The sequence below is a fragment of the Microchirus variegatus genome (genome assembly GCF_963457635.1).
Source record: "Microchirus variegatus genome assembly, chromosome: 11".
NCBI classification, from domain to species: Eukaryota; Metazoa; Chordata; class Actinopteri; order Pleuronectiformes; family Soleidae; genus Microchirus; species Microchirus variegatus.
Genome location: NC_139812.1, coordinates 13,035,412 through 13,107,500, shown reverse-complemented (window position 1 = coordinate 13,107,500; position 72,089 = coordinate 13,035,412). Strand labels below are relative to the sequence as shown.

The window sequence follows — 72,089 nt, the reverse complement described above, 5'->3', positions numbered from 1 at the left end:
ACCTCAAAACACCGGACTTACAAATCTGGTATGGACTTACAAATCTGGTATTTATTGCGCTGCTTAATTTAATCCTGGGTTTAAATGTTTTTTTTGCTTTTCTCTCTAGTGCAAATGTGTTTAATCATCATTCACTCCTGGGTTAAATTGCTCTGCAACGCACACAGGTTTTTATTAGCTTCAGATCAGGACCTGGGAGAGCTCGTTCGTTTCTTATTTTCTGCTCCATTTTTGGCGGAGATAGGTCATTTCTGGCCCAACACAACAATGTGCATTCACCCTCTGGCCATTAGCCATTAGTGTTTCTAGGAAACAAGAAAGATTGTTTGAAAAAGTGAACATTGTGACATGAACTCCACGGTGTTGTTGTTTTTGTTTTTTTCCCTCTTCCAGCCCCGTCAAATTGTGTTCTCTGTGACATGTCACATTTTTTGTGAAAGAACAAAAAAACAACACAGGGCAGACAATCACTGGCAAGGTGAATGGTGTTTCTGCTGCTTCAAGCCTCGTTTACGCTTGCTCGTGACACTGTGGCGCGGGGCACCGCAGACGGTGCGCCACCTACAAGCATGCACAGAGGCGTTTATGCTCAACGTGCAGTATTCGCCTCAACGGCAGGGGGCGTACAACCAAAATATTCAGTGTATGAGCAGGAAGTCAAGGTGTGCTAACGTCATTATCCAACATGGCTTTGGTTGCTACAAAGTTTATTTTACTATTTTGTTGTGTGGTGCAGTAGAGATGGCGTAAGTAAAGTATGTTGCCTAGCAACAGTAGTAAACAACAACATTCACAAAGCTGTTTTTCCACGTCCTCTGGCAAAAGTAATCGTCTTTTTGTAACGTGGTAGCAATCTCCTTCCATGAAGTTAAGGCCATTTGACTGTCTTGGTGCTCTCGGACAGAAGAGTCATAGAAATGCCAAGCGGTCTGCACGACCGGAGTTGGTGTGCACCGCAGCCGACAAAGTTCCTAAAAATTCTCGAGCCATGACACCTTTTGGAGCTGCCACGCCCGGTCCGACACAGGATATGATGTCATATTTGTTGCCTGGCGCACTACGGCAACCGTGAACCAAGCTTTAAACCTCGTTTATACTCGCACGCACGCGCCCTACGCGCATGCACACTCAGCACATTGTTCGTTACAGCAGCGGGCGTACAACCAAAATATTCAACTTGTGCTGCCGGGTAAACACTGTCTAGCAACATTAGTAAACAACAACTTTCCGCATATCGCTTACAGTCGTCTGACGTACATTCGTACATTCCTTCGACTGTCCGTGTTTCACGTATTGGGACAGACATCCCGGCTCCACCAGAATCACCGGGAGGGCTTTTCCCCCTGGGTCACCACTTAATCCATGGGCTCGTCTTTTGCCCTTCACAAAGCGATCCCTCTTTCTTTTTTTTTTTCACGTCCTACGGCAAAAACCATCGTCTTTTTGTAACTCACTAGCTATGCCATTATTAACGGCACAAACACTAGGTTTTCTTTTTTTTAACCAAACTCTTTTTAGAATAGAAAGTCTGTGATTTTACACTGAAGCACAAAGTAGTTGTTAATCCACTGCTGACTTCAGCAGTAAGTTTACATATGCTAGATAATTTCTCTTAGATTTAGCTCAGTGGCACACACTGAGAACTGAGAATGACCGGTTTACAAACCTCAGTTGAAAAGGGCAGTCTAATGGTGACAAAAAGCCGCAACCATGCTCTTAAGATATTGCAGACCTATGCACATGGAGATGCTGATATTTATTAGGTGAACCTTTTGTTGACTGGCTAAAATCTGTTGTGTCCTCAGTCCTTGACGGCAGTCATGGTAACAGTGAGAGTGAGGCACCCAGATGGGTCCATGGACAAGGCAGTGCACTTAGAAAACTCAGTTTTGCTGCACTTTATCTGTTAAATACGGCGATTATTTAACATAAACGTATAAAACCACTTGTCATAGCAGACCAAGAAACTGTGAGTGAAAATTTGGACTAATGTTCACAATCTCTTTTCATTTGTATATTAATCAACATGCTTTCTATCTAGTTACACTCCTAACCAGGAGGCATAGGTCACATGCATGCAGATATAACACGCTGTTAGTCTGAGTCAGTGCACTGATGCTTCTAATGTCAGTGTTCAGTGTCACTGGTGGGTTGACAGACTGAAAAGAACAAGCAACGGCAGGATTTAAGGGCTGCCATATTCCATAAATCACCTGCGTTCAGATTGACAGGTGCAGTTTCAAATAGATTGGGATCTTTGGAGCAGCACAAAAGGAATATGACTTTGAATTGTTTGTTTGGTCGTTAAACTGTGTTTTTCCACTTTGAACGGCGTCCTTGGCGTTCATAGTTATAGTCGTGTACCACAGAAGAGTGCAACCTCAATAACACAGGTTTGGATTCTTCGTCTCCGGGGTGGGTGGTTACTGTCTGTCGGTGGTTTTGTTTTATCGTGTGAAAGCTCTTTGATTTGCATTGCTTTGTTTGGCTAAGTGCTATATAAATGGACATTGGCATCAACACAGGACAACATGGAAACAGTGTGTACAGTCTATCTAAAGAGTTTTCCTGTTTTTTTTTTTTTTTCTCTCACGTACCACCCACAGGACCAAATTGCTACGCGGACACGACAGTCATACCAGCCGGCCGTGAGGTGAAGATTGATGAGTGTACAATCTGCTACTGCACATACGAGGAGGGCACATGGCAGATTGAGCGTCAGGCCACCTGCAGTAAGAACGAGTGCCAGCGGAGCTAAAGACTGGCCCAATGAGAGGGGACATTGGCACACAACACCAGCGCCGGTCCGCATGTAAACTCAGCCTTTCACCCAGTCTACCGGACATCAGGGTCGGACAGCAGCCCTCAAGCAATTCAACATTTATACCCTGGTCACTCCTGCATTACAGAAAAAAAAAAAAAAAGCTTTTCTGAAAGTTTATAATCCACACACAGAATATCTATTTATCTATGTATGAAATTATTTATGAATATTTACAAATATAGGGGTCATAAATGCTTAACTAGTGAAGAAAAAAAATATTTTTTATAGCCTCTGTATTTTAATAAGCAATGTATCGGACCAGAGGTCAACAAAATAATAGAATGTACAGAACACACACACACACACACACACACACACACACACACACAGCTGTTTTTGAAGGTGAAAACCTCAATGTCTCAACATGTGGTGTCATGAGAGAAATCCTGACACCTGCTCCTCTACCACCAAAGTGCAGACTAGACGCGTGTGATCCGCTTCAGAGTGCTGAGGAAAGACTGCCTGTGCTGGATGATCGAGTACAGATATAAAAATAAAAAAAACAAAATGAGGAAAAAGGAGCATTCAAGCACTTGACTGTTTCTTGTTTTCTTATCTTCTTTTCTGGATGTTCAAGTGTGATTTGATTTGGAAGTGCTTTTTTGTATTTCTCTTAGTACCGTGTTCATGTTTCAAATAAATGCCAATCTGTGCTTGGTAAAATTTTCAATTTGTACTTTTGAATTTGTCAACTTTAAAAAAATAAATAAATGTTTGTACGGGGATTATCAGCACCAATTCATCCCTTACCAAAACACCTTGCGTGAGCAGTTGTTCCACTTTAGCTCTTTTTTAACAGCAGCCCAAATGGACAAACCAGCCACAGCGTGAGAAAGAGAAACAAAGAAAAACTTTATCCTTTCTTGTATACAAAAGCCGCAATAGTTTCCAATTCATGAAGATACAGTAAAACATCACAATTGACCCGGTGTTGGCTGGGATTAGCTCCACAAAGTTAGACGATGAACAGATAAAAAATATCTCCACTATCTCTGTGTCTGGGGGGGGTGACAAACTTTAACAAATCCATGTTTTAGATGTTAGCATTTTTTTCGTTTTGATGTTCTGGTGGTGGAATGTGTTTCAGGAAGGCTACAGGTAAATATTTGAAGAGCTGTTGGTTATTAGTCATACTTTGATGTCATTTCCAAGAGCTATTAGCATCACATTTTAAACACGAGAGGCTGGAAAGTGTTTTAGCTTCATTTAATAAAGGCCAAACTGGACTCTTCAGTGTCACTGATCCCAATTTGTTTCCAAAATCTAAAAACTGAAAGGTCATTTGGCTTGGAGCATATTTCTTCTTCTTTTTTTTTCTTCTTTTTTTAAATATATCAAATCATTGTTTCCAATTTGAGGATGAAATATAATTAATGCATGTATCTGGCAGAGCTATGGGGCTCACAGACCAGCAGATCAAAAATGATGATTAATAATTCAACTCTAGGTAATAAACACTGAAGGGCAGGGTATGATAATTGCAGGCAGATGCTGTGTGTCTCTGTCTTTCCCTGTTATCGTTTTGCATTTGTGCTGTGCTGATCTCTGCGTCACCCTTTGCAATGTGCTGGCCACGCCTCGAAACACTTTGATCAAGGGGTTGCCAGACAACGCTGTTGCACCTCCAGCAGGGAAACGTGCCTGCAAGCCAGCCACCAGGATTGAGGTAAATAAGCCTTAATGCATGTACATGCTACATAGCAGGCATCGCTGAGAGCAGTAGGGGAGCAGTGGCACACATCTATTAGGGTTTCTTGACAGCTTGAACTCCCCTGTTTCTGTGACTCGCAGACCAGACCCATTCATTCGAGGAAAACCAAGACCTGTGGCCGTGCATGCAAGAGGCAAATGATTGTGGGAATTTTCTCTCTTCACTTATATTATAAAGAGCTCATTTTAATGTGCTCAGTTCTTTCTCCCCAGGTTTCTACTATTTTAAGATATCACCACTGTGCTGTCTCTCTCAGTTAGTATATAAGGTATAGTCTCCTCGTGGAAATTCATTTTGAGGTCAGTCGCGATGCATACATCACAATAAATGAATAAATGCATAGTGTGTTCTCCATTTTGCACCATAATACTCCATTATTGTCTACTTTCAGGAGAGCCACACCTGCTGTCCCCCGGCTTATAAAGCAACGACTCTTACCAGAGATTTTCTCCGTCACACCTATCTGCTTCGTCCAGGCCATTAACATTTACAAATGTCGTTAGATCATATTCCAGCACTCGCTCAACAACAGTTGTGTGTTTGATTGAAGAGAAGGCGGCGGCGATTAAACCTGGCGATAAAGTCTACTCATCAGAAACATCGCTGCTGTGTCTTTTACTTCGACATAAAACTCCCAGCAGTGATAACTGGCTACACTCCTTCAAACACACGCCATTAATTGGACACATCTCTTGGAGAAACCCACAAGCCTTGCACTTGGGCTTGCCAATGCTATAATTAGGCTTCTGTACTCTTCTGGACAAAGTGCATTGGCGCACACACTGAGATGAGATGTGTTCATATTACAATAGGTGATGAAATTCATGATTACTTTATAGCAACGGGCCAGCTCTGTCATTTCAGATGAAAACATCATATACCCTCTGGTCAACAATGGGACAGTGAAAGCTTCAAGCACATGCGGTATTACAGTGAGACTCACAAATACAAAAGGAGTGAAACCAAGCAATAATGGTCCTTCATGAAGATTAGTGAAGACCGTGCTCTAACCAAAACGACTCTGAATCTAAAATACAGTTTAGTATTCATGTCGCGTTCATGCACGTCATCGATGACTCATCGGATACATTTTCAAGCTTTTTAAGCATAAGCACTGTGTTATTTCTGCCTGCGAGCATGGAAACACCGTGACATCAGCGCAACCTCAGAGAAAAGGTTGTAAAGTAATTACATATGATTTCATATTTGTGTTCAGTGATCAGAGGCGCTTCCGCTCATCAGTGCACAGTTGGGGCCTGGCTCCTTGTGCGGCTTGCGAGTGCGTTGCAGAGGACTTAACCTCAGACGACATTTATCATGGACTGTCACAGTTATCGGGCACCGAATGGGATGCATGGCCTGACAGTTATGGACAACGACACAGTGGCTGTGGGAGGTTTGCCCGGTTGAACCCCGCGAGATTTCTGAACATCGTACCCAAATGAAAGAAGAAGACGTTTTCTGATTTGATCGTAGAAATGGAGCGTAAGTTTAGGAACATGACCTTGACAGCTCTGGTTGCTCAACAATATTTATAATTCATGTATTTTTAACTCTTATTTGATAATATTTTCCTGATATGTCTTTCTCAGCCAATAGGTCACGGGGGTCACTGGTGCCAATCTCAGCTGACATAGGGCAAAAGGCGGGTCACAACCTGGACAGGTCGCCAGTCAAGGAACATTTCGCCAGTGTGCGAAAAATACCCATTATTAATCGCGGGGGGATCCCCATCTCCCATTTGTTGCGCAATACTGTTTCACCATCCCAGGTGCCACCCTGCAGTATTGGCCATCTTTCCTGTCAGATGTGGGCTTGTGTGGGCCTTTTTCCACATTTGGAAAGCAATTCATTAAAGCATTAAAATACAAAATTAAAAATAAAATAATTTACATTTTGTCTGGTTATAAATGATAAGAAAGCATGCAAAGTGTATTATGTATGTAGATCATATACAGTATGTAAAACTGAAATTACAAAAATCTTTAGGAAAAAAACATGTTTTCCAATTACACTTTTAGACCTTTTAGACACCCCTCTTTCAGGGGGTCTCGAATGTTAATCGGGGGGTTTAAGACCCCCTCCCTGTATTTCGCACAGTGTCGCCAGACCATCACAAGACCACATACATAGACAAACAACAATCCATTCTCACACCTACATTCAATTTAGAGTGTCCGATTCACCAAATCCCCAAATGTGCATTTTTTTGGACTGTGAGTGGGAAACCAGAGAACCCGGAGAATACCCACGCACACACGGGGAGAACATGCAAAGTCCACGCAAAATGGTCCTTGTCCACGACCAGGAGATGCTGATTACTTGTTTTTATTTTTACCATGCAAAATGAATACTGTTTTACTAAGTAAGGATTATGTCACGTCGCATGACAAAATACGGCAACACCAGCACAACCACATACTTGACTGGATATATGAACATTTTTGCAGCTCAAATTATGTTCAACATCAAATAAAAAGCCACAACTCTTCAATTAATATGGGTCGGCCGGGCTTTATTTATTTCTTCAGAAACACTCCTCAGTCCACACACAAGCGGCTCAAGTAACTTAAGTGCAGAATAAAAAAGCCATTTGTTTGAAGCTTTAGAAGAAATCGTGTCAGCGTCAACTTCAATATCAAGCCTTCAAAGCACAGGTTTATGATTTTGCTCACACAGTTGTGAGCTGGAGTCAATGGTCCTGTGTGTCTGCTGCACTCTTATGAAGAGCATGAAAAGCTTCATGAGACAAAGATGTGGCATGATGCCCCATGAGCTCACAAATACAGAAAGTCAAAGTGCAGTTTAAAAGTCTGTCCAAGACGGCGAGCACAAGATTACTGACACATAATGCTGTGATGATTACCTTTTAATTCATTATTATTTAGTATTTCTTTTCAAACAGGAAATGAACAGCTAAAGGATATGAATGCTCTATGCCACATTTTCAGCATTATGTCAATTTTCTGAGGGAGCCCTAAGCTTTTAAACTGAATTAGTTGAAATAAAAGGCCAGTTATCTGTAAGTGTGTGTAGAGTTTCTGCTTAATGTGAGACTTTTTTTTTTTAATCAACAGCCAAGTTCATTAGTAGATTTCTGATCATTTTTCAAGCCCTTTGAATGTCTGCTGTGAGGATAAAGAATAAATTACAGCCCTCTGTTTCTCTTTTAGCGACTTCATTCGTCTAAATTCCACTGTTCTGAACATTAATATCACCGGACAGCTGCTAAACGCTGGTAAAAATGCTTTGAGGATTCCATTTGCACCTTCTGAGACGATTTCCAGACGCATCACCTCAAAATCCATTAAATCCAGCTTTGAATCTCCTCACAGCTCTGTGACTCATCCACATGTAACATTCCCATGTGATTACGACGCTCCTTGATCAATCTGAGTGAATTACTTCATGATTGAGCGCCCGAGTCTCCAGAGTGTGTGGGGCCTGAAATTGTCCTTTATAGATTTGGTATTATATCTGCAGCACTCTTCCTCCTCAGCTCTTTGCCAGATATTCGCATTTTCAATTTCACCTTCTCTGCCTTGTCTTGTCTCCCGATGAGAACGACACTGTTGCACAGTTGAATTGTGTGGCCGTACATAGAGTATATCTGTGGGGGCGAAATCCAGCCCTTTGGCAGATATGGCTCACTTAACGACGGCCGGGTATTAGAGGAAGCTTATATACATGACTGTTAAAAAAGTAATCTCAGCCTGGGAGAAAGCAAATCCCCAATTTTCTCCAGACAACATGGGTTAGATCAGCGACCGCAGGTTCAGTCTGGCCCCATTCATCACACGCCGTGATAGGGCAGGTAAGTGAGTGATAAGGCTTGAAGAATCTTAAAGGACAATGTTGCAGCATGCAGCCGATGCCAATGTGACCTGCGTGTTGAGCAGTTTTTTAAGGGGCGTTCAATTCAGTGGAGCACTGCTGAGCCTCGCACATCTGCATAAGTTGCTGTCAGATGGGAGATAGCATTGTGAATTGTTAGGTTATCATAGAAGAAGCGGCTTTTGTTTTCAGCTCTGCGGAATACTAAGTTTTTTTGGATTTACAAACACAGCAAACATTTATCCTGGGGTTAGCTGTTTTTCCTTGTTGTTGCTGTTGTTGTATATTCTTGTATGGTGATTCATCATCCAGGTCTTGATCCATACACACACACACACTCACTGTAAGAAGTACAAGTGCCTCGCATGCTGCTGCACTTTCCCTTAAGATGTTTTGTGGATGAAAACAACAGAGATCTCAATGCAAACAACTCTTTTGTGTTGTTTTATTGTTGTTGCGAACACAAAGAGCCTAACCTGTCAGAGAGGAAACGGAGGCTGTGACCAAATTTGAGCTCCTTATATGTTTAAGATTTAAAAGCCTTTTGGGTAGACGTAGTGGAAATAACCCAGGTATAGGCAATGTGGTAGAGGTTTAATAATGGAAACTAAGGTCTCGAAGGACAATTCTAGCTTTCCGAGCAACAGAGAAAATCCATTACCCCAGTGTTTCTTTGCCTAATGCAACATCTTATTGGTAATTGAAAATCGGAGGTGTGCTGCTGCACACAGATCAAAAGCTGAAGCGTGGAGCGGTAGTCCCGTGTGCCATCGTCAGACGACTGGAAACAGAGCCAGAAATATCTTTAAAAGTAATAATGATATAAAACAGTCCACACATACAGCACTTTCATCAACATCATCCTTCGGGATTTTAAAGTGGACGTTAGGTGAAACTAGATGTTTTTCTATTTTAAGCTACTTAAGTGAATTTTGCTCTCACAACTACTACCTGTGGGTTGGCAGAACAACTGACCCTGCTCTTAACTGTCCTTCCAAATATTTGTAGATTCATTTTAACTTATCTGTGTATCCATGACTTTGAGAAATATTAACTTTGTGTCTGTTCATCTATTCATTTGACAGTACATAAATACTTAGTTTATCAATAATTTTAATGTTTTTGTTGACGTCATTGTTTATACTTTACTTTCACCTGTAGGTTTTTACTTTTCTGCTTATCTCGCAATTCATGCTGTGTGTTAAAGAAAAACATGGCCTTTGGGTTTTTGCTGACTCAGGCTGATATCAGCTGTGCTGCTAATGCGATTATAGTGAATACACATTTACAGATAACCAGCATGTAATTGATTGAGTGTTAGTTTCCTCCCAAATACGCAAAGAAATCACATCACAGTTTCTATTTGAGATACAGGGTCTGTGATGTTGTTATCCTCTGTAATCACGTTTAGAAATCAATTATAGTGTCACCAGAGAGTGCTTTTAATGTGCTCATGCTTAATATTATCTAAGAACTTTATTTAAAATATGACTTGCTTGTTGATTATTTCTGAATGGCACTTTTTCTGATTAACACTCGTCTTTGGATTATTATTATATTCCACAGGCTCCTGGGCGCGCTTCCACGTTAACTAATTACTGTAATGCTGTGAGACCTGAGGAGGTGACTCATTGTACACTGAGAGTATTTTTTTTTTTACTGCCATCTTTCCAAAAGCAGACAGACACTGTTATCTGTCTCACTCACGATAACAACAGCAGCATTGTATATCTGCTCCAGTCAATGTATTCATCTCTGAAAGTGACATTGCGTTGTGCTGACTCTCTCCTGGGGAATGCTAAGATTAAACATCATGCTCATGCATGGGCAGAGTGTGTGTGTGTGTGAGTGAGTATGTCTGTGGGTGTGTGTGTGAAAACTTCCATATGAAAAGCATCATAAAGAGCAGATTTCTCACTGCCACCTCACTCATGAAAAATGCACAGCGGCATATTCATTACTTCATTGACCTAACTGAGTGTGACAAGCGGAGAGCAGCGGCAATAGAGGGTAGGAAAGCAGTGCTACAATAAAGCCTTTGGCCACTCTCGGAGGACATGGGAGATTTGCTTCTTGTCTCCCGTTTTAGGATTTTTCCAAGTAGGTGAGAATGCTGCACACCACATGAAGCCCGCCCATTTGCCCTCCAGTCTACAGCACGCACAGTCATCTGCAGTGATCAATTCACTGCATTTACAGTGTGATGAATATGAGCTATGACTCAGGCCACTTAAGCTATAAATATGGTCACGCATTTGTGTCAGTTCACAAGACATATTGACATAATCTTAGAAATGGATGCATTACAAATTGGACGTGAGTGAGTCTGTTTGTATGACTTGTGTTGAATATCATCCGTACAAAGCTAATAACTTACATCACATACTATAAATACACCAGCCAACTACTTTATAAGGTGCATTTGTTCAACTGCTTATTAATGCAAATTAGAGCTGAAACGATTATTAATCGATTACTAAATTAACCGTCAACTATTTTGATAATCTATAATCAGTTTTAAGCTTTTTTCATGATTAAAACAAGATTTCTGATTGTTATAGCTTCTTAAATGTGAATATTTTCTTTAGTGTTTTGCTCCACATAACAAAGAAATCATTAAAACTGAAGGATTTTGGTTTGTGGACAAAACAAGACGTTCGAGAACATGATAATTTCCAGGTTTGACAAATGAACGTTTTTTAACTTTGAACTAAACGATTCATCGATCAATCGAGAATATAATCGACAGATTAATCGATTACCAAAATAATCGTTAGTTGCAGCTCTAATGCAAATGTGTCATCATCAGTAACTCAAGGCATGTGTACATGGTAACTATATACCTGTTAAAGCTCAAACCGAGCGAGTAGTTTGTTTTTTTTGTATTTCAGAATATCTAGAATAATCGGTGAGCAGCAGTTCTTCACACAAAAGTGCCGTGTTGATGGCAGAGGTCAGAGGAGAATGACTAGACGGGTTCAAGCAGAGCATGCAGAACATCGAGCAGATGGCCTACAGCAGCAGGAAACCCCACAGGACACTTTAATACACATAATGCATAAAGAAGTGGCCGGTGATTGTATTCCTAGAAGTGAATTAATTAAGCATCAGACATGAATTGGGCCATTTTTGTTAACTGCATGGTATATATAATGCAAAGAAAGAGACAGGCCGTTTATAACCCTCGTAAAGATCTACATGCATCTGCAGGTGTCTAATGCATTCATGCTTTACTGCATGTCAACTACATGAACAACCGCAGTCTATATCATTGTCAGTCTCCCCTTCTCTCCCCGGCAGTGCAGGAGAACACTTTAACACAGCTGTAACGTCTCTGCTCTCGAGTTGATCCATTACCGATGCCATGCAGCAGAATCTCCTCTAGGTGCTGCCTGTCTGATCCTGGGGTGTCATCTTGGGTCACCCTCACCACTGTTTTCTGATTTACAGAAATAATACTCTGCCCAGAGCGGCATCAGGCCATAGCGTCTCCAGCCAGCAGCAACAACAACAACACCATAGTGACTTTGCTTTGCTTCAACCTCGTGCAGCAACAGTCGCAGCATCGACGGCAGCAGCTGCAGCAACAATGCCTCTTACTCCAGAGAGAGCAACAGTTTCTCTCTGATGTATGTGACATGCCAATTTAATGAATGCTGCCCTGTACAATTTAGCCTGGTACCATGGGTAGGATGTGAGATTTAAATAATTCCTGAGACTGTGGAGAAGTCCAGAGAATGACAGACAAGTGGACTAATGACACAGGACTCAGTAACAAGGGCAGTTTTAGTGGTAATGACTTCTCAGCCAGAAATATCTAATGCTGTGGTTGGTATTTAAATTCTTGCAACAATAGTGAAATCCAATGGAACACTAAGTCCAAACCTTAAGGGGGAGGTTTTTATTTTGGATTACAGAGATATATATGGAATGGGAATAATTAACGGATTCTGAATGCAATAAATCACATGGACTTCTGGACCTGTATTACCTCATTTATTACAAGTATGACAATACAATCAGGATAACTTTCATGAGATCAAAGATTTATGCATCAAATTCGTCTTCTTTTTTTTTTTTTAATCTGGAGAGTAATGTTCAAAAGAGAGGCCAACAGTCGGCTCACAAGTGTCATATGTGTTCTTTTATGGAGGAACATTGTGTGGGAGCCGTGCATATTCACCACTCAGGCATTAGAATAACTCTAATTAGGCTATTTTTAACGCGACCGCTCTCGGCTGTTTACATTTGCTAATGACGGCCCGGGTAAAAAATCATCTATCAGCTAGCATCACTGTCATCATCAGCAACACATTAATGTGAAGGAAAAGTACCACCTTACCAGGCGGCCTTCATGGACAGTGGCTGCAGTTTGCATATACAGGATACTCTGTGTCTGTGTGTGTAAAGTCATTAATAGGCAATTATGCACATAGGTTCTGATAACACTGTTTTTGTGTGTGCTGTGGTCACTACAGGGCAGCTCTTTCAAATCAACGTGTGCAACAAAATACACCGTCTGTTATTGCACGACTTGAATCCATGTGATTGAAAATGTAATTATTTCTTCAGAGGTCTCAGGTGTTTGTGACACATTAAAAATAGGTTTATAGTACAATAATGTTATTATAAGCTAAGGTATCGACATGGGCCTATTATTATTACTATTAATATATTATTGTAGACTTTTAAGTGCATCATCCTCAGTTCTGTTTGAGGTCTTATCATCTGACAATTCAGGCTCTGTTACGCCATCTAGTGGCCATTTGGAAGAAGAGCAGACAGCAGCAACCTTCAATGTAATAGTATATAGTTTCATTTTCTTTTTTTCCATTGGAAAATAAACAATGCTTAACCCATCTCAAGAAGGATTGTAGTCTCCTCTCAGGAGGACCACTAAGCCCTGAGGCTTGGGCAAATCTTCTCATTATTATTTTCCACCAAAACGCATTTGCGTTGAATAATATCCCAGCGACAAGAGACAGCATTGAATATGGACAAAACATTTTCATTTGGTCAGGGTGATGAATTAGTATTTCTTCTTTGCCAAAATAAAGCAGCTCAGAGGAAACATTATCAGTCGTGTCTGCTCCTCAGAGGTGAGTCATTTGGTGTGCTGCGTCCAAAGCAGATACCAGGGGAGGGTTATTAGATTTTTGCTTCCCATTACTGTTGCAAATAGCGAATAAATGTCCACATATTAATTTTATGCCACGGTATGTGCGGCCCTGCACACCTCCACAGCAAAGCAGGTCATGTGGCCTCTTAGTAAGTCAGTAATTTGATCCGAGCAGGAAACAAAACACAGTCTCTGAGCAACCAGCACTCACTGCATCATTATACCTGACAGCAGATCAGCTGACCTATGACCTCCTCTATCGCTCTCTCTCTCACACACACACACGTTTGCACTGCATGCTTGTGAGGACACTCACAGACATAATACATTCCCTAGCCCATTATCCTTACCTAAACCATCACAACTAAGTTTAACCTTAACCTTAACCCTTACCCTAACCTAACCTAACCCTAAAACCAAACTCAACTGTTTTTAAGAAGTGACAGAACATGAGGACCAGCCAAAAATGTCTTCACTTTCCCAAAAATGTTTTGGTCCCAGACAGTATCTGTCATAATTCATTTCACATGCCATCCAGGGCAGCAACACTCAAAAAACAACAACCATGAAGGGTTAAGAGCTGATATATTTAATCAATTAACTGATCATATCTATCCATCCATCCATTTTCTACCACTTTATCCTCCACAGGAGGGTCGCAGGGAGTGCTGTGCCAATCTCAGCTGACATAGGGCGATAGGCGGGGTCACACCCTCGACAGTTCGCCAGTCCATCACAGGGCAGACAAACAACCACTCACTCTCACACCTACGGTCAATTTAGAGTGACCAATCTACGTAATCCACATTGCATGTTTTTGAACTGTGGGTGGAAGCCAGAGGACCCGGAGAAAATACACACACACACACACACACACACACACACACACACACACACACACACACACACACACACGGAGAACATGCAAACTCCATGCGTAAACAGGCTCGAACCCGGGTCTTCTTACTGCAAAAGGCAAGAGTGCTATGATTATATCTCATGATTATATATCATCATCATCATCATCATCATCATCATCATCATCATCATGTCTCACACAACTTGTTATTGTTATTTAGTGACTATGTGTGTAGATAACGAGCCATAAGATGGCAATTACATAATACTGCTTAATCAGCCTTTTATGTTTTTATTTGTATTTATATTTAATTTGGAATCGTTTTTTTAGTAGTGCTTTTATTGTGGCTTTATGGCTGTTTGAGTCTTTAAATAAAGGAAAATTTCCTCTTTTCACTTCCAGCAAATGATCCGTCTTTGATGAGGAAAATTTGTTTATTTTAAACAAATGATCACGCCGCAAACAAAGACTCAGCAAATGTTTGGGTTGTGATCAAAGAGAGAATACGGCTTGTAAATGCATTAATAAGCTGTCAAGTATAAGCTGCATGCTCTTTAACTGATGACACAAACTCCAGACAGTGGGAGGATTAAAGAGGCAGAAGAACCTAAGGCTGGATTTAATCCCAGTCTGGTTTTGTGAGCAGGTAAATCTGTGCAAAGTTATGGATCCTAATTTGCCTTTATGTACTTTACTATTGTTCTGTTATCTCCTAAGGTCTTTCCTCACAGAAAACATCTGCTTAAGTGGCAACAAAGCACGTCTGATACTCAAAACCACAGGTGAGTGATGACTGAACTTGCAAAAGAACACTGATTTTCCCACATATGTTACCAGCCATGGAAAAACCAGGAACAAGTCTCCTGAGGGACATTTAGAGTCTGTTTGTCTGTATTTTAATCAATGTCTAACACATGGACATCTGAAAATATTTGGAGAAGATGTGTTGATCGTATATATTTTTCTCAATTCAAGTCCAGTATCACCAGACAGTGTTTCACTTTGAATGGAAGTGCAAATTAAAAGCAGGCCATTTGATTTTACTCCCCCCCATTGCAAAAAATTACACAGTGTTAATATAGTTAATGCATTTAATTGAGGTACATTTCAGAACACAACGAGAGCCCCCGCTCTTCCTCAACCACCACCACAGCAACAACAAAAACAACAACAACAACCTCGGGTTGTCTCCCCCCTCCTCTCTCGACACAATCCCACCCCAATAAATCTCAACCCCAACGATCTCTGCTGGTAACATTAGTGCATAACACAAACACCTGTACCCATTTGCACGACTGGTGAACTCATAATAACAGGAACCAGGGATGGGGCCGATCTGATCCAGTATCGGTATAGGGTTCCAATACAGACGTAATTGACGGATCGGAAATTTCCGATACAATTGTAGAAATTTCCGATCCGATCCATATGTGCTTTAATGTCTGCTGAAATGTCTCCACAAGTGATTCCCTGACTGCTCGCAGCTAGCAGACGAGCATGATTTACCAGAAGTTAACCAGGAAAATCAGCTCCGGAAAATCGCCAGGGGTCTATAAAGTCGTTGTAAACATCGTAAAAGTCGTACATATCAAACTTGCCTGTATAAAGGAGTTCATTATAGCCTTATATAAAATCAACAATGATGATAATATTATTAAAGCAAACAGAGCATCCATATCGGAATAGTATCGGTATCGGCAGATATCCAAATTCAGGTATCGGATCGGAAGTGAAGTGAAAAAAGTGGATCTGTGCATCCCTAACAGGAACACATTAACTCAGCTCACTACAATACAACAATGTAGCCACATAACGTTCTGAAAGTCTGTCAGTCTGGCATGAAAAAATATCCCTGTATGTGACTTCGAATGAACACTAATGTAATGTAGATTAACAATGAAAACTCACCCCATAAGAAAATAGAAGGTTAATAAGAGGTTCCGGGTGCTAGCATCATCTTCAGAAGAAACTGTTCCTCCAGGTGTCCACTTATTCGCATGTCCTCCTCTCCTTCGTTCACCGCTAAATAATCCATCCGCTTGTTGTACATAAACTCTGGAGAAAGTGGATGATGCAGTCTGCTAACTTTTATGCTAACGCGTTAGCATAAAGATAAATGCTAACGCGCTAAGCTAGCATAGATGACTTGTAGCACATCTAGCATAAATTATTTTAACCAAACGATATTGTTAGTCTGTGTTTTTCTTTGTCCATCTTCATTCAAAGGTAAACACACACAGCAGCTTTTCGAAGCAGCAGCCTCAGCTGCATATTCAGTAGCCATGCGTTTCCTCTGAGGAAAGAGCAGCTGATTGACGAGCAGCTGATTGGCCGAAAAAACAAGAAAAGCAATCGAATGTGATATCACCAAGAATCGATTCACAGCAACCCTAATTCAAATACATACACAGTGTATGGTTTTTAAGACCCACAATACTGTGTTTTGAAGCATGTGGTGGCTTCTTGAAAACTTCAACTTGCATAATTAAAAAAAAAAAAAAAAAAACACCCTAAAATCAAAAAAAAATTGAAAAATAAATGAATAAATCTTTGATTAGTAGTTTGCGCTGTGCCAACTTGTTGCTAGTTTTGCAGTGGCGGATCACACACATATGTAAACTATACTAATATGTATACATATGAGGTGTATATACTGCTTAAAAATGAAGAGATTTAGGAACACCTAAATTATTAATTGTATAATGCACCATCCCGATAATTGCACAGAATAAAGGGCTCCATGAATTATTTTGAGCACTGTACATTCATCCCCAAGGATTTTTGTTTTAATTTCCCTAACATTTTTCTCCTTCACCCTCAGAGCATAAAAAAAACACCCACTGATTTATACCTCTAGCCTGCAGTGTATATACACTGAAGACATTTGATCAAACTGAAGCTGAATTGGATTCTGCTAAATTAAAAACCTCACGATCATAGCCCATATTGAGTCTGACAAATATGATAATAAGAGAACCTCACACACACACACACTCCTCCCTGTGGGTCTCACAGCACAGGTTCAAATCCTCACATCAGCCAACTTTTATGTGGGCAGATGTTCACTGCGAGAACATAATCGTGCTTTATTGTTTTGTTTCAAACTCAGCTAATTGGAGTAATCATAAATGCCCAGACATAAGTTGTTATGGTTCAGGAGAGGCTCTACACCACAGAGTGGAGGATTGATGGATGCCTGCATTCAAACTGTCTGACACGTAGGAGGAGAGTGTTGCTCACTGTGTGACTGACTGACTCATCTCTGATTCTGTCGGTTGCTGTTGTTGTCAGTCCACCCTGTCCCACAATGACATATCAACTACTGGCTAGATCAGGGGTCTCAAAAAAAGTTTTACATATCCTGCGAAGAATCTGTCTTGATTCATAGTTCCCTGAGGAATTAGAACTGAGATTAATTTATGCAGAATACTGAAATCATTTGTGAGATCAAATTGGTTGTTATAAGGAATATAGCATACTGTCTGTTTGTGTGTGTGTGTGTGTGTGTGTGTGTGTGGCAGGGGGTGTGGCTGGCAGCTCCCATGGCAACTGACAAGGCATACCTGGTTCCAATTTATCAACAGCCTCCTATAAAAGTGTGGTGATCACTCCACAATCCTGTCAAGTCTGGTAATGCGGTGTCATTCTGTCAAGCGCTAGTTGCATCTCTATTGGAGATTGTGGCAAACTGAGAACTTCTCTGCTTCCGTCTCCCTGTTCCAATAGTGTCAGGGTCTTCAATCCCCTCAAGGTTTACAAAGCAAAATACATCCTCAGTTCTTTTTACTGCACCTGTTGAGCCACAGTAGAAACACAGGACAAGGCCTTTGCCTAAGGACACGAAAGCCAGATATTGTTCGATCTTAAAGGCATTATTCACCTGCAAGCTTTCAGTTTCTGCCAAAAAATACTCCTAAATGTTTCACACTGGAGCTTGAATTACTCCTCAGTGAAATCACACGGGCTAACAGTTACTCTCTTTTACGCCTCAGAAGAGAAAATCCTCCCTTTTTAATGAACGTTGTAGTTTGTGTTGAGAGGATGTTTAAAAATTCCGACTAAAACCAACCGTAGAAGATGAAAACACTGCCAAGGCTGGAGCTCAGCTGTCTGTTTTTCCTCTCGTTGTGGTCTCGCACATGTTTATGCTCACTCCCAACATTTCTTTGGTTTGTTAAGTTTTGCTGTGCTGAGGTAATGTTTATAAGGATGCATTAATCCTCTTCAAAGACCTGCATTAGTCCGTAATGCCGTAGAGAATTAAGAAAGGCATATACATTCTGGTGATATTCTACATTTTAATACAACACCAAAACATGCCTTTATCGTGCAGGTGACTGTTACTGTCTGGTTATGTATTTTAAGTGAAATAAAATAAATTAAACTTTATGGTTTTTTTTAAACCCAGCTATTTCATGAGGAACAACAACAAAACAGTCAGATTGCAGATTACCAGTGACGACTTTGCATCAGGCCTACACACTGTATGTGTAATACTATGGACAGGTAGGAGTTATCAGACACTTCCTTAATGGAGATGCCAAATAAAATGCTGTTTTCCTGGTTTTTTTTTTTTCAAGTCTATAGGAGCAGAGGAGAGCATTCAGCAGCTCCAACTGAGGAATGATGCCAAGAAAACCCATATCCTTGTAAGTTTCATGCTGATCTACAGTGACCTACAGTGACCCTGCATCCTAGTACATTTCAGCTGCAGCTGATGGTCAGCCAAGGTCAACTTAAATCCTACTGCACGAGTTGGCATGAGCTCATGAATACTATCCTCAGGCCTGTGGAACTTCATTAATCCCCCAAAGGGGAAATTATTTGGGTTACAGCAGTGGAATAATGAATAGATAATAATAAATTCAAGATGAAATGCGGAACCATGTAAGCCATATTTTAAACATAAAGTCAGTGATAGTGGTTGGGAGGCACTTCATATACTCATATATATATATAGCTTTATGGCTGCCAGCACAAAGGGGCGTCTGAAACAAGCCTTTGTCTAAAAGTGCTCCTCCTGTGCCAGAGCTCCTCAGGGGATGCGAGCAGTGATCTTAGATCCCGTTTATCTTCTCCTTTGTCACCTCCGAACTGTCCAGCACAGCTCTGGGCTGACCACAGTGCTGGCTTTCCTCACAGAGAGGCAGCCTATAAGTTAGACACTGCAGCATTTGTTCCAGCTCACTGCACTGACTCTGAATCTGCACAGTATGTTCTAATGGATCCAATTAAGAGGACAGCAAAATTGATTATTGCTGTTGTGTTGCAGCACAACAGGCCAATCTCTGAAATGCCATCAGTCATTTTTGTCTTTATTCAATAAATTACACACAACTGCTGTTTTTGTTGTTGTTGTTTTTTAAAAATCATTTATTATCTATCCTGTTTGGATTATGTTAATTTCACACTGAGTCCTCATTCTCCTTTACTTTAAAGTATACATGGATTTAGGACCCTGAATAAAAAATATTACAAATGTCCACCTGGGGGCGATCTAATGCCCTGCACGAACATCATGCCCCAGGTTATAGTCACACCTCACCATACAGCTGTTCCAGTGTTTTACTGCCATGCCTTTGAAATTTAAAAATACAGCTCAGAGTATCATCATAAATGCTTTGAAATATTAAAGCGAGTCATATTTAAATTATATTTGCAAAAGTATTTCAATAATTGAACACGTTTGGTGCATTTTAAAGCTGCATGAAGTATATTTTTAATAATCCTGAGAAGATATTTGTAGTAAATAGTGGCAAAATTAAACCTATGTTAGGTTAATCAAGTAGTTTTTATTCCTGCAATAACAAGAGGGATAGTGGAAATAATGTTACTTAAAAATAAAAAGGAATTTGTAAAGAACACAGATATTTCAACTGTGTTTTATTTAATTTTTATCTTCTTCTGTCCGTCATTATTTTCTACAGCACGTATTTAAAACAATGGGTATCATTCCTGGAACTGACAGGATAGAAATCTTGAGGAAAAAAATAAATTAAAACAAATATAATATATGTAAAATGTAAACAGGTGCTGAAACAGTCAGGTTGACTTTATCAGTTTCCTGAGGTGATAAGTGCACTGACATCTCTTTGCTCTGGGAGCGTTTTTGCTGTCTGTTAAGGAGGCGTAAACCTGTTTCCTAGTTGGGCCTCATCTGAGTGAAGTTTACTGGCTTTTGGAGCAGGCATCTCCAGATGGCTGAATCCAGAGCAGCTCGTGGTAATCGTGGTTTTTCACAACCCAGATCCATTTTCCTGGTGCCAAACACCACCAAACACAGCCCGAGATCTGTTTCCTCTGCTGATTAGACCGGCCTCCCATGTTTTTCCCCCAAAACACTGCAAAAAGACGTCTGCTGCAACGGTCACGTCTTTGGGATTTTTGCTTCTTCAGTGTCGTCTCAGTCTCAGATATTTGACTTTATCTAAGATCGTTTCTAATTGAATGACTCATTAAAGTAAAGTAAGACAGTCCTGGTGTGACCTGCACTTCCCGCCTCACGCACGGACACACACCAGGAGACTTATTAGACAAAGCAGATGAGAAAGTTTTGAAGGTGTCGGCTGCCTTATTGCCGCCCTATCTGTTTATATGAATACGTCTATAATGATGTGATGTCAGTGACTGATTCACAGCGAGTTGGAGAATAATGAGATGCCTCATTATCATAATTTCCCTGATTTAGATGAGTGGTTTTCTAACTCTGGGTAGTGAGTGCTTGCATTGTACTCTTAAACATTAATTCACCCGCTCACTGGCTCTGTGTGTGTATGTGTGTGTGTGTGTGTGTGTACAAAGCTCGCAAATTGTGTGTCTATCAAGGAGGATAAAAAAAAGGCAAAAAAACAGAAAAATTGTTGAGAGAATTCAGGAGTTTCAGCCCTACTGTTAGATATATAGCTGTTTAAATGTGGTATTATTTGTATTTAACCACGGTGATTTGCTCACATATTAGTTACAGTTTGCATTTTTCCTGTGTGACTCTAATGCAAATTGACATTATAAAGCGTCTGCCAGGCTAGAGCTTTATGTCTGTGGTTTGTTCAGCTTCACGCTTACACAGGAAATAGGGATGAGATGGTTTTCCTGTCTCTCTTCATTTATATTTCGTTTATTTATTCTGATTTGACACAAGGATTGGTGTTTGACAACATTTGTGATTTGCGTTAATCACAGCTGAATTACCGCTCTTGATTTAGTGTTGCACTTGCACAACGATAAATGACACAGGAACAAATCAAAGAATGGTAAAAAATAGAAGCGTAGTGTGTATTGTTGTAGTCTATAAACCTTAGTGAACCTCCAAAAATGGCGGGCATAAACAGTTTCCACAGCACAACTCTGCTTTTCTCTGTGATAGAACTCTTTGTAAAGATCTGTTTTTACACGTTTGTATCCCACTCATTTAAAATGTAATGACTTGATACACAAAAGCAAACATAACTACAGACTATTTAGTGATGGACTGACACAGACCACCAAACACCTGTCAACGTGACGTTCTGATCACACCCCTGTGAGCCATCGTATTGATGTGGATGAGATGTGATGTCAGTGACTGATTCAGGGTGAGCTGGGGAATTATGGGGGTTGGCTCAGCAGAGCTTTATCAATAGCACTTACAAATCGTGTATTTCAGCCGTACACAGACCTCTCATCAACTGCTAACTGATACAAATATGAAAAAAATAATATCTTTGAATGCCAGACAGGCTGGTCTGAGTGTTTGAGAATGTGCTGATCTACAGGGATTTTCATCTCTGAGTTTTACAGAGAATAGTCTGAAAAAGAGAATACATCCACTGAGCAGCAGTTCTCTGGGCAATAATACATTCTTAATGTCAGATAACAGAGGAGAATGACCAGACTGGTTTGATATAATAATAATAATAATACTACATTTGATTTATAGGTATCGTTCAGGACACTCAAGGTCACTGTATAAATAGAATGCAAGAAACAACATAAAACACACAAACAAAATGTTAAAAAGCAGATAATATAATGCACATGAAATATAAAGTCTATGAAAGTGAATAAGCCTGAAGTCTGAAGAGGTGAGTTTTGAGTTGGGATTTGAAGATGGAGAGAGATTCAGAGTTTCCTGGTGTCATGTGGTCAGATGTTCCAGAGGCTGAAGGCTCTCGACCCCAGAGATGACAGACAGTGACAGAACTCAAATAATCACCATCGACGCTACAACCAAGATATCCAAAAAGAGCATCTCTGGAAGCGCTTAAAACCTGGAAGCAGATGGGCTTCAGCAGCAGAAGATCACACCAGATGCCAGTCGTGCCATGGTGTGAGTGTAATTGTACAATAGAGAACAGAATTTTGCATCTGCTCTGGAGGTACGGGCTCTCAGCTTTAGCAGTGACGGCAGCACTGCAGTGTTTCTGTCTTTTGTGCAGACATGGGGTTTATGTGTACATTTGATGAAAAATCTGCAGACTATCTGCAAACACAATGTCTTATTGTCTAAGTACCTATTAATGTGATGGACAATCTCAATTTGAAGCCAGTATTACTACATCTTAAAATAAATAGGGGATCTGACTTTGTTGCAAATATCTTAAACATTTATGACATTGTTTGGATGTTTTATATCAGATGTAAAAATATAGATTGATGTTACAGATGTAATATTTCTGTATAACGAACCACATCGACCAGCTGTCGAACATGAGGAATTAAAACTGAGAAATGGTTTTATTGCTTCTATTAAAAAAAAATGCTGTTACATTTTCAAAAAGGAAAAGTTGAGAAGGAAAAGGAAGAAAAACGTTGAATGAATTTGACCCAGGCTATGTAACTTTTATAACTTCCAGCAACTCTGAATAAAAACTGAAAGTGAGAAAGGAAATATTCTGCATTACTAGCCAGTGTTTTGTTGCCGTTTATATTTTATTGTACTGGGTGCATTTATCTGTCTTGGCCAAGTCTCTCTTGAAAAAGAGTCTTTTATCTCAATGAGACTTTTCTTATAATATATATACTATATCTATAATGTATAACAACTACTTTTTTTTACTGTTTGTTGCTGCCAAAGCTCTCCCTGAAAGCACAAATGCACAGGGGAACAAAACAAGTGATTCCACACAATGTCCAGACATAATCAGTAGTAAAGTCGGTCTTTTTAGACGAAATGACATACTGTGTGTTTAACCAGCACGCACAGTAGTAGCCGATGACTCAGCTAACGTCCCCTGGCTCCTGTTTAATATTCAGCGTACATATTTCAGAGTGGCATCAGTCTCCTCGTTGAACTCTCAGCAATGACAGCGAGTAAATGTATTCTTCAAAACGCCGAACTGTTGCTTCATTGTGCCCGAGATGTTGTTTTCTGTTGGGTGTAAGACCAATAAAACTGAGTAAACCCTCCTCACGGCAATCATAACTCTATTTGTTAAAAAAGAAAAAAAAAAAGTGCCTCCTCTGCTCCACCTCCTCCTCCTCTGATTTTCCAGCCTGTGGTCTGCATCTCATCAGCGGCTCTTTTTCACAAACAGGCTCACAAACATCATGATTGATTCAGCCACTATCCTCCAGGATCTCTCAATGCCTGCCTGGGCTGAAGATTAATTTCCTTTTCCTCATCTTAATTTTTACTCATCGCCTCTGTATAAAAAGGCTAAATGTCAAGCATGCCTGACTCCTTCTAGTGACACGTCTATTCCAGCAGATAATTACCATAAGGAAATTGATGCTTTAGTGTGCAGAGGGGAATTTAATTTACTCTGACATCCTCACAGCATAATGCATTCCTAAAGAAAGAGAGTTTTTCAGTTTGCAATTGACTTTTTAGATAAATTGGACTATTTAATGTGATTATCAGTCTTGAACGTCTTTGACTTATTAAGGTGTTGAAACCAATTAAGGGTTACATGCTGCTCATGCTACCAAACGTGAAACAGTGAATACTGCTTAAAGATCCATGAAATAAGAATCAGCCGGGGGCCTATTGTTCAGTTGTTGAGCTGCTACATTTCCTGATGATGTTTTGAGACTCGCCATAATGATATTAATTACAGCAACAGCATCAGGGTGGGGATGAACCTGAGGGAGCGGAGGATTGTGCTCGGTGAGATTTGGAACTGTGAGTTGCAAGGGGCTGTATGTGCAGAATAATCTTATATATAATCTTAAATACTGCAGAATAAAGTGATGTTTGTAAACTCTTAAGCATTTGCCGGCATGTAGTTGAGGATGAAATTATTAGCGCCCCCATATGAAAATTTCATTTTGTCATAAACAGAGCAAATCATTTTTTAACACAGGTTTTTCACACATCCTAGTTTTATTTTGGATGCTTCCATTACTTTACTTTACACTCTGGAACTGGGAATCTCGTCAAGGTGGGAGGAATCATGGGGAAAGAAGGATTACGTGCAGATTTTGAAAGAAAACCTGAAGCAGTCGGCAGCAAAGCTGGGTCTGGGTCGTCGCTCCAACATGACCCAAAACAAACATCCTGGCTGGTGAAGAACAACCTCCAGAAGACCAAACTGAACTGGCCTGCACAAAGTCCTGACTTAAATCCCATTTAAAATCTTTGGAGTGAACTGAAGATGGAGGTCCATACGAGGAGGTCATCGAATCTGGAGGAGTTTGAGAGATTTGCCTCAGGAGAATGGGCTGGGGTTCCTCAGGAGACGTGTCAGAGACTTGTTGAAAACTACAATAAACGACTGCAGGCTGTTATCCAGCAAAAAAGGATACACTATTGACTTTTAGCATCAGGGGGGCCAATCATTTTGACTGTGGTAGTTTTTGTTTTTTGTGTGGAATAATTTCATTTCTGAAGCCAAAATAAAACTAGGATGTCTGAAAAAGATGTGTTAAATATGCTTTGCTCTGTAAACAGTTCTTTAAAGGTGCCATATGTAAGAATGTGGCCAAAAATGGTTACTACATTCAAATTCAAAATACCGAGGTCTTTTAGGTTTTGTTTTCAGACGTAACTGGCAACCTGGGGTTGCTCGGCAGCTGAGACTCTACTGACTGCAATGATTGGTAGACGGTGGTAGGTGGCGCCACATAACCAAAACATGATTTCAAAACATAAACATGATTTGCAGTCTGCAAAATATTTCTGTTAATGCAAATATTTTGGCTGTACTGTTGTTGTTGGTGAGTTCAGTTTGTTATGTGAACATTATTCCTGAGTCTCTGTGACATATTAGGAGGATTTTATGGCCAGTTGCTTTAGATTTATTACATAATGCACCTTTAACAATGACATTTTCATAGGGAGGCTAATAATTCCGTTCTTCTGTGCACATCAGACATTAGGATGACTTTCAGAGACCCAATCTCACTTTTCTAGTCACTTCTCTAAAGTCTGACTGAATTATTGTCCTCACAGTGTTTTTGCCTCTCAGACACACAGCGGGTGAAGCTGCTGTGTCACTGAAGGCGACTGTATCTCTGCTTCATTGAAGACCCCGAGCATGAGTGGACACCTCTGCGTTCTCTGATAGCACAGAGTCATCGTGTTACAGTCCCAGCATTCCCTCTGCGTGGCCTCAGGAGTCTCCACCATCCTGCAGCTTTTTAGTAGCCGCAGAATGGCAGATGAAGGAGTGTCAGCTGCAATGGTTTGAGGAAGTCAGCAAGCATTGCTGCAATCCATATTATGGTTGTGAAGACACAGCAGGCCACAGCTCTCCTGCTCAAAGTTCCTCCTTTTGCAACCAACTGCCTGAATGGCTTCTTAGGAGATAAGGGCAACGAAAGGTGACTCAGCAATCCAACACAGGCGGCGTCTCCTGAGATAAGGGCGGCCTGTGGGGCCTGAGGACAGTGGGATACTGGGATAAACAGTCATGAGATACAACAACCGCTGCATAAACTCCTGTATAAACTTAATCAGCATTGGATATATTCGTTGCAGGAGGGGGGAAAAAAGTCTTAATAGTACAGCTTTATGTTAAAAGACAGAGCCACAGCAGATATTCATAAGAGACATGTCTGAGTTAGCCAAACCAGACATATAACTCATCATTTATTTAGAATTGCCATCAATATTAATCCACAATTTATATTTATTTTAATAATTTCAGACAATATGTGGGCGCTCGTCATTATCGGAATTCAAATTGAGCAAGAGTGTGACCTTAAGATTGGCCTGGATATGAAAAGTGGACTGGAGTTATTTAACAGTTTGGATATATGGACTGATTTGCTGCTGTGCTGTCGGGTAAATTAATGTTTCACTCCAGAAAAAAATCCAGATGAATTAGGTGCAGCTCAGTCCCAAGACACATTTAAACAGTTTGGGAATAACTTGACTTGTCGGGTATTTAAATATATTTCTGGTGGTGGACGTCATAGCTTCAATTCTCAATTAAAAATTGTGCATTTGGTTTTAAAGTGCAGAACAGAAGATCACTCAAATGTATGGAAGACATAATGTATAATAATGTTTTTTTTTGTTAAAGAAAAAGAAAAAAGAAAAGGTACTTCTATGGGAAATAAAACACTTGTGTTAATTTCATGGGTTGCCAGTACAGGTGACAGTGGTTGAGTTGTCCAATATGCCAGTGAGGACCCCCTCCACCCCCTCCACACCCACCCCCCAATCAGCTTCTTCGCTGAGAATGAAATAAATAAACAATGAACGGTCCACTCTCCTCGCGCGCCTCATCCCATCTCATGCATGACTGCCAGTCATGGTCTACTGGGTGTCAGCTTTTATTGGCACGGCACAAAGCAAGTGCCAAGGGCTCGGTGGCTTGACTCGGCGCTGCAGACTCGGCCTGTGGATAAAAGCAAGCAAAATGCCTCAGTCGCGCTCAGAGACATAGTCATGTTGGGCTGGAACGAGGAAGTGCAGTGGAGAGGGGAGGGACTCCGGGCGCAGCTCCATGGGGCCGCCGCGGCGCTGCGACCTTCTGCACATGGAGCCGGGGAGAGCTGGAAGAACTTCATTCTGCAAACTCAAGGAATAGCAGGTAAAGTGACCTCCACTGTGCTTTTCCGCTCCCTCACTCTGACGCCGAAGCCTCAGCCACGACCTGTGAGCTGAGAGAGTTTGTTGCCGGGAGTTTTAGGAGTTTCATCTGCGTCTGACTGGAAAACGCGCACTCCTTGTAGTTTCGGTGCAGGTGCGCTGCCGCAGCATCAGATCCCGTGCGTTATTCTCACATAGTGTTGGATTAGTGACGGATTAACACGACATACTGTTTTTTTTAAAGTTAATCTCGGATGTGTACATCAATATTTCAACTCGTAATTAGTTTCTGTATAACCGCTAGTTCAAGCGCAATGATGGAATTTCTCCTATTTTCCTTGCGTAACTTTCCCTCAGGAAAACGTGGATAAATTGTCTCACAATGATTCACATTTTTTTTTAAATAAAGCGTCATTTAGAATTTAATAATAATTATCCACGCATTTTGTCATAATTTCAGTTTGGTGTATTATTTTTCACTTTCCTGTTATGGCACCTGTTGCAGCAGACGTGCGCACTCAGGAAACTCAGAAACTCTGTGTGTGTTTTGGAGCTCAATAAAATATTAAAAATGTATTTTTAGAAATAGAGAGAAGGAAAACTTGAATTTAGACAAATGAACCGAGGGTCACAGAAATATATAACTACTATTATGTTTGCCGTTGTTAAAACAGGAAATCATTTCGCACCGACAAAGACTGCTCCATCTTCTGTGTCTCAAAATACTCGACAGTAAATATAAATGTGATAATTTCTCATACCGTTAATGTATTCAGTTGATCGACTTATAGTCCGAAGGGGAGAAAACACACACACACACACGCACACACACGTAGGCAGGACTGATTAAACTTTTTACACTGCTGTCACTGAGGTAGAAAGTTGTTCCTCAACGCCCAGAATAAAAAAAATATACTGAGGAAATTGTTACAAAGAATGTTCTATGTTAAACAAAACATAAAGATTGTAGCAGTTGAACATCTTTAGAAATTAATGTAAGTCCCATTGAATATTTAAATATCTTTAATTAAAATTGAATTCCTCAGTTGCTGTATTGTGGCACTTAAAGTGTTATAATAAAATAATATATCAGTGTAGTCCTATCATTTATGAGCCAATAAGACACATTTGGTCTTGTATAGTCTGTTTTTCTTTCTTTTTAGCAAGTATGAATGTGTCATTTATCCAGTAAAATGACTAAAACCAGACATTTAATAATAATAAAAAAATACACCTTGGCAAATATGTGTGATTTCATACAGACATACAGAAACTTGGAAATGAACCTCAGTACCTGCTCATATAGGACTTTTTTCTTTTTTCTTTTCACAGCTCAGAAAGAGCAGAGCTGAAAGTGCTGCACATCCATTATCTTTCTTGTCAGTAGAAACAGAAGTAGGAGGGGGCAGAGGAAGACAGACAGTTATTAAAATGATTGTATACTGTCTGAATAGCAGAGTAGTCAAGTGTGTCAGATGCAAATGGAGGAAACTTCTCCTCAGTGTTATACCTTAACTCTGCCCTCGCCCCTCCACAGGCTCCCAGAACACGTCCGTTAACGCTATATCGCCCCAATTACACCCAAATATTTCATGAATTGCTGATGAGAATCTCCACGTGCACGTGAACAGAGGTGACCGTGCACCACTTGGCTTGGCAATATCTGCTCGTAATTGTTGATAAGAAGGGCTTTTCTTCAAACACACACATTTTCATTAAATCATTTAAATAATGTATTTATAATAATATAAACGTACTTTAACAAATTGTCGTGTTTTGTGACTATTGTCACAATTTATACAGTTTTCATCACATGAATCAAACTTAGTTCTCACTGAAACACTTCTTTTTCCTATTATGAAGTCCGCAATTTTTTTTTATCCTTGAGTGTTTGCCGTGTTCATGATTCATTTTAGATATGTATACACTTAAATAGTACCACACACACACACACACACACACACACACACACACACTGGTGTTCGAGCTTCCCCCAGGGTGCCCAGACTTTACTGGTGTGGTCCACAGTATCTGTTAACGGTTTCGTTGTTTCTCATCTCCACCCTGCTCCCTGATGTCGCCTTTGCACCTCACTATGTACTCACGCCTCACACACACACACACACACACACACACACACACACACACACACACACACACACACACACACACACACACACACACACACACACACACTGAGGAGGACGACTGAGAATTCTGTCAACCCACAAGCCTCTTCCTGCCTCTCCTCACTTGACGTACTCAGACCAAAACTTTTCATGCCCCCCCTGCATCTATTTTCTGTGACTTCCATTTCACTGGTTTGAAAAATTCCACCTGCTTGCACTTCCTACACAAACACACACACACACACACACACATTTGTGCACCTTTCCTTTTAAGGACGCTGCATTGACTTCCATTCAATCGGAGAGCCAAAACAAAATCTTATCCCTAATCATAACCACAAAAAGTCAATGACTAACCATAACTTTAACTTCAAAAATGAAGTCCTGCCCTCATTAGGACCAGGTTTTGGTCTACATGGGGACTACTGGTCCTGACAAGATCATCATTTATGGCCAGAAAAGGTCCTAACAAACACAAGTACACACATGTTCAGGTCTATAAACTGATGCCAAGGACAATTCAAATGCATTGATCCCACTTAAGGCACAGTATCAGTTAGACTGAGGTACAACTAGAACATGATATGGGAAGAGTTGTTTGAAATGTCAGTGACATATGGAAAAAAAAAAAGCAGCTTGAAAATAGTATCACTTTCTGAAACAAAATAGCTACTTCCTGAATACTCTGCATGCACCTTGCTTTCCACATGCCTACGCAAGTGGGTTGTGGCTGAATGTTGGAACTTTTTTTTTCTTTCTAAATTTTATTTCTGTCGAAGACCCCCCCCACTCACACACACACACACACCTCCCCGCCAACACATCCGTGTTTCCCTTCGCACCATCTGCCCAGAAAAAAGGGGACATGAGAATACACCTCCCGCTGTACCCTAACCTCCAAACTCCAGATGCTGAAGAACGGCACTGCACAGTCGGAGCAGAGAAACACGCAACACCCCAGTGTTGCGGCGAACAAATCATCTGCACCAGTGAACTTTGCCCTGACGCCCCCTCCCTCCCTCCCTCCCTCGCCGACACTTGTGTCCTCAGCGTCTGCAGGATACCGAGCTCCTGAATTGACTCCGCAGAAGATTATGAGTTGCGACAGAGAGCGGCCTGGTCGCTTCCCACTATTTGTTCCAAATGTGTGGAGCCATCTGTCAGCAAAACAGGAAGGCCTAGGTTCCCCTTCTCCCTTGGGCTTGTTTCGCTATTTTCAGGAGCTTCACTTCTCCCTGCGTGGCTTCTTGGACTGGGCAGCGGCTCCACCGAGGGCTTCTTGAAGTGGCGAAGCTGGGGCTGAGGCTGTTGGGCCCATCTGCTGCAGGCTTGAGGGCCATCCATTATTAATGGGGCCACAAGCACTGGTGACTCCTCAGATATTCAGCCCTGGCCGGAGCTTTGCGTCTGAACTCAGCAGCCTTGTCTTGTCTTGAGAGAAAAAAAAGAAAAAGAAAAAGTAAATAACTATATAAATAAATAAAGAGAATAAACTTCTCTGTCCTTTGGCCTGCTTCTCTTTTCTCTTATCTCTTTTCTTTCTCTCCTTCCTGTTGCATTTGCTCCTGACTCTTGCCCTGCCATCACTATCCACTTCTCTGCCTCCACGTCTTCTTCTTCCTCATCTCCCCTCACTTTCTCTCCCTCCCTTTGTTTCTGATTGTAGCTTGCATGCATCTGTGCTCAGGCCGCGGGCTCACTGATGCGTGCTCAGTAAATTAGAGAGAACATGAGCACCGATCAGCTGGGCACGGCGAACGCCCGCATCCTTGGTGACCTGGGGCCAGTTAATTTTCTGCTTAATTTTGCGGCAGTCAGTTTGCATTTTTGGATGATTATGTGGCAGGAAATTAACAATAAATAACAAATGTGGTCTGAAAGCTCATTCCCGGCGAAGTCGTGCCACCAGCGGGCCCCATCAGCTGGAGCCAAGCCACTCTCCAAGCCCAGTCTCTCTGTCAGACTTGTAATGAAAATGTCTGTGATTCTTTGTAACGTAATGCGGGGGGGGCAGTGGTGTGTCTGCAGCTGTGACAGGAGTGATCTCAGCGAGGTGACGGAGTCATGCTGAGAAAGTACACCTCTTACTCCAGTCTATAATGGTGTTCCTTTAGCCTGTACTTGATTAAACCTGCACACAAATACATCTCTGTCTCTCTCCCATTAGAGTACTTGCACCGCATGGAGACAGAAGAGGCCCAGGAAATGGCCCAAATGCCAGGTAAAAGACTACCTACTACATGATTGAGATACAATAGGCCAACAAACTGGCTCTTATACCCGGCCTGGAGTTAATTTTGCTCCCAATGAAACACATTGCGTGGTGAGTGATGGGTGTTTGCTGGTGTGTGTCTCCACAGGCAGGGACAGTCCCCCTGCCAATGAAGCATTCGAGGAGGCAGAGGAGCCCATGGCCGTCCCCGAGGACCTGTCAGCCAGCTCCGCCCACCTGCACAACAACAGAGGGGACAAAGGTACGTGCGGCCACATCTCACCAATTTCACCCACAGCCAATAAGAATATCAGGGATGCCTGTGTGTGTGATTGCTACATTACATATAGTGTTAAAGCCGGAGCCGTTCCCATCAGTAATGTATTCATTCCCAAATCAGACTTAAACACTTACATGAGTGGTATCAAAAGCACAACATCCGTAAGAAAAAAACATGCTTTTATAACATAATTTCATGCACATCCAGTGGGAGAAATTTACCATTCCAAATCCCTGGGAAAATTGATTTAAAGCTGCAAAGAGACACATTTAGGTCATTGGCAGAAAAGGTAAAAAAGAAAAAAAAGCCCTCTTTGATCCATGGCATGTCATTAACAAGCAGAATCTTAAGGAATAGCTAATGTGGCCTTGATTTGAGTTTGTGAACATCAAGCCAGGGAATATCATGGTGAAAATAAGGATGAAGCATGCAAGAGGGATTCACACTGGTGGTGTATATTTATCTCAAGTCTTCTTGAACGTGGGGGGGATTTGTGAAAAAAAAGTATGTAATATTGGTCATTTAAGGCTCGTCAGTTTTGCTCGACAGCAAGATGCAAGACTTAGCGCGAAAAGGAGGATTAATTATGCTGCTTATTATGATTATTGTTGGGTTGTTTTTCTTTCAATATGTCCAAAATATCAGGGACAGTCACAGCTTTCAAGACGCACCCACACATATCATTAATATATATATACTGTATAATAATAATATATTTTATTTAAAAAAAAGATGTGTGACAGCTCAAATTTCACCATCCTATCAGTATTTTTCCACTTATCCAGATAACGGCAAAGATTAGCAGCACACAGTAGACAATAATGCATGAGAGGAAACTGAAATAGGATGTGTAAGAGTTTCCTAAGAAGAACTTGCCATCAGACAATTTCAACACATCAGGAGATAAAGAGTTCAGGAACAGGGCCAAGCTCGAGCTCGAAAGAGACAGAGATGTGTGTGTGTGTGTGTGTGTGTGTGTGTGTGTGTGTGTGTGTGTGTGTGTGTGTGTGTGTGTGTGTGTGTGTGTGTGTGTGTGTGTGTGTGTGTGTGTGTGTGTGTGTGTGTGTGTGTGTGTGTGCAGGTGTGTGTGGTCCACACACACCTGCATACACACACAAATGCACTCCGTCTTACTTTACAACTAACATCTAAGTGATTGAACCATGTTAAATGAAGTTATGCGGCGTGTGAGCCGTGTTTTATATGATTGTGTACGTCTCAGCTGTCTGATTGGCTTAGTGCAACATGGAAAACACAGGAAACGGTGATCGCCCACGATTTAAACCTTTACTCTCATTTGCTCTGCGTAAAGACGCCGAGGCGAGCGTCGCTGTCAGCGTGGACGTGCAACGCTTTTATGTATTCTGTTTAATCTCTATTCAGTATAATCACTTTGCATGTGTGTACTTGTGTACATATATATATATATATATATATATATATATATAGGGACATACAAAAAAGAGTGTAAAAAGAAGGGAAGTGCAAGTATCTGGTACATCTATGCACTGATGCCTCTGTGATAAAAGCCAGAATTTGTTATAATTATCTCTCAGGATCATGTGCTGCTCAGTTCTCTGTAATGAAACAGGCAAATAAACACAGGGGGTCTGTAAGTGGGACACAGGACCTCACGGTATCTAGAGCTTCAACCTCAAAAACCCAGGTCGTTTCCTATTGCAAGTACGCTTTCACAGCCTGGGATTGTCATTATTACTACGCTCAGTTTACTGCAGTCCACACATAATATTATTACTCCAAGAGTAACGGGGTTAATAAGTCACAGTGGGGGAAAAAAAACGTTCTACTATATTTAATTTCTTTTCCTCATAACTATAACTGACGTAAAATAAACAGGAATCCCAGTTATAGGTTTTCACTTTCAGTGATTCAGACAGAACCTTTGCTATTTCAGATTTGACATGAGACTGAGAGGGAGACCGAGCGGGCTACTTCCTAAAAACTTGGAGGCGAGTCTTTTTAAAAAAGTGCGAGGGGGGAAAAGCAGGGCTGTTTTCAGCGTTCCTGCAAGTGGCGTTGAGTGTGTCGCTCGCGTGGTTTAACACGTGTGGTTCCACTACCTTGCACACAGGGTTATTTTCAGGCAGTGAGAGCAGCACACGTCGGTAACAGGAACCTCCAGCAGACTCCCTGTGTTTCTCTGTCACGTTAGACTTAGACTAGTTCTGCACTCCTGCTTTTTAACGACAAAATGTGGACGTCCACTTGTGAAAGGGAATGTCTGTGCCGACTCTACTGTAAACCCCGCTTGTGAGAGCCGAATTAAACGCACAGAGAGTCCGGAGATTTCTCTCAGTGTTCGTCGCTCCAGTCCGTGTCACCTCTTTATCTGCAATGTGAGGATTAGTTCCAGACCAGGTTATAACGTTTTTATTGCGACCTGTTTTGTTTGTCCACTATGTGACCTGACAGTTGCTTCCCAAAAAGAGTCCTAATCAGGATGTGTGACCATGACAAATGATATAAAGTAAAAAGCCTTCTTCCTTCTCCCGATTTAGTCACAACTTCCCCTTATCCAATAGAAGTGGGGGACGGACCAGTTTTCATGGTTCCCTTCTGTCTGCTTTAACTTGAGAACCTTGCTGATGTATTACATGTTTCAGGAACTGACAGTTGCTGATAAGCATAAAGGTTTTTTAGTTTATTAATCCAACCAGTAGTGTTCCATAAATCTGTAAATCAACATTTCTTTTAGAACATTATTTGCTTCAGCCTTAAAAAAATAAATGTATATATTGTTTCCCAGATAAGAGGCTCTACTTAAAATAACCCTTATTTTTTTTATTTTTTTTTATTGATTTCCATAATTTTACAACTCCCTGTTGGCATTAGAGAAGTATTCAGAGGTGTGACTGAAGGTAGTATTACTAAATCCTTTAATTAGTTAAGGAGGGGTGGTGTAGACACTTAGTGAGTTTTTGATATGCAAATGAACTTAATCACTTGACCTATTTAAAAAAAAAAAAATCTGACTGTTACATCACCAATAAACACATGGATTAAAAAAAAAATTTAGTCATTAAAGTGAGAAATTTGTACATTTTGAAATGCACACACCACACACACACACACACACATTGCAAAACTCACATATAGATGGTCATGAAAAGTGGTTTCAACTTCATGCTATGCACACAAAACTAAAGTGAAACTACTACTGTGTTGATATCTAGTGTATGTTATCCCTAGTTTTAATAAATAAATCATGCACAGTGTATCACTAAAAGTCACCATCATCTTTTACATTTTAAGTTTTAACGTATAAGCAGCACTGAAGCCTTTCTGTCACTTTGACAAAACATGTTTTCCCAAAAACATTTCTCCATTCAAACAGAAGAGGAAACTGTCGTGTGATACAAAAGAAGAAAAAAAATCCTTCACTGATGGATGACAGGAATATGCCACTGAAGAGTGAACAGTCTGGCGTTCCTTTGTTGTTCGTTCTCAAACTGTTCACCTCCTGCTGTCTATGGGAAACATTCTGTATATCAGGGGATTTATGTTTCTTTAGTGCTGTCAGTGAACATTACAACCAAAAAACTGTTTCAGTTACAGGCTATTTTACAATTCCTTTCCCGTGCTTCCCTTTCTGTCACTTCTCCATAATTCTTGGTATTTCAGTTAGACAGGCCCTCTTTCTGAAGCTTCCCCTTTTCCATAGATTCCTACATTTCATGATTTCCACTTCTTCCTCTTCAGTTGTACAAACAGAGGTAGAGGCATGGGGAAATCAGTCTGCTACCACACCATGACATGCAACCACATTATGGGACTTGCAAGATCGGTCAGTTCTCTGAAATGTTTCTAAACTTAACCTGTGGGAAAATGAGGAGCCCGGCAGTTTAACTTAACACAGAGGACACTTCTGTTTTCCTAATCACGTCGGGAATATCAGTGTAGTAGCTGTAGTTTAACAGATAATAATTTCCGTTCATGAGTCATGCTGAGTTTATTTCCAGCATTTTTCATTGAAGTCAAAGGTACGACCCCCAGTGAAGGAAAAAGAAGAGGCTGTGAATGCACACACGCCTGTGTGTGTTCCTGTCTGTGTGCGCGCACATCGCACTTTTGTTTGCTCTCATACACACTGCTGTCGTCCCTAGTTTTGCACAGTTTCCTGTTTCCTGTTTATCGAGCTGTCATTTACTTCACCAAAAAAGTGTGATTGTGTGAGATGATCTGTGTGTTTCTTCATCGCGCCACTGACATCCTCCCAACAGTGCAGTCATGCTCTCCACCTGTGTGTCCTAAGAACTCTTCTGCTGCTCCTGAAGAAAAGAGCTTCACAGTTTAAATGTCAGAAGGCTGAGCATGTTGACAAAATGTACCATTCTTATTCACGTGCATTCAAAAAAAAAAAAAAAAAAGTGTTTGTCTATGTCAATCACTTAAAAAGAAAAAGGCCAAACAACACGAGAAAGAAAAGTATAAATCTAAAATGTCAAAAAAAAGAGATTTAGATAAAAAAAAAATCAGATTAAGATCTGTACCAAATATAAGGAATAATGACCAGGCTTGTAAATTTATATTGAAGAAGAATCAAATTCATTGATCATGTCACAGTAATACTTTTACACTGAGAAACTGCCCTCTATTCTAAACCGTGGCCCCTCCCCTTGCCCTCTTTTTTCAGTCTGTAACATTAAAGTTGAGGCTCGCAGTGATGAGGAGAATGGGCTGGCCTGTGACATGAATGGCGTGGAGGAGGAGGAGTGCGCGGAAGACTTGCGCGTGATCGATGCCTCTGGGGCCAAGGTGAACGGCTCACAGCCGAGCCCCGAAGCCAAGGCCTACTCCTCAGCCGGAGGTATCCGGCTGCCCAACGGGAAGCTCAAGTGCGATATCTGTGGGATAGTTTGCATTGGCCCCAATGTGTTGATGGTGCACAAGCGAAGCCACACTGGTAAGCCAACCTGCAACACTTGCCCTTCCTTTGCACCCATGTTCACTGACAGTGTGAGAGGTGTCTTCTACAGATCCTTTCTAGTTTTAGAGCATTATTTAGACTTTAAAAGGCAAATAAATGGCGCAGAATAGTTATTTACTGTATATCTTCTGTTCCTGCAGTATAGCCGCTTTCTTTAACAGTAGACGTAAACTTAGAGCACTGCTTTATGTTTTCCCTTAGATGTAGCGGTGATGGCGTACCTGCATTTGGTCGTATGCATGTCCCATCGTGCGTGAAATAGACTTTGAGCAAACCATTAGTGTTCATTATTGTTCGTGTGGTTGACTCTGAATTACCACATTACAAGCAGCAGTAACTGGTCAAATAACTGTGCGATAAAAGTATCAGAGACAAACTCGGACCCCAGACACATGCTACACTCCGACGAGGAGCAGGATATCTGCTGCAATTATGTGGGATCTCCTCGAAGTGACAATTATCTGGCTATTAAAAGTTTTTTTCAAATTTCAAAATTGATATTCTATTGTAATGAATCCAAACCAGTGGTGGGGAACATTTTTGAAAAAGGCACTTAACTGTCAAGCTTTAGAAACTAATGAAACTCAAAATGGAAGAAAGGAACACTAGGCTAATGTAAATGCAAAAGAAAGTACAATAAAGGATATAATGAAGTGCCTCCTATTTAAATAGAAAATATTCTGTGGTGGGTCTTTGCTCCAGAAATGCATTTTTAATGAATTTCCTTTTTTATACATTTTTGCTGCTTCACTGGTGACTCTTATTTTATGGGGGGCCTTTGAAAAAAAAGACATATTAAAACGTTCTCACAGAATGCCACAACACTCGGAGAGGCTGGATATTGGTTTATTCCAGAGGCGCTGATCAGGAAGACTGGCTCTCAACACAAAGTGTTTCCTTCGCTTTATTCAAATGAGGCTGAATTTGCATTGTGATGTGCCCCTCTTATTTCAGAGACGAAGAAGAGTAAAAAATGAGATTTTCAGATCAAATTGACCTAGGCAATGGTGCATTACGGAACTGGCAGGCTGAGTCTGAAAGGCTCTTGTTCGATCAGAGCGCCAGAAGTCAGCGGGGCAGGGGGAGCATGGAGAGATGGAGTGTCACTCTGCTGTGAAACCCTCCCACAGCCTAGCTGGATCACTCGCAGCCCGAGAGACGCTCCATCATTCGACTTGTTCTGGAGCTCAGGAGGCTTGTAGTGCAGTGACCCCGCATCCCCACAGCAACAGCCTGCTTTATTCTAGCTGTTTTTATTGTTGTCAGTGGAGGACTCAGACATGATGAGATTAGGGAGAGCAATCAGGAAAAGACTTAAAATCATGTATACATGAAAGACATAAATTGGCTCTTTTTTTTAATCCTCTGTTCTGTGCCTGTGTGTCTTACTGTCCTCTTTACAGTGCAATGTGTTTTTGCTGTGTTCTTTTCCTCAGGAGAGCGGCCTTTCCATTGCAGCCAGTGCGGCGCCTCCTTCACACAGAAGGGTAATCTGCTGCGCCACATCAAGCTCCATTCAGGGGAGAAACCCTTCAAGTGTCATCTATGCAGCTACGCCTGTCGCAGGAGGGATGCCCTCACTGGCCATTTACGCACCCACTCGGGTGAGTACGCACAGGTCACCCCCACTGCAAACTTCTGCACTCACTCGACTATTCTAGGAACACAAGGTGGAAGTCTTTACCAACTGTTCTGCAGTGCATATACAGTGAGAGCTCCTGCTGTATAAGGGGAAGTTGACTGGGTAGATGTGGTGTCACTTTTTTTTTTTGCAAATGCTTTGCAGAAGTACGTGCTAATGAAATGTTTTGGTTGTAAACAACACACTTACTCTGAATTTGCCCTGAATGCGTTTAACTGAAAAATAAAAGGGTTAATTCCAAAATGAAATGGTTCATTTTTTTTAATTATTACACCAAATATGATGCAATTAATGATTTGTGTCAATCATTTAATGTTGTAAAGTGTTATAATTACAAGTCTGTATAGGCTGTGCAACTGAATTAAATGAGAGACAAAGGCTAAATTGAAGGAAGAATACTGCCATCAAAAACTGGTATAGGCTCTCATATTTAAAAAATGTTTTTGAATAATGTGTTTATCATTTTATTATTATTCCTTTTTTCCATCATGTACAAATATTATCCAGGGTTGCTGGAGACATTGGGCAAGAGGCAGATTATAATCTGTACAAGTGGCCATACTGTCACAGGCCCAACATACGTACAGACACACAACCATTCACATTCACACCTACTTCAGCTAACCTAACCCCAAACTGCATGTCTCTGGACAGTGGCAGGAAGTGGCTCTTTAATACGTTTGTTCATGCTTCTTAGAGTAAAAAGGGGTCAGTGGCTCAGGAATACGTGCATCCTCACGTCAGAAAGTCTGAGCAAAAAAAATTAAAAAACACTACTTGTTATGTTTAGTTGTCATATGGAGTTTTCATCTTTTGTCTCTACAGTTCTAAATGTAGTTCCCCAGGTTACTCCACAGCATTGTAGGGCTTAAGGATACATCTTTAAAATCTTTAAGGCTAAAGAGAAGTTAAATTGTAAAAAAAAAAAAAAAATCCTGTAGAAGGAAATAATAAATCCCTCATGGGTTTATTGTGTTGATGTAAAAGTAGTAAAATACCCACACAAGTTTTTATTTGTATTATGTAAAATCCCAAATGCTCCCAAATTTCCCCCAAAACACCAATAACAGGACTGCAGTATTAACTGCAAACATGTCCATGTCATTCCAAAAATCACACGTTTGCTTGTGAAGTTTTTGCACTGGAATTCCCAGGGAATTCACTGCAGGCAGCAGACAAGACCTTTCCTCTGTGTCTCCTGTAGGTGGTGCTCTTTGCATTTGTCTGACAACTAACAGTGCTACATACACTGTTTTATTCACTTCATATTGGAAATGTAAAATCCAGCCCATTTGATTTTTTTTTTTTTTGTCCATGAGAGATCACAATACAATATATGAGCAGTTGATACTGGGCGGTTAAAGTGTTTAAATAACTAACCCAAGCCATATATCTAATCTTTGGTTGCCACTTAATTGACAGTAAATGCATTTAATTGCTCTCTTCAATTAAAACTGTCTTTTTTTTGCAGTGGGAAAACCACACAAGTGTGCTTATTGTGGCCGGAGTTACAAGCAGCGCAGCTCTCTGGAGGAGCACAAGGAGCGGTGTCACAACTACCTCCAGTGCATGGGGCTGCAGAGCAGCATCTACACAGGTCAGTCAACCAAATCTCATCATCTATTTTATTGATGTTGCCGGCGACAAAAGCTCACCATGCTGATGATTTGTTAATTTAATAAAATTACATTTCTGCCTTTTCCTTTTTTAAAAAAAACACCTTTCATTTTCCACATTTCTGAGATAATTAAGTCACGTTTATCAATGCTGCCACATTTGTCCAAATATCTCTAAACACACAATAGCCTAGTTGATATTCTTAACATTGAAAACATATTGAAAAGCTCTGTTTTATGCGCTGTGAGGGAAATATTACATGACGTGTCATCAGGCACCAGTTCATCGCTTTAAAAACAAGATAAACTCAAACTACTTTGACTCTGAAATCTACTTTTCTGTCTTGCTTTCCAGTAGTAAAGGAAGAAAGCAACCAGAATGAGCAGAGGGAAGACTTAAGCCAGACGGGATGTGACAGAGCCTTGGTGCTAGACAGACTAGCTAATAATGTAGCTAAACGTAAAAGCACTATGCCACAGAAGTTTGTGGGTAAGGGCTGAAATCTGCTTCCTTTGTGCAAAATAATGATTCTGTTGCTTCTTTTTGTTTGGGAAAGTCGTGCAACTGCTGCATAAGTGAAGCTGCTGTGTGTTTTGTCTTAATTGGCTGCCATCTTGGCTCTGCAGAGTGCATGCAGTGTAACAGAGAAACAGGAATTGTGCCCTTTAATTTATTTAATTGCTTGTTTAGTTAGTTGTTTTAATATTTGCCGGGGTATTGATTTACAATACTGTTCAAAAGTTTGGGGTCACCTATACAATTTTGTTGTGTTTTCCATTAAAACTCACACTTTTATTCATCAAAAGAGTTGCAAAATGAATAGAAAATATAGTCAAGACATTGACAAGATTAGAAATAATGATTTTTATTCAAAATTATAATTTTGCCCCTTCGTCAAAGAACCAGCAAAACTGTTTTCAGCTGTGCTAACATCATTGCACAAGGGTTTTCAAGGGTTTTCTAATCATCCAATAGCCTTCTAACGTGATTAGCAAACATAATGCACCATTAGAACACTGGAAATGGGCCTCTATACACCTATGTACATATTCCATTAAAAAACAGACGTTTGCAGCTAGAATAGTCATTTACCACATGAACAATGTATAGAGTGTATTTATGATCCATTTAATGTTATATTCATTGAGAAAAAGTGCTTTTACTTAAAAAAAATAAGGACATTTCTAAGTGACCCCAAACTTTTGAGCATTCGTGTAAATTATAAGTGATGATAATATTTCTGACAAAAGAAGAGGGGGATATAAAATCAGGATGTAGGTGAAAGTGAGTAGAGGTTGACCTTCACACTGCTTGTCTGTGTCTCTCAGGTGACAAACGTCTGTCAGACCTGTCGTACGACGGAGGAGCAGGCGAGCTGATTCAGCCCCACGTCATGGACCAGGCCATCAACAGTGCCATCAGCTACTTGGGGGCGGAGTCGCTGCGGCCTCTGGTCCAGACCTCCCCGGCCTCCTCTTCTGACATGGGCCTCAGCTCCATGTACCCTCTCCACAAGTCGGTGTCCGAGGGCCTGGTGGGGTCGGGCCACAACCTGTCGGCCAAAGACAGTGCGGCGGAGAACCTGCTGCTGCTCTCCAATTCCAAGTCAGCCTCCATCGAGAAGGACGGCTCGCCCAGCCAAAGTGGCCAGGACTCCACCGACACCGAGAGCAACAATGAGGATCGTCCCAGCGGGGCGCCACCCAGCCTCATCTACCTGACCAATCACATCACCTCAGGGGTGAGGAACGGTGTCCTTCCTTTGGTGAAGGAGGAGCAGCAGAGGCAGTACGAGGTGGTGACGGGGGACGGCGAGCAGGTGAGGGCATACCGGTGCGTACACTGCCGCGTTCTCTTCCTCGACCACGTCATGTACACCATTCACATGGGCAGCCACGGCTTCAGAGACCCCTTTGAGTGCAACCTCTGCGGTCACCGGAGTCAAGACCGATACGAGTTCTCCTCTCACATAACGCGAGGGGAGCATCGCTACTTATCCGCACACACGCCATCGCAAATAAACGCCTAATCCTTTTAACCCAACCTAAACCCTAATTCTAACCCTAACCCTTAAACTGAACCATTAACCCTCAAAAGGCCCTTTAATGAAGAAGGTTGAAATCGAAATGTGTCCTCACAGCCTACCACACACACACACACACACACACACACACACACACACACACACACACACACACACACACACACACACACACACACACACACACACACACACACACACACACACACACACACACACACACACACACACACACACAGGTGTATATATGGAAAAAATTGCCAAACTCACTCACCCATAGACGTTCACCTGAAACAAATGCATAGAAAAACATAATGTAAAATACACTGTTAATGTCTGAAAGTTGTGTTTTTTGACACACTATGCATGTATGTTTAACAAAGATAAATGTACACAATTATGGAAAAGAAGAATTCATTTTAACTTTTTTTTTTTTTTTTTTTTTTAAGAAAACATGCAAAAAAAATTACTTGTTATTCATTTGTCTTTGTTAAAGAAATAACATATCGTGCAGTGAAGACGACTGTGCCGCTGAGGTACTGTGTCGTTTCCATGCATACATTTAAAACCACGTATTTACAGTTACCACGTGTATCGAAATGTTGTGCAAAAAGTGACTTTTCTTTTTCCAAAACCATGCAGAGACTTTTTATCCAGTTTTAAAATAGGTCAAATTCCCGTTGCTGTCATTTCACATGCCTCTGTCTGAAATGTCAACTCTGAGGAAAACAAGGTTTGTATGAAATGCAGTCAGTGAATAATAACAAATTAACAATCATTGTGAATAACCTCAGATTTCCCTCCAAACTTTCATAATGTTCTTGTATTTGTAGCAACCTACATATTATTTATATCACATTTAGACTCCGGTCTGTATTTGTATTTATTACAGTAATTGTTGTTTTGTCTGTCGGTATAGTTTTTTTTTTTTTTTATAAAAGAAAGTTGCATCTTTTTTCTGGTCAACTGTACTAAAAAGATTTGAGGTGAGAACATGACCGCTGCTGGAAGCTACTTATCATGAGAAAATGTTATCCTGGCCTTTTTGTTTTTACGTTCTATTTGATTTGTTTAAGCATTCTTTCACTCACAAAAACGAAAGTGAGGCATTTGAAGGGAAATTTATGCTTGCAAAAATATCAATAAAGGATATTTTATATACTGTATGGACAAAGGGTGTCATGCTTTCTTTTGTCTGATTTGTGTTTTAGTGCAGATGGTTCATGGACAACGGGAGATTCCGTTTCCTCATTTTCAATATTGTTCATTGGCGGAAAGTTTCGCAGAGTTTTTGCAGTTTCATTCACGTTGCTTTGTGAAGACATATGGAGATTTCACTTCACATCCTTTCTGAAATAATTAAGGTTGGATGTCACTCATGATGCAGCTCAGTCCTGTCTGTCAAGGAAGAGCCAAGAAAGAGGGAATGATGACTGGCATTTGTGTACAGAAACACACTGGGCATACTGACAGAAATGTATAATTATAAGGAGGAATAAATAAACCCCCCCCCCCCACACACACACACACACTGTGTTAAATGACTGTGTGTTTGTAACTATAAATTAAAATAACTCATGATAATAATAATAATAATAATAGAATAATTAGATAATTAGAATATGTATACTTTCTTGAAGGATACCATACTGTCAAATGCCTTTAATTTAAATAGTGGTCACACACACACACACGCACGCACGCACGCACGCACGCACGCACGCACGCACGCACACACACACACACAGACACGTACAGGAGCTGCTGGGATGGAGCGGATCAACCACCAGAGCAGAAGGCCAGGGGCTCGTGTGCCGAGGCCCGGTCGGGGCCTGGTGTAGGAGCGTAGTGCGGGCGACAGCTCCGTCCAGATGGCTGCTGTGTGATTTAGCAGAAACGAGAAACAGCTGTGGCCAGCAGCACCGAGTCCCTCACGCTTGACTGAGGCCTGACACAAGGGGGTGGGAGGGAGGACATTTGCATGAGAGGGATAATCTGGCCAAACAACACTGGCCGTGCCAGAATCCCAAATCTCACTTCCCCTTTTAGCCCCGCCGACTGACAGCTCCTTCAACAATCAAAGTCCAACCGTTCTGTCAAAGAGATCCAGCAAGATGTTATTACTCTCTGTCACTTATCATGACTGGAACCAACTAACTGAAAGGATTTACTATAAATCAGATATTTCAGTTGAATCTATTGGTGTGTTGGAATCTAGTGTGAAGATCCTGTAAATCAGGGGTCTTTGACTTGTAAGCAGCTCCACCAAAGAGCAGTTTGTGTCATTTGAATGCAAGCCACATGAATAATGTCATCCAAATTAAAAAGTATTGTAGAGCGTTGTCCCCCTCCCCTTCCTCCCCAGAGACTTGAGGTCGCAGCGTAACATAACAGAAAGACAGAAGTATAAGGAGCTGCACGTAAACCCCTTTTCCATGACGTACACATCATCTTTGCAGGGCCGTAAATTATATTTAAAACTGAGCATTGCCATCAGTGAAGTAGCAGCAGTACTTCAATGTAACGCGATGAGACTTACATACAGCTCCTTTAAATGAGTTCAAATATTTTACTGGAAATGATAGTGGTTCTGAAGCTTTTTATATAGAACCACCTGGGAAAATATTGAGCTCCTGAACCGTGATCACCAACCGTTAAAATACAGTGGTGTAAATAGGCCGACCAATGAGATCATTTGCTCTCTCATCTTCCTCCTCTTCCTCACATATACTTCGCACACTGGTATAGTGAAATTTGTATAGAAAAGGGTTTCTTTTTTTTCTTCCCTTCCCCGTTCTCCTATACCCCATAAATAATTTCATAGCACCTTAGATTTACCTGAGCCTACCGTACAAAAAACATATTCAGCTGCAGGTGACCCAACTTTCCTTAATGTATGCAAAAGTAGCTCAAAATATAGCGACAAATTAATAATGTAATATATAAAATCTGACACTCAAAGCGGCCAATTATTGTATCCACGCTCAAGATCTCAGTCCTAAGCGGCGAAGAGTCACTCAAAATAACTGTGAACACAATTTGATCACATGTTGGGCATAGAATGTTTCAAAATATAACATTACATGCTGCTTTGACTTTAGATAAAAACATGGGAGTATAAGAGATTACAGGATGAAAATGGACTGAACGGCTGTTTGATAAAAATCTTTTCCAGTTAAACAATTGTCGCATTTTTATTTCATAAAGTGAAATGTTTGTAACTTAACCCTTTAAGGTGCTACTCAACCATTTGGTCGACCACACTTTAAGTCACTATATCTCATTGGAAAATGCATCAATCATCATTATATATATCATAAATATTTATCATAATAAATAAAATAAAATAATACAAAATGCAAAGAAATAATTTTTTTCTTTGCTTTTTTTCTTGGTGCGTACCTTAAAGGGTAAAGTAAATTAAATAACCATATGCTTCATATACATACAGGTCAAGTGTGTAACATTTAGGAGGGTTTATTGACAGAAAGGTAATATATTCGTACTAAACATCTTGGTATGTTTAGTGCCATAGTTTGGGTTTTGAAGCAAAAGCTTACAATGCAATTTAAGAATGGCATTTATCTGGAATATGAAGGCTACCGTTCTTTCTTGACGGAAGAACACATGACCTAAAAGTAAAGATTCTGAATACTTACTCGCTGATAGTTAAGTTAAATTCAAAAGTCCGTGCTCTAGATTTGAGCAGGCAGGCGGCGGAGGCCTTTTTGTTTGCATTCAGTCAATTTAGCGTGTAATGTGTGTGTGTTTGTGAAAACACAGTCAAACTGAGCGACACGCTCGCACCATATGGCACACTTTTCAGTCATCATTCTATGAATCCCAGAAGCACCAGAAGAATTCTTTACATCTGTCCCAGTCCAGCTGTGGGGAGTCCCATGTGCACAGACACCCACAGGGGGGGGAGAGGATGAGGGGGGGGGGCTGCTTTCACTGTTGGCGAATTCAACAAAGTTTCAATGCAGTGGCCAGCCACACATATGTCTGCATTATTTATTAGGGGCCTTGACAAAAAGATGATAAATAAATAAGAGTCTATTTTTTTCATGGGTCTTCCAGATTTTCAAACACTGTCTCATCATGAAATTTAGATGAGAATTTCACTTCATGTGTAAACAATCTATAATGGTCCTCTTCAGCAGTGGTGTGTTCAAGTGAGGCATTCCACTTTAATATGTAAAGAAAACGTATGTTGACCAAAATTACCACTTGGCGAAGCTGTATATTTTGTGCATATTGTGCCATTGGATATGTTTGCATCTGCACCAACTATAAACCCTGTGGATCAGAGGCAGAATTGAAATAAAGGAGCTCACCCTTATTGTCTCATACAAAAAGGATGTTGTGTTGCAGTAAGAGATTTTCCTGTTGACTCCACTGTCTTGCAGTATATAAGGTTTCTTTAAACATGACACCAGGATACACACCGTGTGTTGCCCAACTTCCATGGACATGATTAGCACACTGAGCCTAAGGGGACATTACAGAATTGAACGGGAAATGCTCTCAAGAGCGGTTACACTGCCCTCTGGGGATTCAACAGACACAGGGAAATGCCACAATCCATTAATTTGTTAAATAATACATAGATATTTGTGGTGCTTTTAATTTTTATTTTATTTTATTATCAAGAAAATACACATTTATAAGGATAAACAATTAAAACATACTAGAACAATAACAAATTGTCACATTGTCTGGAAAAACCTATGTCCATAACTTTAACAAAGGGGACGAGAGGGCCAAGTTTAACGGCCGCATCCAAATGTCTTATTCCACTCTTCATACAGCTCCAGATCTCTCGATGAGACACTGGGTCGCACCGTCTTCAGGCCCTCTTGGAAGTCACAGTAGAGGATCGGTCGCACCTGATCTGCTGTAATGGTAGCGATGTCACTGAGCTGGATGCTGCGGATGGGCCCCAGTGCTGCCTCTCGACACAGCTGAGTCATGTCAGCACCAGAGAAGCCCTCTGTAGCCGTCACTACACTGCCCAGCTCTTGCTCCCTCACCTGGTTCTTCTCTCGAGCCATGAGGTTGATAATAATCTGCTGTCGAGCGGCTGCTTCAGGCAGGGGGATGTATAACCTTTTTGCCAGACGTCGACGGGCAGCTTCATCTATCTCCTGAGGCCTGTTGGTGGCTCCCACCACCAGGATTCGGTCCTCAGCTGCTGTGGCCGCCCCGTCCAGCTGAACCAAGAACTCTGTTTTTATCCTGCGCGATGAGTCGTGCTCCCCGTCTGTCCTCTGGGACAGCAGAGAGTCAATTTCATCGATGAAAATGACAGCAGGCTGGTGGCAGCGAGCGATGGCGAACAACGCTCGCACCATTTTTTCTCCTTCACCCACCCACTTTGATGTGAGCGATGAGGCACTGATGCTGAAAAAGGTGGCGCCTGATTGACATGCAATACATTTCCCTATCAGAGTTTTCCCTGTTCCTGGTGGTCCAAACAACAGGATGCCTTTAGGTGGACCTCGGAGACCAGTGAAGATGTCAGGCCGCAGCATGGGCCAAACCACAATCTCCTTTATGGTCGTCTTGGCAAACTCCAGACCTGCGATGTCATCCCAGGCCACAGGAGGCCCATGGTCCATGATCTCACTCATGATCAGCTCAATTATCTTTGGCTCAAAGTTCTTCAGACGCTCGTCCAGGATCTCAGGTTCCTGGGCGGAATTACGACCCGCTACACCGTCTTCCTCCTCCTGTCTTGGAATAGGTGACACAAATTTCGAAAATGTGCCTCTAGGTCTGTTAGCGCCTAAAGACTTTTTCACAGTTGCTGCCATCCCAGAGCTCTGGCCTCTCTGAGTCTGATGGGAGTGTTTTTTATGGTGGTCAATGATGAACTGCTCGCGAGCTGTTTTGAAGTTGCTTCCAGGCCGTGGGTCAGCAGCAGCAGCAGCAGCTTGACCTCCATGTGACCCTTTGTCAACATCTCCTCCATCCAGGTTGTAAAAATTCTTCCTTTTAGATGGATTAGAGGTGGAAGAGAAGGTGGACTGGTAGTTGTGTGTGCCACTTGCAGGACCAGGGCTCCCCTGAGGAAGAACTGATGAAGGATAACTAAATAGAGACTGTGGTCGAGCTGAAGGTCTGGGGAATAAGTTTGGTTTCCCTGAGATTCTCTCAGAGCCTTTTGGTTTCTCTGCAGAAACATTAGTCAGATAATTTGCACCATTGTTAACCTCAGTGTGAGGCTCTGTTGGTCCTACAGGTTTCAACAATGCAGGCTCTGACCTGACTCCCATAAAGGGAGTGGATAGACAGTTTCCCCTGCTATCTTGTCCCACAGATATGTTAACATCTGCTGGTGCCACAAGGGACTCTCCTCCTCTTCCCCCTGGCTGTGCCTGTATCATCTTCTGCACGCAGGGCAGCTCGAGCACACTCTCCATGGTCAGGGATGACTCCCATTTGTCGCTGTAGTTCCTCTGACTACGGGCCAGATGCAGTGCACTGTCCGCGTAGTTGTTGAGCCCTGTACGGGGATCATCAGAGTCCAGAACTGCAGCGTAGCGCTCCGAGTAGGTCCTGAACAGGCTGGCCATGCCGGCCTCTGAGAGCTGAGAGCTTGCCCATGCATACTGAATGGAGAGGATGTGGGCCCGGTAGGCATCTGCCGTCTGTTCAGGTGTACAGTTGCCAGAAGAAATGTCAAAGGACCTCCTCTGCCATTCGTCCAGGTGTGCGCCACTCATGCCTGGCCTGTTCCTGCCTGATGAAGGAGAAGGGACAAATGTTATGAAAAATACATGGCTTGAGTAAAAGCCAAAGCACTCATCACCCCTGACCCACACTCAAAAAAATGCTGAAATTAACACAACCCATTTCAAATAGTTTGTAAGTTGTAAATACAAACAAATGTCTGTTAAATTCAAACCACTGCACTCATTTGAAGCTTTTCACTCTGTCTTAAATGACAGACAACAGAAATCCATTGATCAGTGGCTGTTTTCATAAAATTGTTTCTATGCTCACAACTCCTTGCTCTTTTACTGCCAACTGGGTTTTTCACCTGGTTAAATAGAGGATAAATACACGTTTTAATTAAAAGTAGTTCACACCGTGCTGATTAAGCCTAGCTGATGTACATGCCTGTGTAGCAGTTTTCTTGTTTTTGAAATTTGACATAAAATCTCCACTTATTTAAATCTTCAATATGCATGTGGCACTTTATCGCTAAGTTTTCTGAGTGGATTTTGTAAACCACTCACTCTGTCACACCCAAGAAGACCATAGAGAACTTTGCTCAGTGTCAACACCTCATACAACACCACTTCAAAAGACCAACTATCCCTTTAAGATGGCAAGATACATCGGGATTAATCACAATAGCAACTTGTAAGACATCACATAGCTGTGTGGTTATTTATGTATTTCTTAACACACTGAAGGACAAGCTGCTGTACAGTGGGAGGTAAATAAATTCACTCACTTGTAAACAAAGTCTGTTGAACGCTGTTAAACACGTTACGTGACTGAGACTGATGACGTCACTTACTATGAGCGACTTCTCCTTCTCTTTCTCGATATTTTTGACGAAAGCAGAAACGTCCTTACAAAACGTGGATTTATTGACAACAACACAGCTGTCGTACTTTAACTCACGGTATTGCTGTTCCCGCCACCCGTTTCTTCCTCAACAGTACAACTTCCTGTCACGTTCCAATTCGTTCACAGAAAAACTACATTACTCTCTCTCCGCCCTGCTGCTGCTGCCGCCACCACGAAAGGAAACCTGAGAAAGAGAAACGTATCCAACTGTAGTTTAAACTAAATTGTGATTGTCAAATTGGCGTAAAACTGCAAGAGCAAATCGTAAAATAAGTTAAAGCAACAGACTTGACAAAAAAACGGAATGGGACCCATGTCTTCGCACACTGGGGGAGCACTCCATTTATCCCCCGGGTTCTCCCAGAGACTCCTTGCTGTTCATGAGTCATTACACTGCTCCACTTTCGACGTAAACTTTCCCCTTCACTTGTATTTACTTAAAACATAACTTGATAAAATAACACAAATGAAACCGATGATAAAAACGTTTTTCTTGAGCTTTAAACGTTATTTCCCCCCCGGGATAGCAGTTTCAACACCGCTCAGGTCCTCACTGCCACCATGTTATAAGATCTACACCGCCATCTTGTGGTCACAACACGATAAACATAATTCAATTGTCACAAGGAACTGATAAAAACACGACAATGATGATAATAATGCGATGATACATCCAGTATTCAGCATTTTAAACACTGCTATCGATTACTACTATATGATACATTTGTTATTATTCAAAAATAATTATGGTGTTATGTACTATACTCTACTATATGTATAATTTATAATATTTTTAACCCATCGAAATAAACTGCTAAACAAAAATGGTGTCCTCTAGTGTCTTTAAAAAAAAACACAAACAACTTTTTTTTTGTTCCTGGAAAATGATTTGACCTTGTCTTTTTCTGTTTATACAACATTTAAGTAAATGTACAGTGACAGTTTCTTCTTCTAGTCCACATAAATCACAGAATTGCTCAATAGCAACACTCCATCAATATAATATAATATAACTACGATCTTACTGTTTCATAAATTCAATTTCAATTCAATTAAAACTTTATTAGGGACACATCTAGTGAGAGGCCCATAGCAACAACAAAACAACACCATACAATGATAATAAAATAAAACGTTATACATGAAAACTTTATGTGACATTTCATTTGAATAAATGACACGAAGACTAGCAGGTTTAAAGTGTAAGCTTAGAGAAATTGAGAATAAGATTAATTTAGTTTTGTATTGACCTATTTATGAGAACATGAGGGATGTGCCTTTTGGGAAAACTAGTGTCCTGAACTATTGTGGGTGGATGATGTAATATGGACTTCAGGAAGGAATTCTTTGTTATAGCAGATTGTATTTGCCAGGTATATGAGAGAAGGCAGCGTATTACTGTTTTATTCTTCTTATTTATTTTTTTTAAACATAAAACATTTGTTACGTTTATACCAACACAAAACGAGTCACAAACCAATTTATCGCAGTAGTCCGGGTGGAGAGGTCAATGCGGAGCGCTTATGTGCGCTACACAGACGCGTAATACTTTGCATTCTGGGTAATGTAGTATGCGCTTCGTCAAAATTCAGCAGGACACTAAATTTCAAAATATCTATTTTTGAAACAATTCGAAAGGAAAAATAAAACATTTCTAATGTGTTGATTTTGTGTTTTTACCTCCTGTGAGGAACGAAAATACGGTAAACTACTCGCCATATCAGTGTCTCCGTATGAACTACATTAACCGTGAGCAGCAGCGGCTGCTGGAGCTTCAAAGAAGAGAGCTCGGCTCACACACGCCGCTGGTGGATTACTTTAGCTGCGTCGAGACTCCGAGTCGCTAAAGCGCTATTTCTTTTTTTCTATTCACAAACAGCGTATCTTCGGAGACGTTCGTGCATTAGCTTGTCTACGGCGGCTGCAGTCCGTTAGCTGGTGTGGCTCGAGGGGAGACAGGATGTAAATGAGCCCAGACGGGACCAGCCCCAGGAACCTGGAATAGTCAGCCAGCCTGTCTGTCACACCCTGGTCTGTGGAGACTGGAGGAAACCTGTGTCTCTCTGTGTGTGTGTGTGTGGAGCAACATGTTCTTTTTTGTTAGCTTTTTGTTAGCTTGTTGTTGAGTTTTAGAGCACCAGTATAAGTTAGCTGGGAAGTGTGGACTGCATACAATGTCTGACTCATCGTCATCAGTATGGCTCGGGGAGAGGAGATAACGCTCAACAGTGTCAGTGCTGCAGTGCAAACCAGGCAGCATCACAACTGAGCAACACAACTCATCACGGACCCACCCAGCTGTTTTTGTCACGTCATAAAACCCTGCAGTAAAAATAAAAAAAGTGGCGTCATGAATTCCCCCATGTACACCTTCGTCACCCGTGACGACAACAGCACTGTATATGCAGAAGTTTCCAAAATCCTCCTCTCCACTGGACAGTGGAGGAAGCTGAAAAGGGACAATCCCAGATTCAACCTGATGCTTGGTGAACGGAACAGGCTGCCCTTTGGACGTCTAGGTACATTTTTAAGTCTTATTTATTACGAAACTGAAAAAAAGTCTACTGTTTTTATCCCTTCACCCAGGATGAGACAGCTGCTGTGACTGTGCAGAGACGCTGCAGAAAGATTGTGTCTTTGAATTTCAAGGCCATTTCTAGGTCCAGGACTTACACCTTCTGGTTGCAATTAGTATAACTTTTCTGATAATTAATCAATTCCTTGTTTTGTGTTGGTTATGTTTATTTAACGAAAAGATGTCTAAGATTTGTCTTCTGATTTGTTGACAAAAAAAAGCCAATCAGACTCATATGACCTCTTACCTGGCATATCACAGCAGAAAGGGAAGAGGTAAAATGGGAGACACACCCGTATAGACGGGGGGCATCCACAAAAACAGACAGTGTGGAAACGTTATACAACTTGAACAAAAGTTCCACATGAATGTCAGGACAGCAAAATAGTTTGTTGTGGAATTATACATGAAAGATAACCACAAATAAATGACACATATTACAACATAATAACTGGCATTCTTACACTAGTACACATGTGGGTACACAATGTTGACTTGATTATTAAACGTTGACTTCACAGGTCATGAACCAGGGCTGGTGCAGCTGGTGAACTACTACAGAGGAGCAGACAAGCTATGTAGAAAGGCATCACTGGTCAAGTAAGTATATTGTTTCAATAATATATACCATATACTTGTACATCCATCTTTTTTTGATACAGATGCAGTTGGAATGTATAAACATTAAGAACAAAATATCTTGCTCAGCAGCACAAATTATTAATTCAACAATCAGCATTTCTGTTGATTGACCAATTAGCAATTTGTGATGCAGAGCAAAGGCAGTGTGTGGGATATTTGTGTTTGTTCTACCTTGTCAGAAGAGAAATCTATACATGCTGCCATCATTCACGTAACAAATGCACTTATGAGTAAATTATTCAGAGCCAATTACATTAGCTGACCATTTTCTTTCTCCTCCCTTAGACTAATAAAGACCAGACCAGAGCTGTCCGACACTGCTAGCTGGTTCCCAGAATCCTACATCATCTATCCCACTAACCTCAACACCCCCGTTGCTCCTGCTACAAATGGCCTCAGCCATCTGAAGAACAATCCCAAGACAGATGAGCGGGAGGTGTTCCTGGCCTCTTATCACTCTAAAAAAGAAAATGGGGAGGGAATAGTGTGGATAGCAAAGTCTTCTGCTGGAGCAAAAGGTAAAAAACAGGTTATTCGGTTTAAATCCAAGAGACAAGGGATCACACATTCTTACTGAACTTCTAAAAGCAGCCTTGTTGGGATATACCATGTGTTGCTTAACATATTTTGTTTACTTGCTCCAGGGGCTGGTATTTTTATATCACAAGATGCTAATCAGCTGCTGGAGTACATTGATAATCAGGGACAGGTTCATGTTATTCAGAAGTACCTGGAGAAACCTTTACTCCTGGAGCCGGGACATCGGAAGTTTGATATCAGGCAAGTCTGTAGTGTTTATCACAAACCCTAAGAGAATGTTTTACTTTGTTGTGACTTTTAAAGTCTAAAACTCAGCGTCCCATCACTAGGAGCTGGGTGTTGGTGGACCATCAATACAACATCTACTTGTACCGGGAGGGCGTGCTGCGGACGTCTTCAGAGCCTTACAAAAGCTCTGACCTGCAGGACATGACCAGCCACCTGACCAACCACTGCATCCAGAAAGAGCACTCGCAGAACTACGGGAGATATGAAGAGGGGAACGAGATGTTCTTCGACGAGTTCAGGCTGTACCTGCTGAACACTCACAATGTCGCCTTGGAGACCACCATATTACCTCAGATCAAGCATATCATAAAGTAAGTCCTTGTTCAGCCATCAATACCTTTTATTTCAGTTTTATCATCTTCTACTGAATCTACACACTTGCTCTTATACTCTTACACTCATATGAATGCAGACTTTGGTTATGGTTGTAACATTGATTTGCTGCTTTTACAGGAGCTGTCTGACATGTATCGAGCCGGCAATCAGCACCAAGCATCTGTCCTACCAGAGTTTCCAACTGTTTGGATTTGATTTCATGGTGGATGAGAACTTCAAAGTGTGGCTCATTGAGATCAATGGAGCTCCAGCTTGTGCACAGTCAGTAATATTCATATTTAATCTTTTCCCTAAGCCTACTCTTGTCTTACTTTATATTCTGTTTACAATAAAATCAATAAAAAGTTTTGCATATGGGGAGTAACTTGGTCAAATATGTTTGTAATAAAGGAGGATCAGAAACAGGGAAGCTTGTTAACATGTTCTTCCTCATAGATATTTATGATTTTGTCTCTTTGATGAATGTGAATAACAGAAAATCAAATCGATTTTAACAACAACGCTATTATTTGTATCTCCTCCAGGAAACTTTACTCAGAGCTATGTCAAGGGATTGTTGATGTGGCCATCTCCAGTGTCTTCGCCCTAAACAACAGCAGTGAGTCTTCACCTGCTTCCTCATCTCCTTATTCCTGCTCCCCATCCTCTGCGTTCACCACCAACTCCTGCTCCTCTCCCAAACTGAGAGGACCTCTTCATGTGGGCCCTTTCACTCGACTGTAAGCTCACACTCAAATGTCCCCCTCACCTCCTCCAAATCAGAAACTTCCTCACCCCTGACCTGCACCTGAGAAGTAGCACACGCCAGTGACCTGAGCCCTGACCTGAATTTCCCAAACACCCAGACGAGACAGGTGAGGAGGTTCTTTTCATGAAAATCCCTGAGCTGTAAAAATGGTCACTGCTCTCCTCATAATGCACACCATGCACGTGAGGATGCTGATGCTTTGTGGAAGTCTCTGAATGATTTCCACCACCGCCACCAGTTTTTTTTCTCCCCCAGCAAGATTAATGGAGATCTGAAGGATGCAGAGATGCTGCCAATCCAGACTGTAGTGCCTTACATTTCCAACCACACTCCCTTAAAAAGACTGCCGGGTTAGCTTGCTCTTTTACCATGACTCATACTTCTCATTCTATAAGCCTTTGCACTGTTGACCCGTCCGTATGAGTTTGTTTAAAACAGATTCCTTATTATTGGAATTCTTATTTTCTTTTTTTTCCTTTTTTAAATTAGCTTACCTGATCCAAGTATTTCAGAAACTGCTGATCTGCTAGAACACAAACGTCACTAGGGATTACAAAGAGAGAAAAAAAGAGAAAATACCCATAAGCAGCAATTCTCTGAGAGAAAATACCTGGTTAACGACAAGTCAGAGGAGAATATCCAGACTGTTTTAAAGGTGATACAAAGGCAACAAATAACCACTTGTTTCAACAAAAGGTATGCAGAAGACTATCTCTGAATGCACAACACGTCAAACCTTGGAGCAGGTGGGTTGCAGCTGCAAAAGACCACACCAGGTACCACACCACAAGTATCCCGTGGGCCTAAAAAAAGTGGCTACTGAGGGTATATTAGCTAATATACTTAACTCAACATGTGATGACCAAACACATACAATTTGTCCTGAACACTATAATTTCTCCAATCTCAGAATGTGGACACTAGATATATAAATAGAGGGCAGGAGGGTGGCATAGGTGAGCAAGTAGACTACTTTTTACTCAAAAGACCCAGGTATACATTCCCCCCGATCTCTGATCTCCCCGTGGCAGAGATCAAATAAGAAAATGACTCCCTTAATGGGCTCAGCGAAGTATTACCTGACATTTTTCTCTTCTTGGTGATTTCATCGAAAGGATTTACGTTTGTCATTTGAAGAGAGCACGTTTGTGTGAAAGCATGTCGTAGTATGCGTCCTCATGAACAGCACCTTTTGCTGCGGCTTGTTTAGAGCTGCCCCAGTATCGCTGTTGTTCTTCTGATTTATGAAATAATAGGGTGTAGTTGTTAAAAAGTGTTGTTAATAAATGTGTGCTTTATGTTTTTTTTTTTTAACCTTTGAGATGAAAGTAGATTGTACTCAGTGTGTAGTTGATTAGAAAGACCCCATGAAATAAAAGTGATTTAAACACAGTAAACATCCAGTCCTACTTCATGCTTTACTCTGGCCTGTAAACAAATGTGTCATGACCAAAGAAAAGTCCCAATATACAGACAGACATGAAATCACTACTTCCTCTGTAGTTACCCTTCGATTCCCCTCAGTTTTTCCCTAAGCTGAATATATCATGCGTTTCTGTTTTATTTCATGGGGTCATCAAAAATTGTGTGTTTTTATTTTAATCAAATCTCTTTTGTGACTCGCTGAGACCTGTATTATATTTCTCTTTGTTAGAAAGGAGTGTTCTGTTCTTCCTTATATATAACACATTAAGGGACACATATTTTATTTATGTTTTTAATCACTGTGTATTTGTGTTAACTACTCTGAAGAATGTGTGAGTGGCTGAAGGTCCATAAAAATCTAAGCATCCGAAATGAATCTAAAATTCTAAAAGTCCAGCTTTGTTCATATAAATAAAGAAGTTGCTTGTTAAAAGGATAAGGTAAATAAAAACATCTGTAGCGGAAATGATGCTCGACAGTGGACAGACGAGTGTAAGTGATAAGTGTGTATTGAACGTGTGGTTATGTTAGTAAATGAGATACAAGGGTCTGATTGCTAGTTTTGGAAATGACACGTCAGTTTATTTTTTAAATTAAAATTTGTTGGGGAAAGCATTTCCATCAAAGGGACTGGGTGCCTTAGAGGGAATTGTATATTTAAAAAAAAAAAGCAGTGACCCGTCAGCATTTAAATGCTTTTTCATTTGTTTCTTCTGAAGTAAATTTGAGTTTCTTTGCTTATTTCTTCATTTGTAATATTTCCCTCTCATCTTTACCAAAGATCGAATCCCGACATTTTGTAGTTACTTTAATCTGAACATTGTCCGGTCGACTTGCCGTTGGGACGTGAAAGCAAGTAACATTCAGGGGGGTTGTCTGTGCTGTGCTTTTGTCAGGTGATGTTTTATCCAGAATCTTGCATGAACATTTGTCTGTATCAGGAACAATAATGCTAGAATAAAAAAAATATTACAATGACATATTTTCTGTTGTATCTCTCTTTCTGGACTGTGGCACCTTTACCTTTATATGGGAAATAGGACTGACACAAATCCCAAGAAGTATGTGATGCCCATCTTTTCCACAAAGATCTGCCTGCATCAAGCCCTAGTGGTGTAGTCTACATGATACGCAGGTATATGGTGTATACTCACTACAAATAGGCCAGGATTTTTGGTGTAACCACTTATAAATGGGAATTCATACACATCAACTCCGTTTTTTGACAAAAGTTATACTTGTGTAGTTTGTTTTTGCAAATAAAGAGTAGAGACGATTTCATTAAAAACACTAAATATAATACAATTAATCATATGCATACTCTTTCTGTAGGTTATCGTGCTGCTGGTTTGGCAACCCGTGCTGACAGTATACCCACTACAGTAGACCACACTACACCACTGCTCAGCCCCCTCAGTTTTATTGAGACTATTGTGATTATAGGAGGAGAGAGAAAGGGGAATCACAAGCTGCCCTTCTGATATTGACTGGTAGTAATTTCTATATGCACATCAATATTTATAGTGCTGTGCTACATGGACTGATACTTTATGGTCCTTACTTTGAACATTTTCTTGAGCTATACAAGGTTAGACCAATTTGCATGCAACACCAGATATACAATGTACACACATAAAACTAAAAGACATCTTTAAAAAAACAACAACAACAAAAAAAAACAACTGTTTGCTCTTTTGTATGTATCCTATACTCTAATGAATGTGTATTTAAAATTGCAGTACATAACCTTTAACTCTTCTCATAGTCTGCCCCTGTTTGGTTCTTGTGAACAAAAACTATTTTGTACACTGTCTGTAGTGAGTTGTTCTCATCAAAATAAAACAACAAAACCAACCTTAGCCACTTAGGGGCTGCAGTTCCGGTACTTCCGTGTCGTCTTCCGGTTCCAATGAATGAATTAAACACGTGAGCGTTGTATGCAGTCACCAAACTTTTATTCACGTTTTTGCGCCCTTAACAATGAAGCGACTAAAGCCGAACTGTGCAGACACTTACATTAACTCTGTAACTTTAATGTAAAATCAAAACAAAGGGCTCACATGTTCGCCACAACGCAATAAAAAAAGACGCGACGGTCAAAAACGGTGTGCTTCCACAGTCAGCAGCACACACCTGCTGAGTAATTACCTGCGGTTCTGTTTTACAATTTCCTGCACCCCACAGCACAGAGCGCCACCTACTGTGACATCCAGGTATTACACAAAAAAATAAACAAACGCGCACATAAACCAAAAAATGGCTAGTAAGAAAATAATATATCAATATTTATCATTTGTGTGTGGGTATGTTTGAATGTACAGTTCTTGTTTAATGACACCTAATTCCCGTTGTACGTCACATGCAATGGTAATAAAGCTAAATATTCTGTTGTATTCTATTATGTTCTACTAAGCAGTTAAAACGGCAGTATCACATTAATGTGAATCTTACTACAAAGAAGCTCAATGAAGAGTGGCAATTGAAGAGCAGACTGATAAAATTGGGGATTAAATGGAGCAGCAAAGGTCTCTTAGAAGGAGGGAATCAACAAATACAGGCTAAACGGGATGTTTTTAAACAGGTTTATGAGATTTCTTTCTCTTTTGTGAAGTATTTATGACTCTACACACGCCGGTACAGCAGGGGGCGGCATGCACAGTTAAAGTCCGCTTGTAGTCCGTGACAAAAACAAAGAAAAAGAAGGGGAGGGTTCTACTTCCTGTGTGTCCGTGCACATGTGGTAAACAAGCACACAGAGCCGGTGACAGTGAGAGCATGGACTTCTCAGCAAAGTGGCGAAATTTACCCCAAGGTCCGAGTCTGAAGAATCTGACTGAGGGAGGCTTTGGTGTCCTGAAAGAGACTCAACACGCTGCTGTGCAGGATCTGACCAAAGCTCACATCGAGTCATTTGACCAGGCTGTCACCGACGGACTCAGCCGCGTTGTTCAGGTCAGCTGCACTTTAGTAACTATCAAGTTATTACTGAGAGAAACACACGCAACTCTTTTATAAATAATGTAGCCCTGCGTGTTTTTTATCAAACTATGAAACTTCAATAATAATGAAAAAAAAAATGCTGTGCATAAATCACAACTAACTCTTAAACTGTGATTGAGTGAATGTTTCTTACACTAATAACTTGTATATCATTTCATACTATTATAATAACATTTCATTATAACACAAGGCAGCTACTGTCACCTACATGGACAACAATATTATCACATAAACTGTTAAAACTATAGTCTGAAGAAGACACTGCCATTTTCTGATTACCCATAAGGCAATACTCCAATTATGTAGACCAGGGGTGTCAAACTCATTTTCACTGAGGGCCACATCAGCATAATGGTTACCCTCAAAGGGCCAGATGCAACTGTCATACAGAATAAATGTAACTAAATATAATGTAAAATAAAGGTAACTACTCCCTAAAATATTGCTAAATAACTTTCTGTGTTTATTACTTATTCAATTTCAATCGTCGCATGATGGATATACAACGATACACCGCGATTTAGTGGCGGTGCCGTCACTTTGCGGGTAACGCAATCGCTATGCATTGTGGAAAATGTAGTTTATGGTCAACGCACGCCTTAAAGCAGCATAGACCTATTTTAACACAGATTTTAAAGACCAATTAATCACTCGCTGGCCACATAAAATTATGTGGCGTGCCACACCTGGCCCCCGGGCCTTGAGTTTGACACGTGATGTAGACTTTGTTTCTTGATGGAGTTATTTTGATTTGTGTAATTATTCCTTAATTTTACAAAGCCAGATCTTCAAAAACGAGGGTGCAAGTTTAGCTCATAAACAGTAAGCAAATTCCAATGAGATATTTTTAATGTAGATATAAGTCACAATCAGACTGCTCTGTAACATGTAAACATGAATATATATATATACACATTGGGTTCTACTTATGACAATAATTTTATACGTCATAATTTAAATGTCTTACTCAGATTATGGTGCGTAGTCGGATTATTGGTATGCATGTAAGTGTAGTTGCAGTGTCAACAGGAAGATTTGGTGCTCACTCAAGTTGTTGCTTTCAGTGTCACTATTTTATAGTTTTTTTGGTGTGACCCTTCTCTCTCAGGCCATCCCACCCTTGGAGTTCACTGTAAGAGATGAAAAAGTCTGTCTTTCCTTTGTGGAAATCACAATCAACAGCCCAGTTGTCGCCAAAGGGAACATCTGCAAGGAAATGCGCGTGTTTCCAGCAGAGTGCAGAGGACGAAGATGCTCATACAAAGGAAAGATTCTGGTAAGACTGAGATTTATGTACAATTTATTTCTTGCTTTCAGTATAATTTTCATTTCAGAATTACATCCTATATCTTAAACGGTTTACACTCTGTGTCATTTCAGGCTGACGTTAGCTGGTCGATTAATGGAGTTCCCAAAGGCATCATCAAACAGTCGTTGGGTCAGTTGCCAATCATGGTAAAGTCCAAGCTTTGTAACCTCCATGGTATGTCCCCTAAGGAGCTTGTTGAACACCATGAAGAAGCAGAGGTACGAGACACGTTAATGACATCTGTGATATGAACACAGACCAAATGCATTATGTTTATCTAACCTCTCAATTGTCGACAGGAAATGGGAGGTTATTTCATTGTGAATGGAATTGAGAAGGCTATCCGAATGCTGATCATGCCGAGGAGGAACTATCCCATTGCTATGTCAAGACCAAAATGGAAGAGCAGGGGCCAAGGATACACTCAGTATGGTGAATATGACCTTTTTCATTTGAGAGCGTCTGTGTAATTAAAGTGTAGGTTCTTGAATGAAAGCTACCAGTTTTTTAAAAACAAATGGTGTCATCCTCATCTTCTAACAGGTATTTCTATCCACTGTGTGAAGGAAGAGCACACAGCCATCAACATGAACCTACATTATTTAGAAAACGGGACTGTGATGCTGAACTTTATCTATCAAAAAGAGCTTTTCTTCCTCCCACTAGGCTTTGCACTCAAGGTAAAGGTTGAATTTTCTTTTGGAAATGAACATCACTGCACAGAATATTTTAAGATTATTGTGTTAAACTATAAAGTGAACATTCTCTTGGTGCTCATTTTGTCTGCCGCATTCTCCAGGCCTTAGTGGACTTCACAGACTTCCAGATCTACCAGGAACTCATCAAAGGTCGGGAGGAAAATTCCTTCTACAAGAGCTGTGTGTCAGAGATGCTTCGCGTTGTCATGGAGGAGGGTTGTCCCAGCCGGAGCGAGGTGCTCAATTACCTCGGAGAGCGCTTCAGGGTTAAAATGAACCTCCCTGCTTGGTACACAAATGAACAGTGTGCCAATTTCCTGCTCGAGTAAGTTTTTATTTTTATTTTGCAAAAAATGATTGAGAATGTTATATTTTGTCAGCATGAGTTTGGTAATAAATGTAGTAAAATGACTTGTGTTCTGTTTTGATCAGCGAGTGCATCTGCATCCACCTGAAGTCCGACATGGAGAAGTTCTACCTGCTCTGTCTGATGACAAGGAAACTTTTCACATTTGCCAAGCAGGAGTGCATGGAGGAGAACCCCGACAGCATCATGTGTCAGGAAGTCATGACTCCTGGTCAGCTGTACCTCATGTTTCTGAAGGCAAGATACAGTTTTTAAAAGACAGCCGTTTAGGTTGGCACTAATCGGTTGCTCTAATCTGTTGAGAATTTGGGTAAATTTCAAGTTGTTTTGAATTTAACCTCCCAATAATTTTTTTTACAGGAAAAACTAACTGCCTGGTTAGTGTCTGTGAAACTGGCCTTTGACAAGAGATCAATCAAAATGAGGTCACCATGTTCTCCTGAAAATATGATGAAGATATTCAACATGGGCACAGATTTGACCAAGCCCTTTGAATATCTTCTGGCTACTGGAAACCTCTCCTCTAAGACAGGTGTGACCACATGAGTTGAGGATAGTATTTGATACGATATAAATGTGTCGTTAATGTTTTACATGAAATGTTTTTTTGCATCGTTTGACCCCAGGTCTCGGCATGCTGCAGAGCACAGGCCTGTCTGTCGTCGCCGACAAGCTCAACTTCATCCGCTACTTGTCCCATTTCCGCTGCGTGCACAGAGGAGCGGCGTTTGCCAAAATGAGGACCACTACTGTCCGTAAGCTGCTGCCTGAATCCTGGGGCTTCCTGTGTCCCGTCCACACCCCGGACGGGGAGCCATGTGGGCTCATGAACCACATGACGGCCAGCTGTGAGATCGTGGCAGAGTCGTGGCTCACCACATCCCTCTCTGCTCTTCTCTGTTCCCTTGGTGAGTTCTTTTTTTTTTCAAACACAAGTGCATTACTCTGTCCTTAAGCCTTGGTGCAAACCCTTTTCTGTCTCTGCTGCCTAAGGTGTTACTCCAATGGATGGATCTCCTGGTCAACCCTTTGCAGACTGTTACCCTGTGGTTCTTGATGGGGCTGTTGTCGGTTGGTTGGAGACTGAATTAGCCCCAGTTGTTGTCGACTCATTGCGCAGGTTCAAGGTAGGACAATCAGTGTTGGGCATGTTAATCAGAACTTATTAGTCATTTAAAAGACAAAAAAAAGACAACAAGCTAATTGCAACCTGGTCGTGTAGTAACTCGGCATTGTAAATAGGTAAATTGTTGTCATTTACACTACTCATTCCTGCGTGAGTTGTACTGTCCACTCTGTGAGTGCAGATATTTAAACTATCATTTAATGATTGTAAATGAAGGTGCTGAAAGAGAAGAAGATTCCACCCTGGACTGAGATTGTCCTGGTTCCCAAAACAGGCAAAGCAAGTTTGTACCCAGGCCTGTTCCTCTTCACAACGCCCTGTCGAATGGTGCGGCCCGTGCGCAATTTGGCTTCTGGGGAGGAGGAGCTAATTGGTACCTTTGAACAAGTATGTTTTAACGGCAGTTTTTTTTTTTTTTTAAAGATGTTATTGTAATTGTCAGACTAAGTTTAATCGTCTTTTTATAACTTGCTGCAGCTTTATATCAACGTGGGCATCTTGGAGGATGAAATTGAGCCAGGAGTGACCACACACCAGGAACTGTTTCCTCACAGCATGCTGAGTGTCGTAGCCAACTTCATCCCGTACTCAGACCACAACCAGAGTCCCAGGAACATGTACCAGTGTCAGATGAGTAAGTCTGGCAGACACATTTTAAAACCTTAATTCCTTTTTTCCCCCCAGACATTAAACCCCTTCCCTTTACAGGCAAGCAGACCATGGGTTTCCCCCTGCACTCGTTCATGGATCGCTCTGATAACAAGCTGTACCGGCTGCAGACCCCACAGAGTCCACTGGTCAGGCCTTACATGTACGACCACTACAACCTGGACAACTACCCCAGCGGCACAAATGCCATCGTGGCCGTTATATCCTACACAGGCTATGACATGGAAGATGCAATGGTGAGTAAAACATGACAATTATTGTAAATATATTTTCCCTTCAAATACAGAATGAATTACATTTATCTCACTCTTCTTAGATTGTGAACAAGTCATCATGGGAGCGAGGCTTTGCCCATGGAAGCATCTACAAGACTGAGCTGGTTGATCTGGCAGAAAAGGTGAGGGGAGAAGATAGTGTGGTGTTTGGGACCAAGCCAGATGATCCTAAGGTTGAGAACAAACTGGACGCTGACGGACTACCACACATTGGTTCAACACTGACGTACGGAGACCCTTTCTATAGCTACATCAACCTCAACACTGGGCAGACCCACATCATCTTCTATAAGTAAGTGTTTGCGTTTTCTCATTAGGTTGGGATAGACATGGATATTTGATTACTTGATTATGTATTTGATTATTAAAACGTTACAACATTACAAAGACATATTTAAAGATTTATGTTTCTAATTACATTAAACGTCGTTTTTCCTTTTAGGAGTCAAGAGTCCTGTGTAGTCGACAATGTAAAGATCTGCAGCAACGACAGTGGCTCGGGCCCCTTTAAACGCGTTTGCATTACCACACGAGTACCGCGAAACCCCACCATCGGTGACAAGTTTGCCAGTCGCCACGGTCAGAAAGGCATCCTGAGCCGCCTGTGGCCGGCCGAGGACATGCCCTTCACAGAGAGCGGTATGAGTCCCGACATCCTCTTCAACCCCCACGGCTTTCCCTCTCGTATGACCATCGGGATGCTCATTGAGAGCATGGCGGGCAAGTCTGGTGCCCTGCACGGCCTGAGCCACGATGCCACGCCCTTCACCTTCTCTGAGCAGAACTCTGCACTGGAATACTTTGGAGAGTTGCTCCGGGCTGGTGGCTACAACTATTACGGCACGGAGCGGCTCTACAGTGGCTTGAGTGGTCAGGAGCTGGAGGCCGACATCTTTATCGGGGTCGTCTACTACCAGCGGCTACGTCACATGGTCTCTGACAAATTTCAGGTGAGGACCACAGGTTCTCGAGACAAGGTGACTAACCAGCCAGTGGGAGGAAGGAACATCCAGGGAGGCATCCGTTTTGGTGAGATGGAGCGAGACGCCCTGCTGGCGCATGGCTCGTCTTTCCTTCTTCACGATCGTCTCTTCAACTGCTCAGACCGATCGGTAGCTCAGGTGTGTATTGACTGCGGCAGCCTCCTCTCTCCTCTGTTGGAGAAACCACCGCCCTACTGGTCATCCATGCGCCACCGTAAAACTGTGTGCTCCCTGTGTGGAAAAAGTGACTCCATTGACTCCGTGTCTGTTCCTTATGTCTTCCGCTACTTTGTAGCAGAGCTCGCTGCGATGAACATCAAAGTCAAACTGGATGTGAAGTGAAATTTGTAAAGGAATGAGTAGATACTTGCTCTAAATATGATGAGACAGACGGTAATAAAGTGTCCAACAAAGATGCTACATATATATTTTTTTTAATGGTTTATGAGTAAAACTGTTGAACCTTGCTACAGATAACAGATACTGTGTAGCCATGATGTGTGTGTGTGAATATTAAAATGCCTAAGACTTTGGTCCCATTGTTAAGTTCTTTTCCTTTTTTAAAAAATTAAAATGAACTGAATTGAACTTCATTGTATTCACATGTTCTGTTGATGCGTGTACAAACTAAAGTTCTATTGTACAATCATTCTGAGTGTTGATTTGTTATTTTATTGCTGATTCTTATAGTGCTATACTATCTAAACAATTTTGGAATGGAAGTATTCAGATCCCTAAGCCACAATTTAAAAAAAATAATAAAAAAGCAAAGCCATACATAAAAGGTGATTGGTCTTAAATTACAGATCCCCACTGATTGTCATCTGTCATTATTAATACAATCTTACATTAGTAGTTTGTTGCGAGCATTTAAAATGGAAAATACTTATTGAAACCAATGCCCCTCCAGAGCCCATGTAGTTAAAATGACTAAAGGCGGATTTCCACCGGGCGTGTTACAACCGCGGCACGTCGCTGTTGCCGATCGCTTCCATTCTAATCAATGTGAGCATTTTCACCAGACGTGCTGCGACGCGTCTCAGCCGCAGAGTTATCGTTAGGTAGCAGTTCTATTTTTGCCTTTGCCGAGTCGCGCCAAGCTCAACAGAGCAGATCGCACCAGACAGCAAGTCCGACACAGAATCAAAGTAAAACACTTCCGCCCTACACAATACGCAGGTCATATAGCCTATCGCAACTTCACATCAACATTACGTCGTAACCGGTGGTACCAGGTCAACAGGCAATTGATCAGAGGGTCTCGGAGAGTCATAATGTACGTCGAGAGACTGATTGTTGAAGTGGAGAAACAAAATAATTTATGACACCAGATCAACAGTACTTCCACGTCGGAGAATGAAAGAAGCTGTGTTGTTGTTGTTTCCTTGATACAGACAGTCTATCATCTCGCAAACTCGCGTCCGTTCAGGATTATCGCATGATCTTCTGTGAATACCACTAGCTCCCAAAGCACCACTGCGCTGCTGTAACGTGCCCGGTGGAGATTGACGTCGGGCGGAGAATGAAGCAAAACCACGCCACTGACGATCCATGGCTGTAGCACGCCCGGTGGAAATCCGCCTTAAGTTATGTATGAAAGCAGCAACTGACTTATTTAAAGTATGGTGTTAATATCATGTCATTCACCCTTAAACTTTCTAAATATTAAAATGTCTGCAGTGTAGCATTATTTCAGATTTCACTTTAGCTGTTCCAGAATATGTGGCAGATCTAAGACCGTAGGAATAGTGTAGTCTGGTTTCACTGCTCCAGCTGGCACAGCACCTTCTGTACTGTTGATCCAAACTGTAGCTCGTACTCTTGCGTTAAATCCCCCCTGAATATCTGTGTCCAGAGAGTCTCCGACCATAACGCAGTCCTGAGCTTCCACCCCCAGCATGTTGAAACACAATGTGAAGATGGACACGAATGGTTTCTGCTCTGCGTAATCTCCTGCTATCACAATGGCATCAAAGAAGTCCTCACATTTGACTGCCTGCACTTTCTCTTTCTGGGACTGAGATTCTCCGTTGGTCAGCAGCAGCAGCTTGTATCTGCTGCGCAATTGTTTCAGGAGCTCACATATTTCAGGGGACAGACTGAGAAACTCTAGGCGACTGCTTTTCCACAGGGAGTAGCACTGAGCTGCGAGAGAGGCTGTGGAACGATTGCCCACAGTCTCCTGGATGCTCTCCTCCCAATGACCCACTCGTACATCGTCTATGGATCGTCCGGCTGCTGGGTCAAAACTGGCATGGAAAAGCTTCTGCTTGAACTTGTTACAAATGCTGCTGGCGGTGTCGTCATCCAGGCCCAGTGTAGCCTTCATAAGTTCACTGGTCTGTGAGTCACATGACACAAAACTCTCATTAAGTTAAATGTTTCCATGTTATAATTGAACAATAATTCACAAGAGAGACATTTATGACCAATATTTTGGTGGATACAGGGATTCAGCAATTTATTATTTAATTTTAAAGGTGCCATATGTAAGAATGTGGCCAAAAACAGTTGCTACATTCAAAATACCGAGGTCTTTTAGGTTTCATTTTCTGAGGTAACTAGCAACCTGTGGTTGCTCAGCAGCTGAGGCTCTACTGAGTGCAATAATTGGTAGACTGCGGTAGGCATGCCAAAACATGATTTAAAAACATAAACATGATTTGCAGTCTGCAAAATATTTTTTTTAATGCAAACATTTTGGCTGTACTGTTGTTGTTGGTGAGTTCAGTTTGTTATATGAATATTATTCCTGAGTCTCTGTGACATATTAGGAGGATTTTATGGCCAGTGCTTTAGATTTATTACATAATGCACCTTTAAGTGAAGATGAAGAAAAAAAATCAGTGTGTCAGACTCTGTTACTCTAAAAAAAGGCAATGTGATTAGATTAAGAATGAGCCATGTATGTGTGCAATAAATCTGTTATAGTAAAACAAAAAAATACACAACGAAATACATACGTATATATTGTGGAATGATGTCAGCAGTGAGCTTTTAACGACAGTGAGCATAAAGCAGTAGCTAACTAGCTACAAGGGGGCGCTGTGAATAGAAAAAGTCCCGTTTAAAAGCCCAAATCCCTTGCTGAACAGGCTCCCTCGTGTGGCCCGGAGCTGCACTGCAGACTTAAATGTTGAGTAAAAAGGCTCGAAAAAGCTCTGCAATGTTAGTTATTTAGCGACCCTAAATTGTCCCCCATACCCATTTGTAGCTCCAGACTCATTAGTCTCTCTGGAAAAGACTTAAGTATAACCAGCAGCAGTCACTGAAATATGACGTTCTGACTGACGTTACAAATATGGCGGCGCCCTTAAAAAACAAAAACGTGAGGAATAATGAGGATTAATCACCTTCTGTATCGCCACAGCACCTGCTCCGTTTGTGTCAATCAGCGTGTTGTCCAAGTCAAACAATATCGCCTTCACACTTTTATTGTCCATTGCGGCAGAATCACGTATGTTTTCTTTTTTTTTAATGCGGAAGCACAACCGGGGTGAACTGCATGCTGGGAGTTGGATGTCTGACAAATGCTAAGCGCTTCCGTGTTTCATCCTCTAGAGGACGCCAATGAATAAAAGTACAGTGGTTGAAGCAATTTACATAAATGAAAACATGCGACACAAAATGCATCACTGCAAATACAAATGCAAATAGGATTATTTATTTAACAAGAACACACACTTTTATTCATTTTAATGTGAATGTTTACCAGACCTGTGAAAACCAACAACACTTGATGGTTCCAAGAACAAGTCTTCTCATCAGTTCACATTGAAACACAAAGTAAGATCTATTTCAAACTATTTACATACAGTAGATTTAACATTATTAACATTATTAAATTTAAAACATCTAAAATGGTCCCTAATAGACAACGCTTTGTGACACAAATGGATTATATTTTAAAATCTATTTTGTTCTGATGGCCATTGTTGTAATTTTGAAGTATGATTGTTGATGTTTATTGTTGCTATTTTATTTAAGGAAGGTATCTTTATAAGCTTTCTTTGCCTTCCTCCCGCACACCCCTGCTTTGTAAAAAATGTGCAAATAATCCAACACATAAATTCAGGATTCAGAGCCGAACTCACAAATTGTCAGAAATGCAGAACATATACGATTTAATAAAGAAAAGAGTAGGTTTAAAAGCGGATCATTGTGCAACGTTATGTTATAACCAACTGCTGAACATGGTGGCTGATCTGGAGCCTAATTATATTACCAGACCAAAATTAGTTTTGGACAGGTGACTGTGAAACAGTCAGTGTTATCACCTGCCAAATCAATTGCCCTAAGTGACACTCGACAATGGATATTGTGATTTTAAGCACTTGTCGCATATTCCATGACACACACACACACACACACACACACACACACACACACACACACACACACACACACACACACACACACACACACACACACACACACACTCTTCTAAAAAAAAAATCAAAGCATACCTCGTTTCTTATGTCTTTAAGCTGACTTTCATTATCTGGCAACGGGCCAGAGGTTCACACGCAACAGGGTGCAAGCCTGTTGCACTACTGCACCAAACCCATGTAGAAATCACAACAATCCTCTTTAGTCTTTTGCAGATACCTGACCTAATTGTCTCAGTTATGTTGGCCAAAAAAAACGTCAAGGATAAATTATGAATCGAGACGTGGTATGAGAGGCCTGACCTGCTAGAACAAACAAAACCTGCTGCTTGCATGCGAGGGAGGAATATTATGCTTGATTAAAAGAGACACTTTTAAAAAAAAAAAAAAAAAAAAAAACTCCCTTTACCCATAAAAAGGAAGAGAAGTATGAACAGTGGGTATGTGATGAGCAAACTAACAAGTGCAAAGGTGGAATTTCCCCTCTGATGTGAAGGAGGGGAAAAAAAAGAAGAAGAAAGATAAGAAGAAAGCGACTTCCCTAATGTGCAAAGTGTTCTCTTCCAAGTAAGTGCAGGCATCTGAGGGACTGGTGAGGCTTGGTGTCTTTGTCTGCACGACACCATTCCTCTTTTATCTATGTGGGTGGCCGAGGCTGCAAATAGTCACACGCCATCTCTCAGCTGGGCACGAAAGGGCTCTGTTCCACCAAACACCCTCGCAGCCTCTTTACAGCAGGAAGAGAGCACTTTTGATCTTGTCTGAACTTTCCATGAACACTTTACCATCACCTGTTACATTCTTGTGACCTTTATAACTGTGGTGTTTTGCTGTGTTTCTGATCAGTGGGTGAGGAAACGTGGCCGATTTGCTTATCTTTCAGCATGGGATGGGATGAGTGTAAGCCAGAAAGACAGGTGAGTCTGCAGGCCAGCAGAGGACAGAGGTTTGTGCGTGGTTATCAGAAGAGTGGGCTGCTCATTTAAAATGTGAGCCGTACGTGACTCTCGAGGTGTGCAGGCCAATTTCCAATCAAGATAAAATAATTCTCTCACAGAGATATTATATGGCTCGTCCGTGCCATTCTTGACCGGGCGATACCAAAAGTTTTCTAATAAATCATGAGCATTTTTCAGATCTGTAAGATATGGCTCAGACATGCCTACAGTGATGCTGCGATAGAAAGGACAGCCATCACTGGACTGAACTCAGCTGTCCTTTCTTTGTCAACGTGCTCCCATCAAGCTTTTCCTCTGATACAGAGACAAACTCCGGTCACACACACACATAGATGTGAGATTTTATCAAGGCCAGGGGAATGTATGAACTACAGTCTAAATAAAGACACACTGGTGTGCCTAATGCTACTTGTCATGGTAACAGGGGGGAGTCTGGCAACCTGCACGTACACACAAACAATAACAACGGTTACGCAACCCCCTCCACGATCAGGGGGTGATATGTTTTTTTTCTGAAAAGCTTACATAAATTGTAAAAGTATTTTATATTTAGTTTTCATGGTGGCGACTCTTTCGATTTTACTTTTGGTTTGAGCAATACTATAATGACTACTATACAGTATAAATTTCGTTTTCAAGCACTTAATTGGAACACATCCACAGGAAACATGTATGCTGTTTTAAAATAACACGTTATTCAAAAAAACAACAACAAAAAAACAGTAATTAGTGTGACCTACTACCTACCTACTCTTGCACTTGAACTATAGCACGACCCTGGTTCTCTATTTAGTAGAACCCTAATAATGTTACTGCTAAAAACATGCGTTTGTCCTCTGACTAAAAAGGGCTATTACTCCATTAAAGGAGTAATGGACCTGTATTAGTTACATGTATTAGTTAAACTCATTGTCTCTATGCCAATATACAAGACCAAATGTGTGTGTTTTCATCTGTACTACTCACACAATGTGGGAGAAAAACTGTTTTTGCGATCGTGTTTTATGCAACTTGTATCTATTGTGGTAATACTAATAATAATAATTTAAAAAAGAGTTATAAGTGAGTTGTTAATTATTTTGTGTCAGAGTCAGATGCCACAGCAGGAAAACACTATGTTAACTTAAGGTTAAGGTTATAGGTAGGCAACATTCTTCTGTAGGTGTTTTGTCTGTATGTGCTATATATCATAAGCAAAGGGTTATTTTTGGAGCATGTTTCATACAAAAATGCAAATTCAAAGTGCTGTATACAGATACAGATATACATATAAAAAACAGCACAGGGACAGAAGTGTGAGAAATCAACTCAAAGATAAATATTACTAACCATAACAAGTTGCTGAAAATCAGAATCATTTCAATCAGAAGGTTGCAGGTTTGAATCCTGGAGGTGTTGTGTCCCAGAGGAAAACACTCCACCCCAAATTGAAAAGTTAAGTATGTGAATGAATGTAATAGGGTGAATGGAAAGGATTTGGCTTTTTTAAATCAAGATTCCAGGATTCAAACCACCAACCTCCTGATTGAAAAGCCACATATGTCACTGTGCAAATATGAGGGAGCATAATACAGGTGACATATTTAAAAACTAAATTGTAGTTTTTTTCAAACCAAACCCTAGTTTTTTTATTCACCTTTTTAAGATTTGTGTCTTATTATTTATTTAATTTACTTAATATTTAACTTTGAGTTGATTTCTCATGTCAATGAATGGGAACGAGACAGAAAAAGCTCTGCATATACAATAGATTTGTGTTTTATAAAGGTATGTGTTAATGAACGTGAAAGGGTGAAAGGAAAGGATTTGGATTTTGTCATCAATACGAAAGGAAGTTCTATACAAGGATGACTCCAGTCATTCAGTGTCGTACTTTTACAGGAGCCGGCAGACTTGTTTATGAATTGTATATATTGTATATATATACATATATATATATACATTTTATGACTATAATCATCCTTCCCCTCTGTCTCTATGATCGTCTTCCCTGTTTAACTCAATCG

The 72,089-nt window shown here is 41.0% G+C and overlaps 6 protein-coding genes across 7 annotated transcripts in view; 4 read left to right on the top strand and 2 right to left on the bottom strand.

Annotated features, from left to right (window-relative positions):
• vwc2 (von Willebrand factor C domain containing 2) overlaps window positions 1-2,758 on the top strand; it is a gene marked incomplete at both ends in the record, with an annotated part of 16,748 nt that extends 13,990 nt beyond the window's left edge. Inside the window, one exon of the mRNA XM_083897866.1 lies at window positions 2,607-2,758. Coding sequence (XP_083753992.1) covers window positions 2,607-2,758 — 152 coding nt within the window. The remainder of the gene's footprint in view (window positions 1-2,606) is intronic.
• Window positions 2,759-27,021: 24,263 nt separating this feature from the next.
• Window positions 27,022-42,159, top strand: ikzf1 (IKAROS family zinc finger 1 (Ikaros); the record flags this gene model as incomplete). The annotated part of the gene is given in 9 exon segments (XM_083897362.1): window positions 27,022-27,072; window positions 27,075-27,303; window positions 31,599-31,652; window positions 31,792-31,905; window positions 36,578-36,847; window positions 38,308-38,475; window positions 39,985-40,110; window positions 40,485-40,619; window positions 41,459-42,159. Coding segments are annotated over 9 exon segments (1,848 nt in total).
• Window positions 42,160-46,940: 4,781 nt separating this feature from the next.
• fignl1 (fidgetin-like 1) lies at window positions 46,941-48,902 on the bottom strand (the record flags this gene model as incomplete). The annotated part of the gene is made up of 1 exon (XM_083897726.1): window positions 46,941-48,902. Exon 1 carries the CDS (start codon window positions 48,897-48,899, stop codon window positions 46,941-46,943), a length of 1,959 nt encoding a protein of 652 aa, XP_083753852.1. The 5' UTR covers window positions 48,900-48,902.
• Window positions 48,903-51,840: 2,938 nt separating this feature from the next.
• Window positions 51,841-57,145, top strand: ttl (tubulin tyrosine ligase). The gene is made up of 7 exons (XM_083897526.1): window positions 51,841-52,274; window positions 52,852-52,930; window positions 53,258-53,490; window positions 53,617-53,752; window positions 53,842-54,111; window positions 54,254-54,397; window positions 54,661-57,145. Exons 1-7 carry the CDS (start codon window positions 52,106-52,108, stop codon window positions 54,857-54,859), a joined length of 1,230 nt encoding a protein of 409 aa, XP_083753652.1. The 5' UTR covers window positions 51,841-52,105; the 3' UTR covers window positions 54,860-57,145.
• Window positions 57,146-60,693: 3,548 nt separating this feature from the next.
• Window positions 60,694-65,164, top strand: polr1b (RNA polymerase I subunit B). 2 transcript variants are annotated; one of them, XM_083897167.1, is made up of 13 exons: window positions 60,694-60,836; window positions 60,918-61,050; window positions 61,162-61,298; window positions 61,418-61,641; window positions 61,749-61,920; window positions 62,044-62,215; window positions 62,310-62,591; window positions 62,677-62,810; window positions 63,026-63,196; window positions 63,287-63,443; window positions 63,518-63,714; window positions 63,795-64,045; window positions 64,196-65,164. In XM_083897167.1, exons 1-13 carry the CDS (start codon window positions 60,762-60,764, stop codon window positions 65,076-65,078), a joined length of 2,988 nt encoding a protein of 995 aa, XP_083753293.1. In that variant the 5' UTR covers window positions 60,694-60,761; the 3' UTR covers window positions 65,079-65,164. The 2 variants fall into 2 exon arrangements, with proteins under 2 accessions (XP_083753293.1, XP_083753292.1); XM_083897166.1 differs by having other exon boundaries at window positions 62,677-62,822.
• A 1,271-nt stretch (window positions 65,165-66,435) lies between these two features.
• Window positions 66,436-68,179, bottom strand: nanp (N-acetylneuraminic acid phosphatase; the record flags this gene model as incomplete). The annotated part of the gene is made up of 2 exons (XM_083897670.1): window positions 66,436-67,077; window positions 68,090-68,179. The coding sequence occupies 2 exons, from the start codon at window positions 68,177-68,179 to the stop codon at window positions 66,436-66,438; spliced, it is 732 nt and encodes a 243-aa protein (XP_083753796.1).
• Between the last annotated feature and the right edge of the window lie 3,910 nt (window positions 68,180-72,089).

Coding starts and splice junctions, on each gene's coding strand:
- ttl (XM_083897526.1), top strand. CDS start 52,106: ATGAATTCCCCCATGTACACCTTCGTCACCCGTGACGACAACAGCACT. Junction 52,931..53,257: donor AGAAAGGCATCACTGGTCAA/GTAAGTATATTG, acceptor CTCCTCCCTTAG/ACTAATAAAGACCAGACCAG. Junction 54,112..54,253: donor CAGATCAAGCATATCATAAA/GTAAGTCCTTGT, acceptor CTGCTTTTACAG/GAGCTGTCTGACATGTATCG.
- polr1b (XM_083897166.1), top strand. CDS start 60,762: ATGGTAAAGTCCAAGCTTTGTAACCTCCATGGTATGTCCCCTAAGGAG. Junction 60,837..60,917: donor AACACCATGAAGAAGCAGAG/GTACGAGACACG, acceptor AATTGTCGACAG/GAAATGGGAGGTTATTTCAT. Junction 61,921..62,043: donor TGTACCTCATGTTTCTGAAG/GCAAGATACAGT, acceptor TTTTTTTTACAG/GAAAAACTAACTGCCTGGTT.